Source organism: Myotis daubentonii, chromosome 16 (genome assembly GCF_963259705.1).
Source record: "Myotis daubentonii chromosome 16, mMyoDau2.1, whole genome shotgun sequence".
NCBI lineage: Eukaryota > Metazoa > Chordata > Mammalia > Chiroptera > Vespertilionidae > Myotis > Myotis daubentonii.
In genome coordinates this window covers 54,659,313-54,725,773 of record NC_081855.1, presented here as the reverse complement: position 1 = coordinate 54,725,773, position 66,461 = coordinate 54,659,313, and the positions used below count along the sequence as shown (strand labels likewise).

The 66,461-nt window shown below is 55.5% G+C and overlaps 5 protein-coding genes across 14 annotated transcripts in view; 3 read left to right on the top strand and 2 right to left on the bottom strand.

The window, feature by feature from the left end:
• Positions 1-1,444, top strand: part of SRP68 (signal recognition particle 68) — a 24,484-nt gene extending 23,040 nt beyond the window's left edge. The window contains exon 16 of the mRNA XM_059671297.1: positions 10-1,444. Within this exon, the coding sequence (XP_059527280.1) occupies positions 10-237 (228 nt within the window). The 3' untranslated portion in view covers positions 238-1,444. The remainder of the gene's footprint in view (positions 1-9) is intronic.
• Positions 1,445-8,216: 6,772 nt separating this feature from the next.
• On the top strand, positions 8,217-24,493 carry EVPL (envoplakin). 2 transcript variants are annotated; one of them, XM_059671283.1, is made up of 22 exons: positions 8,217-8,372; positions 10,976-11,075; positions 11,424-11,578; positions 11,671-11,797; positions 12,460-12,585; positions 12,753-12,791; positions 12,911-13,072; positions 13,156-13,263; positions 13,418-13,513; positions 15,245-15,370; positions 15,790-15,936; positions 16,108-16,262; positions 16,427-16,524; positions 16,738-16,925; positions 17,867-18,045; positions 18,152-18,290; positions 18,370-18,563; positions 18,863-19,013; positions 19,634-19,717; positions 19,840-19,950; positions 20,056-20,148; positions 20,774-24,491. In XM_059671283.1, exons 1-22 carry the CDS (start codon positions 8,287-8,289, stop codon positions 24,212-24,214), a joined length of 6,105 nt encoding a protein of 2,034 aa, XP_059527266.1. In that variant the 5' UTR covers positions 8,217-8,286; the 3' UTR covers positions 24,215-24,491. The 2 variants fall into 2 exon arrangements, with proteins under 2 accessions (XP_059527266.1, XP_059527267.1); XM_059671284.1 differs by having other exon boundaries at positions 8,220-8,372; positions 16,753-16,925; positions 20,774-24,493.
• Positions 24,494-24,633: 140 nt separating this feature from the next.
• On the bottom strand, positions 24,634-28,334 carry CDK3 (cyclin dependent kinase 3). Of its 2 annotated transcripts, XM_059671289.1 has the most exons (8): positions 28,185-28,334; positions 27,591-27,714; positions 27,393-27,470; positions 27,202-27,322; positions 26,955-27,125; positions 26,767-26,868; positions 26,379-26,582; positions 24,634-25,335 (listed from the first exon to the last, which is right to left on the bottom strand). In XM_059671289.1, exons 1-8 carry the CDS (start codon positions 28,318-28,320, stop codon positions 25,210-25,212), a joined length of 1,062 nt encoding a protein of 353 aa, XP_059527272.1. In that variant the 5' UTR covers positions 28,321-28,334; the 3' UTR covers positions 24,634-25,209. The 2 variants fall into 2 exon arrangements, with proteins under 2 accessions (XP_059527272.1, XP_059527271.1); XM_059671288.1 differs by lacking the exon at positions 28,185-28,334 and having other exon boundaries at positions 26,955-27,110; positions 27,591-27,965.
• A 61-nt stretch (positions 28,335-28,395) lies between these two features.
• Positions 28,396-41,558, bottom strand: TEN1 (TEN1 subunit of CST complex). 6 transcript variants are annotated; one of them, XM_059671292.1, is made up of 5 exons: positions 41,461-41,558; positions 39,360-39,483; positions 36,646-36,780; positions 35,247-35,404; positions 28,397-28,576 (listed from the first exon to the last, which is right to left on the bottom strand). In XM_059671292.1, the coding sequence occupies exons 3-5, from the start codon at positions 36,735-36,737 to the stop codon at positions 28,443-28,445; spliced, it is 384 nt and encodes a 127-aa protein (XP_059527275.1). In that variant the 5' UTR covers positions 36,738-36,780; positions 39,360-39,483; positions 41,461-41,558; the 3' UTR covers positions 28,397-28,442. The 6 variants fall into 6 exon arrangements, with proteins under 6 accessions (XP_059527279.1, XP_059527276.1, XP_059527275.1 ...); XM_059671291.1 differs by having other exon boundaries at positions 41,258-41,540; XM_059671295.1 differs by lacking the exon at positions 41,461-41,558 and adding an exon at positions 41,120-41,190.
• A 10-nt stretch (positions 41,559-41,568) lies between these two features.
• On the top strand, positions 41,569-64,540 carry ACOX1 (acyl-CoA oxidase 1). 3 transcript variants are annotated; one of them, XM_059671285.1, is made up of 14 exons: positions 41,569-41,799; positions 42,055-42,214; positions 47,512-47,672; positions 56,037-56,144; positions 57,226-57,345; positions 57,489-57,604; positions 58,225-58,394; positions 59,319-59,481; positions 60,180-60,370; positions 60,633-60,812; positions 60,908-61,013; positions 61,138-61,281; positions 61,553-61,759; positions 62,637-64,540. In XM_059671285.1, the coding sequence occupies exons 1-14, from the start codon at positions 41,679-41,681 to the stop codon at positions 62,685-62,687; spliced, it is 1,998 nt and encodes a 665-aa protein (XP_059527268.1). In that variant the 5' UTR covers positions 41,569-41,678; the 3' UTR covers positions 62,688-64,540. The 3 variants fall into 3 exon arrangements, with proteins under 3 accessions (XP_059527268.1, XP_059527269.1, XP_059527270.1); XM_059671286.1 differs by lacking the exon at positions 47,512-47,672 and adding an exon at positions 53,922-54,079 and having other exon boundaries at positions 41,570-41,799; XM_059671287.1 differs by lacking the exon at positions 41,569-41,799 and adding an exon at positions 53,922-54,079 and having other exon boundaries at positions 42,076-42,214.
• Positions 64,541-66,461: the final 1,921 nt, after the last annotated feature.

The window sequence follows — 66,461 nt, the reverse complement described above, 5'->3', positions numbered from 1 at the left end:
GCCTTCCAGCCTCTGGTTGAACGGTTTGAGACATTCTGCCTGGACCCTTCCCTCGTCACCAAGCAGGCCAACCTCGTGCACTTCCCGCCCGGCTTCCAGCCCATCCCGTGCAAGCCTCTGTTCTTTGACCTGGCCCTCAACCACGTGGCCTTCCCGCCCCTGGAGGACAAGTTGGAGCAGAAGGCCAAGAGCGGCCTCACTGGCTACATCAAGGGCATCTTCGGGTTCAGGAGCTAACCAGGCTCCTGGGGGCAGGGGGAGCCGGCCCGTCCGTCTTGTGAGGAACCCCAGCGAGTTCCATGGTGGTAGATGCGGGTCCGCCCTGGCCCAGGGCGCGGGTGGAGCCCTCAGCCCTGCGTCCCTGTTCTTGTGTGTCTGTGCTCTTAATCCTTAACCACGCGCGGGAAGGGCACCCTGTGGTCTGGGGCGCGTGCGGGGTCCCTCTGTCCGCCTCCTGGGGGCCACTGCCCGCTGGTCCCGTGTGCGCGGCGGTTGATTTCCTTCGGCCGGTATGTGTTCGGGGAGGAGTTCACACCAGGCACGGAAGGGGTTCGGGTGTTCTGTCCCGCCCTTCAGTGCGGGGGTTAGAAACAAGCTCCTCGCCGTGAGCACCCAGAACCCCTTGAAAAGTCTGTCCGTGACGCACGCGTTGGCGGCGTCTCCCCAGTTACGGCGGGCCTCATCCCCTCACCTCCACGTGGAAGTTAAGTTTCAGAACAAGCAAAGAGCTCTATTTTTAGAAGAAACGTGTTACAGTCAGAAATGATGAAAACAAATCTTATATTAAAAGGCAAAGATGTTGGAGACTCTGCCCGTTTTTTCACGTGCCCCACTCAGCCCAGGCCCGGCCTCTCCGTGGGACGTGCCCCTGACCTGCGTGTCAGGTGGACCCTGACTCCGGGCGGGGGGTGTCCGAGGTGAGATGAGCACGTCAGACGGTGTCTGCAGCTCCCAGGCTGTCATCTGTAGCTGCCACCATATTGTCCTTAGTCATTCTTTATTCCTATCATAGCATCACTAGTAAGTCGCGAAGGCAGTGTGAGGGGTGTTAGGTGATGGAAGCTTGAGCTGTACCTGAACCTCTGAGTCCCTTTGGAAATGGAAACAACCCACAGGGAACGGGGAACGTGGCTCGGACTTGGCGCCGACTAGAGCAGCTTGAAGAGGAGGTTGATCGCTTCGGGATCTGAGCGCATTCTTACAAGATGGACTCCCACCGTGGGCACGACGGGCCTCCCTCCCAGGGAATTGCAGAAGCCGGATGGTGGTGGGAAGACGCCGGACTGCTCGTCAGAACTGCGTACTCCAGGTGCTCACACGTGACCTCTCCTCCCCCAGGATTTGCTTTGGGTCAAAGAGAATCTTTTTTTTTTTGTAATTGAAAGTTTCATGGTCTCTGCCACACCATTTGGGGGATCCTCCCTCCTGAAATACAAACAGTGAGTGTAGGTTGTGGTCTTGGTTTTTGGTCCCCAACTCGGGGCTCATGGGGCGGAGGGAAGTCGGGGGCTTTCACCCCTTCCTCGCCCTCCAGCTCCCAGTGGGCTGGGGTCCAGGGCCCGCATCCCCCTCGCCGCCTTGGGCTGACTGGTCACCGCCACAGGCTGTGCTCCGCCGCCAGGAGCGTCCGCGGCACTGGGGGCGGGACGGGGCTGGAGAAGCTGAGGGCCGGCCGTCGCCCTGGTCGCAGCTCCTGTGTGTTTTCTGTCTCGTGGCCACACTAGGAAGTCCCTGCCTCCTGGCCTCTCCGCTGGCTGCTCTGACCAGCATGGTGTGGTCAGCCAGCGGCGCTGGGACAGGACATGTTTGGTATTAAAGGACGTGTTTGCATAAGAGGACAGCTGGCAGGGCCTTCTGCCCTTCGCGTGGGCTCCCTGGATGCTAGACAGGCTGTGTGGTGGGGGACGGGGTGCCAGAAACAGGGCCCATCCCGCCCACAGGCCCAGGACACGGCTTCCGCCCCATGGGGACGGGCTCAGTCAGGCCCCGGCCGATGGGTTCCAGAGCGAAAGCAGCGCCCGGGGTCCGCCTTCCCAGGGAGCAGGCGACGCGGGGAGGTCCAGGTGTGAGGAGCGGGTGTGGGTTCCGCTTCGTTCCCAGGGCGTCTTTCCTGCTGTTGGGGTGCACGTCCCCGCCCAGGACGGGCTGTGGTTCGGCAGCAGTTGGGTCCTGTAAGGGTCTTCTGTCTCCTCGGATCAGGGAGGAAATTCCATTCCTCTGTTTTAGGGCATCCTGTGGGCTGCCGCGTTCATGTTATTTCCCACCTGCTGGTGAGGTCGTTCCGATCTGCAAAGCACTGGCCGTGGAGAGCTGCTTTATCATCACATAATGCCCAGCCAGGGGTTGAAACGATAGTTTGGCCACGTTTCTCCGCCCTTACCCTGTGGGTTCCGTTCAGAAAACATCGTGAGCACTGGGACTGGGTTTTCTCTCCCTTTCACATGCCTTGTTCCGATGTCCTGTCTTGTCTCGGTTTTCCATTCAACCAGGTGAGATTCTGGACTCCCTGTTTGAAAATGAGACTACTGGGCTTGGTTTGTCTCCTTCACCTGCTGGCACCCGGCGCCTTTCACTGGTGTGTGGGGTGGCAGCCTGGGGTGGCGGGGCCCTCCACCCGCAGCGGCCCGGACCGGCGTCCGGCTTTGCTCCCGAAGCGAGGCGATGGCGCGCCCTCTGGGGGAGGCCGGGCCGGCCCGTCCCTGTCTCACTGGGGCTGATGTTTCATGCTCGGCGTCACCCCGTCCACGCCGAGCTACAGCTCACAGAATCTAAACAGCACGTTGCTCCAGCCTCGGGGAGCTTGGAGCCTTCAGAGGCCTAGGAAAATGTCCAAAGATAGCAAAAATATGTGTTGCTTCTAAATTTTTGTTTTGAAGATACTTGTTGCTACAGAGGAGATGGAAACCAGGTTTAGCTGTAAAATTTATCTCTGTTCCAAAGCCAAGATAAATTGGGAACTGCCCGCATCCTGACATCACCGGCTGGAAGATTCCAGCCTGGTGGTGTGTGGCTGTCAGACCACGTGGGGGTGGGGCCAGGGGGAGCACAGTGTCCAGCACGGCCCCTGGCTGCAGGGTCCACCTCCCCGTCTGGCACAGTGACTGCAAGTGTTCAGCCAGCCAGGTCCGCAGTTGGTACAAGTTTAAAAAAAATAGAATCGTCTTTCTAGTCGGTTTGGCTCAGTGGATAGAGCGTCAGCCTGCGGACTGAAGGGTCCCGGTTTCGATTCTGGTCAAGAGCACCTGCCTGGGTTGCGGGCTCGATCCCCAGGAGGGGGTGGGCAGGAGGCAGCCGATCAATGATTCTCTCATCATTGATGTTTCTGTATCTTCCTCTCCCTTCCTCTCTGAAATCAATAAATATATATTAAAAACAAACAAAAAACCACAGAGACTATCAAAGTCTCCTCCTTAAAAAAAAAAAAAAAAAAAAAAAGAATCGCAGATGACTGACACGGATGGAAGAGCTGTGGGAGCCGGTGTCTGACCTTCCAGCGGGTGAGACCGGTCTAAGGGCCAAGGTGTGTGTGCTTTGGCTCAGGGGGCAGGGCGGCCACAGCCTCGGCGGCTGGCCGTTAACCCGCAGAGGCAGCGCAGGGTCCTGCCCGCCGCCCTGTCGTGCCCACCGTGGCCGTGTTCGTTGTGCTGCCCGACCCCCGTTTTAGCAGGTGGTTTTGTTCACCTCCATGAACTGCAGCTCTGAGTCCTCACGCGCGGCCTGTGGTCGAGTGACACCTCACCACCACTTGGAAAAGAGGCTGGACTTTGCCAGGCATCTTCTGGCAGCGGCGGTTAGACGGGCAGGGGACCCGGCCCCGCAGCCCGTGACATCAGCGAGCTCTGTGTGACCCGGGGGCTGGAGGGGGCGAGGGGTCATCCCCCATAAGACAGGCAGGCGCATCTGACTGATTTCCTTCCCTCCACCGCTGCCCCACGTCCATTCGCCCCTGAGCCCTGTCCTGGCTCTTCCCGGGCCCCGTGGGAGAGCCCTGCCCAGCAAGGCCCGAATCCGGAGAAGTCCCTCCCCTTCCTCTTCCTCGCCACAGCCGTGCCGTGCGGAGGTCCCCGGACAGTCTGAGCCCAGGGCCCGTGAGTGGGGGCTGCTGGGCCCTGCGTTGGCGAGGAGACCCTTCCATTCACGTGGGTTTCTCCCGCTCTAACGGCCCGGCCTCTCCTGCCTCCTGGGGCTGAGCGCGGACCAACGGCTCCAGGGCAGCAGGTGGAGTCCAGTGCGCCGCCCTCGTTTGCTTTCCCATTTCCTGGCAGTAAAGACTAATTAGCAATTAGTCTATGAAGACTGTTACTAGTATTTTTCTTTCTTTCTGTTTGTTCATTTAATAAACCTTTTCCTTCCTCGGACCGGTGAACGGGCTCAGTGCGACTTACCCACAGCTCTCCCTCCCGGAGCCCGTGTAGCTCTCAGCTGCCACGCCTGCTGTTGACCCGGGGGGCGGGGGGAGGCGGTTAACTAGCCACCTCCATCAGACCTGAGCAGTCCCCAGACCTAGCTATTAAGGCCCCCCCGCCCCCCCATAATTCAAGGTGACAGAGTGACTCAGAGCCCCTGCTTGCTCACTGAGTGGGCGGCTGCAGACGTCTGGACTCAGTGGGCTGTGCCTGCAGCTGCCCCAGGGGGAGCTGGGCCATCACGGTCGCCCAAGACTAGGGAAAGGGACCCATTCCCAGGAGGGACAGGGACTCGGGGCGGCCTGGCCTCGAGGACTCCTGAGGTCCCTCTGCTGTCTGTCTTGCCACCGAGGACGGGGAGCCCTGTGCTCTCAGCACAGGCAGTTGCTGGCTTGTTTGAGTTGCTTCCTGTAAAAGGCACGAGTGGGAGAGCCAGCACCTTTCCTGCTGCTTCTGCTCTGAGGCAGCCGTGGTCACTCCAGGCCCCGTCAGCACTTTCATCAGGACCCGCCCTGTAGACTGGCAGCCGAGAGAGCCCCCCTCCTGACCGCCCTGTGGATCCCTGGGGCTGCGCCCTCCGTCCCCGGGGCACCTGCCGACTGAAGGCGGCTCGTCTGACTCCCCTCCCCACAGCCCTGTCCTCGCGTCCAGCTGGTGGAGGGACCTTTGTCCTCGGGAGCCAAGGAGGGCGGGGCAGGAGGTGGTCAGCCAGCTGGGCTCCAAGGGTCTGGTGGCTGAGCTCTAGTACAAACGGCAATTTCCTGAGATGGCGAAGCTTGTCCCGACCAGGGAGCCCCGGGGGCTGGCAGATACGGCTCCCAGGGCAGAGGCAGCAATCGCCACATGTGCTTCAGCAGGGAGGGTCCCTCTCCTGCAGGAGGCGGAGCTGGCGGGGAGAGCGGGTCGCTCACGACCTGGGATCCGGTTGCCTGGCTGCATGGGTGCGAGGGTGCCTGGCAGCCTCGGAGCGGACGCTGCGCTGCTTTCCGCTCTGATGGGCCTTGTGGGCTCGCAGCAGCCCACGCAGCCTCCCCGCAGCTCCAGGCCAGGATGCGAGTCAGCTGCCGCTGGGAGTCGGGCTGGCACAGGGCTGGAGTGAGACTTGGGGTCGAGTGACCTCAAACCTCTCAACCCACAGAGGAAGCAAGTGCCAGGCGAGGGGAAGGCCTTGGGGGAGGACAAGAAGCCAGGGCTGGCCTCCTGCCTGGTTCAAGGGGCGGAGATGTGTCAGGGGCGAGACCTAGGAAGGCTGAAGCCGGGGCCCTGCCCAGCTGCCCGGTCAGGGCTGTCCGACAGAACTAGCACATCTGCCGTTTCAAACTTTTCAGTCGCCACATTAAAAAAGTGAAAAGAAACAGGTGAAATCAATTTTCAAAAATACATTTCAGAAGGTGGGGGAGGGTGGGTGGTAGGTAACCAACCAAGGACCTTGTATGCAGATACAGACGGCTCATGGACACAGACAATGGGGCGGTGAGGGCCTGGGGCGGGGTGGTGGTGGGGTGGTGGTGACGGCTGGAGGGGGTGAATGGGGGGAAGAGGGGACATATGTAATACTTTCAACAATAAAGAATTATTAAAATAAATAAAAGACATTTCATTGAACTATCCAAAATATCTTTTTGATATGCAATCGATAAAACCTTGGGGTATCTTACATCCTCTTTTCATACGGATCCTTTGAAATCGGTGTGAGGTTTACGGACAGCGCCCCTCACCTCGCACCGGTGGCATTGCAAGTGCTCAGGAGCCGCAGGGGCCGCGGGGCTGCGTGTGCCTCCAACACTAACGAACATCTCGTCCCCTCACGTATTTAAACCCTGTGCCCTTTCCTCTGTCCCTGGGGGCCAGGCCGCCTGAGCAGGAGCCTCCCTGGGAGAGCGGGGCGCCTGTCCGCTGCCGGGGGCCCTGTCGGGAGCTGGGCTCTGGTCCGCTCGGCCATTAGACGGTCCCGCCAGGAATCCAGCTCGTTTTCTCGCCGTGAATCAGCCCTCGTCCCCGCGTGCGAGGGCCTCGTTTCTTCCCAGGGGGCTTCTTTCTGCGACGGGAGGCCAAGATCCAATGATCCAGATCTCGGCCGGTCTGTCTCCCCACCGCCTCCACCGGCCGCAGCCTCTCCCCTGGCCGCTCCCACGCCCGGGGCTGGAGTGTGGACATCATCTCCCACCCCCGCCCCACCTCAGTGACCACTGCCTCCGGGGGCGGGGCGGAGCGCTGGGGAGGGAGGCGGACAGTGGGCTGACGCTGCCTCTGCAGTCTGGCTCTCCCGCCGGGCGTCGCCTCATCTCACAGATAAGGGCGTGTGCTGACTGGTTTGGGATGAGAGGCCTGTGGTTAGGTGGCTCCTGGGCCCTGCCGTCATGTAAGCAGATGGGCCCTCCCGAGAACGGCTGGTTGCAGGCGTGCTGCTCGGGTTAGAAGAAACCTGTCACCCAGGAACAAGGGGGGAGGGGCTGGGCTGAGGCAGCTCCCCCACCAAGAGGCGGGAGCCGAACATGGACACCACTCACCTCCCCGCTGCTCCTTGTCCTGCGCAGGCCTCCTGCTGTCCTCACCTCCGCCCCCACCCCTGCCACGCTCAGCCCCGCCCCCTCCAGGGTGGGTGACGTGGTGTCCCCTCTCCAGGGCCTCGGGCCTGCTGTGTCCCCTGGGGCATGTGGCCAGTGTCAGGCTCGGCCCTGGTCTCCAGTCTGCTGAGACCCTTCTCTCTTCTCCCATGTTCCCTGCCCTCCGCGAGGCCTGCCGGGACGTCCCAGTGCCAAGCCCGTGTGACTGCCCTCAACCCTCCTTCCACCAAAACGGTAGAAGGGACGCCTTGAGCTGGGCCAGTGGCACGGGGGCCTGGAAACGGGGGCCCTCCCTTCGTGAAGACGCTGGGGCCCCCCCAGAAGAAGGCAGCTCCCAAGATGACCTTCCCGGCACTCACTGGGAGGACAGGCCAATAAACCGCGCGGCCGCCGGCCACTCCATCCGACTCCCAAAGCCACCAGGCCGCTCCTGGGGACGGGACGGGAGAGGCAGGAAGACCTGGGGGCAGTGGGTTCTGGGGGCTCATTCAGCAGCACTGGGGGCTGGCATGGGGGTCCTGGAGGAGGGTCCAGGGGAGTCCTGGTCCCTCTGGAGCTGGTCTGAGACCCTTGGAGGGTCCCAGTCATGCATGTCCTCCTGCATCTGGCCCTGGAGTCACAGACAGCCAGGAAGACGGGGGTGGGGGTGGGCGTGATTGCTGGTGGTGCCCACTTTTAAAATGTGCCAGCTGTCTGGGGTGAGTGCCCCTGGCTCCCATCGGTCAGAAGAAACCACAGAGCGAGCCCTGGATGCCTGGGTGGTAAGTGGAGACCCAGGACCTTCCCACCCACCACGGGGGGCGGGGGGGGGGGGGCCGCGATGGCTGTGGTGAGCGCACCTGGCAGCCCTGCGCGTGGCTGTGCTGCCCCAGGTGTTCATTCACCCGAGCCTGAGCGCTGAGGCCCCCAGTCTGCCCATGTGTCCATCCGTCCGTCCGTCTGTCTGGAGCCCTGTCCCTCCTGCGCCCAGCTGTTTCTCCAGCTGGGCGTGACCTGCTGGCTGCCTCCAGGCTGTGGGTGTGACAAGTCCAAACCTTCTCTGGCAGTTGGGCAGGCTCGGCGCCCCGCCCTCTGGCACTGCCCTTTCCTCCCAAACTGGTTGTGCAGGAGCGGGCGTGAGTGTGGGCGAGGGTGGGTGCATGCGCAGCCGGGCCTCACCTGCCAGAGGGGCCTCCCAGAAACTGCCTTTCCTCCAGCGCCCCGCCGCCCCACCTCGCAGAGCCCAGCCAGCCGCCAGGAGGACACACGCCGCCGCCGTCCATCCGCCCGCCCGCCCGCGAGCCCAGCCTGAGCCAGCACCTGCCTCCACCACCATGTTCAAGGGGCTGAGCAAAGGCGCCCAGGGGAAGGGGTCTCCCAAGGGCTCCCCGGCCAAGGGCTCCCCCAACAAGCACAACCGGTGAGTGGAGCCGGGATGGGGCCGGCGGGTGGTGCCGGACCCAGGCGTCCCAGCCACCTGGAGGCGCAGCCCGGAGCCAGGACCAGCCCAGTGCTGGCATTCGGCGTCCCGAGGCCAAAGGGCCTGGGGGCTGGACTCTCTTCCTGTCTGAGGCTGAGCTCCAGCCCTGGCAAGAGGCTAGGGGTGGCTTGGGGCTCTTCGTATTCTCAGGGCAGGGGTAGGGAGTGGGAGGAGGGGCTGGGGGCCAGGAGTTGAGGCTGCTCTGCTACATGGGGCCTGAGCAGCTGCCTTCCCTGCTGGGAGGCTGGGAGACTGGGAGGCTGGGAGGCTGGGAGGCTGGGAGACTGGGAGGTGGGAGGCTGGAGGCTGAGAGACTGGGAGGCTGGAGGCTGGGAGGCTGGAAGGCTGGGAGGCTGGAAGACTGGGAGGCAGGAATGCCCAGTTCTGCCCTCAAGGCTCTGCTTGGGCTGGGACAACCCTGGGGACCTGGGCACAGGATGGGCAGAGGCCTGAGGCCAGAGAAGCCAGAGCTGGGGTGTAGGGTGCAGCGTTCCCCACGGGCTCTCACCTCAGGCCTTGAGGGTCTGGGCACAGCTTTGGGGTGATTCCCTTAGTGTGTGTGGAGGGGGTGCTGTGGGAAAGGGGAAGGGCCCGCAGGCCCCAGACTCTCAGAGCCCCGCGTGGCTCACCCACTCCCTGCAGGGCCCAGCCAGGCTCCCCGGGGTCTGCACTGCGGGCTGCTGGCATGCTTCCTGCTCTGCCATCAGCCCCCTGTGGGGGAGGGGCAGCTACCTGGGGTCCCGGGCGTGCAGATAGAACGGAGACAGAATGGAGACAAAAACCTATTATCCCGATAGAGATCAGGGCCAAGGGCAACAACACAGAGCCTGGGCTTCTGGGTGGACGGGAAAGATGGCACTGAAGTCTCTCATTGGGGTGACCTGTCCTCCCTGGGGCTCTGAGCCCTGCCCAGGTGGAGGCGCCCCTCCTGGCGGGAGCGGGAGGCCGGGCCTGAGGACAGGGTGCCCGGGCTCAGGACCCACAGCTCCCCCCCCATACCCCCCTCCCCTGCTGCCCCCAGGCAGCCTCAGGGCAGTGCTTCCTGGCCTCACCTCTGTCCACATGGCCCTGCCCTCTGGCTGCAGCGCCCCCCCCCGCACCCCCCATCAGTCCACTTGTCAGCGTGCGCTATGCACCCCACTGTGTGTGAGACTTCCAGGCACTGGGAATGCCCTGCAACAGAGCTGACCCGCCCTGCCTTCACGCGACATCCCCATGGGATAGAAACCAGCACTTCCCGGGGCGACAACTGCACAGGCTCTGCACTGGGCACTCCAGAGGGATTCGTTCTCTTAACACAACACAGCCAGGCAGATACTATTAAAGCCCCACGTACAAGTGGGGAACTCAGGCACAGAGAGGTTCAGTAACTTGCCCAAGGCCACACAGCACAAGGATGAGAAGGATCAAACTCAGGCTGTGTGGCCAGAGTCCTTTCAGACTGGTCTTTGCTGCACCACCCCTCTGCCCGGGGGCTTGTCCTTTGACCCCTGGTGAAAGCCCAGCTCTGTGACGGTCTCCCTTCCCAAGATGGTGACGGTGACCTTACAGGTGCCGTGCTCCGGAGGCTTGGCCCACTCTTCCTTCTATTAGTTCTGCTTGACCCTCTCAGCCCCAGAGTGAGCTCAAGGATCCAGCAGGTGCCCTATAGAGGCTGCTGGGTGAGTGCATGCAGATGGCACCCCATAGAGGCTGCTGGATGAGTGCATGCAGATGGCACCCCATAGAGGCTGCTGGATGAGTGTATGCAGATGGCGCCCCATAGAGGCTGCTGGATGAGTGTATGCAGATGGCGCCCCATAGAGGCTGCTGGGTGAGTGCACGCAGACGGCGCCCCATAGAGGCTGCTGGCTGAGTGCACGCAGACGGCGCCCCATAGAGGCTGCTGGGTGAGTGCATGGAAAAGACTCTGGAGAACCCGGGTGTGTGACCTGGAACAAGTCAGGTCCCAATGTGGGCTCTGAACCCCCAAATCTTGAAAATGTTGGGGCGCCCTGGGAATCTCTTGGCCCCCACCAGGCCCCAGTGCTGTGTGGCTCCTCTGGATGGAGCCTGGGCATAGGCAGAGCCTGGGGCAGGGCGGGGGCAGGGGGCAGGGGGAGAGACAGGGCTGGGGTGGGAGGAAGTGGGGGTGGGGATTTGCTGCTGCTCCCAGCCCCCAGCCCGCCCAACTGCCCCTCCCAAGGCCCAGCCGTCCTGTCTCAGGTGTTAGCGGCTGAGCTGGTGACTCACTCCCTGGGCTGCTGGCCACCCGCCAGGCAGGGAGCTGGGCGGGGCGGGAGCTCACTGCCCACACACCTGGACCCGCACTTTCTGATCCCTAACTGGGGGCAGCTCTCCCCACCCCGACAGTTCCTCAGCCTTCACAGGAATGGGAGAGCTCCCCAGGTCCTGGACTCTTCCCCCCGAGGCTGCGGGGCTGCGAGCGGGCTGTAGGGCGGGGCGGGGCCAGGGAGGCAGGGGACCCCACCCCGTGGGTACACTCTGCCCAAAGGAACAGGGGGACCTTCTCCAACCTGCTGCCTCTGCCCACCGCCCACTAGCGCTGCCACGCAGGAGCTGGCCCTGCTCATCTCCCGCATGCAGGCCAACGCCGACCAGGTGGAGCGGGACATCTTGGAGACCCAGAAGAGGCTGCAGCAGGTGAGGCCCGGGGGGCAGGGGGCAGGGCGTGCGGCATGGGAGGGCCTTGTCACTGCCTGGCGTGTCCCCTGGTCATGGTGAAGATGAGACCGGCGACCTTTGTTCTTCACTGGCCACGCCCTGAACACGGTGGGAAAGGCGGCTCAGCACTTCTCAGCTGGGGGGTGCGCGGGGCTCAGGGCCCAGGCCTCCACGGCGTCCCTGAGCTCGCCCCGCGGATGCCCTGAGCTGTCCCTCTGCCGGTGTGGGCTCCAGCGTTGGCCCGTGCAGTGCAGCGGGGTTCCTCGGGGTGGGGCTCAGGGGCAGTGACGGGCAGCGAGGATGCCATCCCCCGCCCCCCGCCCGCAGGACCGGCTGAACAGTGAGCAGAGCCAGGCCCTGCAGCACCGGCAGGAGGCCGGCCGCAGCCTGAAGGAGGCCGAGGTTCTGCTGAAGGACCTCTTCCTGGACGTGGACAAGGCCCGGCGGCTAAAGCACCCACAGGCGGAGGAGATCGAGAACGAGTGAGCGGAGGGGCTTGGGCTCAAGGATGGAGGCGGCGGGGGTCCCGGGGGAGCCCCTGGCCCAGCCCTGACCCGCTGTGTCTCCATGGCAGCATCAAGCAGCTGCACGAGCGGGTGACCCAGGAGTGTGCCGAGTACCGCGCCCTGTACGAGAAGATGGTGCTGCCGCCCAACGTGGGGCCCAGGGTGGACTGGGCGCGGGTGCTGGAGCAGAAACAGGTCAGGGGTCATCCCCGATGTTGGCGACACCTCAAGGAGCTGGAAGTCACGCCCAGCAGTAATCAGAGCAGTGCAGAGTGTCATCAGGGGCCCCACAGGATGCTTGGACTTGGAGGTGGTTAGGGGTCTGGGAAGGGAGAGAGCAAGGAGACAGTGCAGTCAGGGAAGACTTCCTGCAAGAGGAGGCTGGGTTGGGGTGAAGTGGTGAGGAGAGGACCCTGGGCGTGAGAGGAAGTGGGGTTTTCTGGGCGGGCAGGCAGGACCAGATCACGGGCACCCTCAACCCTCACCCTGGGTGAGGAATTGTGCTTTGATGCCACAACAGAAGGGGGGCCGTGATGACAGTGAAGGGACAGTGGGGGGCCATGGGCAGAGCAGGGCCTGCTCAGGCTTCCGGAGCACAGCTGGAGGTGTGCAGGCAGGAGGCGCTGAGACGGGCCGGGAGGAGGCAGGGCAGAGCCGGAGACTTCTCAGAGGCTGAGACCCAAACCCTGGGGACCAGTGGGATTCGGGGACCGCAGTCATGGGGATGCCAAGGCCTCAGCTAGGGCCAGCTGTTCACCCAGGATATCCTCCTGGCTCGCCCACCTTCTGCGGCGCCACCTGCTGGTGGGGTGCGGGAGGGCAGGCCGGGCGGAGCTGAGCGGCGGGTTCCTCTGCAGAAGCAGGTGCGCGAGGGGCCCTACGGGCCAGGCATGGCGGAGCTGGAGCAGCAGGTCGCTGAGCACAACATCCTGCAGAAGGAGATCGACGCCTACGGGCAGCAGCTGCGGAACCTCGTGGGGCCGGTGGGTGAGCCTCCGCACACGCACCCCAGCCCCGGCCCCTTCTTCCAGCCCGCTGGCCTCTGGGGTGAGGGGAGGAGAGGGGGGCCTCCCCCGGCGGCCCAGGAGGGGTGGTCGCCCCTCCACCCGCCTCTCACCGGGCCTGCATCTTCTCCCCTTGGTTGAGGCAGGATGCGAACTCCATCCGGAACCAATACCGGGAGCTACTGGTGAGCAGGGGGAAGGGCCGGGCTGGTGGGCATGAGCCGGCGGGCCTGGCCGCCTGCACCCTCGATGGGCCAGTGTTTCTGGGTGCAGCCTGATGGCGCCCGTCCCTCTCCGAGCACAGAAGGTGGCCGCGTGGCGCGGGCAGAGCCTGGGCAGCCTGTACACGCACCTGCAGGGCTGCACGCGCCAGCTGAGCGCCCTGGCCCAGCAGCAGCACCGCATCCTGCAGCAGGACTGGAGCGACCTCATGGCGGACCCCGCGGGCGTGCGGCGGGAATACGAGGTCAGCTGGGGGAGAGAGGGGTGTGTGGGGGGGGACAAGGGCGTCCTCAGGCTCACTGCTCCCCCTCCCCCCAATCTCCCCAGCACTTCAAGCAGCACGAGCTGCTGAGCCAGGAGCAGTGCGTGAACCAGCTGGAGGACGACGGGGAGCGCATGGTGGAGCTCGGGCACCCGGCCGTGGGGCCCATCCAGGTGCCCGGCCCAGAGCCCCTCCATCCAGGGCTCCCGGGAGGCTGGGAGAGGGGAGGGAGACACGGCCCAGGTTGAGGGCCGCAGGCAGGGCCAGCAGGGTGGGCGGTGGGCGGTGGAGCGACCAGGGTCCGAGGGCTCCGCGCTGCTGTCCCAGGTCCACCAGGAGGCCCTGAAGATGGAGTGGCAGAACTTCCTGAACCTGTGCATCTGCCAGGAGAGCCAGCTGCAGCACGTGGAGGACTACCGCTGGGTGAGCGGGCGGGCGGGTGGGCGGGGCCGGGAGACGCGGGTGGGCGGGGCCTGGAGACGTGGGTTGGGGTGGGGGGGTGGGGGGTTCGGGAGACGCTGGGGGGGGTTGGGGGGGGTTGGGGGGGGTGGCCACCAGCGCCCGGCTGGAGCACAGAGGTGCCTGGAGAAGACCGAGGACTCTCGCATTGCCGCATTGCGGGAGGCAAGGCAGCAGGTGCCTCTTGTGACCAGGTCTCAGGGGGAAGGTGATGTCACACCTGCGCTCTCCACAGGGAAACGCCCCAAGGCAGTGAAAGTTGGTTCTTAGAGTGAAAAAAGGCGTTGCTCTTTTTATGTCTAAACCACAGACAGACACACACGACGGACAGACAACCTGTCTGGTGTTAAACTTTCATGGAGGTGATGGGGAAATTCAGAAAAAATGTCTACAATAAACACCTCCTTAGAAAAGACAATACAGCGGGGCCTTGACTTACGAGTTTAATTCGTTCTGTGATGGAGCTCGTAACTCAAATTACTCGTATGTCAAATCATTAAAGTGAACGAGTGAGACACGTGATGCTGGGCTGACGTTGTGGCGTTCACTGTGACGTTCGCTGCGCCAACTAGCGGTGGGGAATCTGAAGCTGGCTCGTAACCCGAATTTTAGCTCGCAACTCAAAGCAAAAAATCGGCCGAGAGACGGCTCATATCCCGAAAAACTCGTTAGTCGGGACACTCGTAAGTCAAGGCCCCACTGTAGTAAGAAGTGTTGAGAAACATTGATTTAATGTACAACAGGAACTTTTTTTTGGTAATTTTCACCCCAAATTTGAGAGAGACAAAAGCCATTTCCTTTTTCTTTTTCTTTTTTCTTTTTCTGGATAAACCACAACACCACGTCGCCCCATCGACAAGAGTTCCTCAGTATCACCCAGCTGGGGGGCGTTTCTTTTTAAAAAATATGTCTTTATTGATTTCAGAGAGGAAGGAAAATGGAGAGAGAGAGAGAGAGAGAGAGAGAGAGAGAGGAGAGAGAGAGATCAACGATGAGAGAGAATCATTGATCAGCTGCCTCCTGCACGCCTGATACTGGGGATGGAGCCTGCAACCCAGGCATGTGCCCTTGACCGGAATTGAACCCGGGGACCCTTCAGTCCGCAGGCCGACACTCTATCCACTGAGCCAGACCAGCCAGGGGTGGGGTGTTTTTTTAAAGCACATCCCCAGGCCCTGGCTGGGTAGCTCAGCTGGTTAGAGCCTCGCCCCAATTCACCGAGGTTGTGGGCTGGATCCCCAGTCGGGGCACATGCAAGAGTCAACCCATGGAGGCATCAGTAAGCGGAACAACAAATCCATGTTTCTCTCCAGTCAATTTAAAAGTTAAAATAAAATAAAAGCATCAAAAAAAAAATCATCAAAGCACATCCCCAGCTTCTACCTCCTGAGCACCCACCAGGGTCCCAGCCCAGGTCGCAGCCAGCACCCCCTGGGGCTGGAGGGAGGGGGAGGCAGCGGCCTTCACCTGGGCAGGAGTTCCGGACAAGGCCGGGCTCAGAGAGGAGATGAGGTTCAGTGAACCACAAGTGCCCGCGGGCAGAGCCCTCAGGTAGAACGGCGCTGCCCGGGAGAAGGGCCGGCGGTGCGGGGACCGTGGCGGTTCGGGTCGAGCCGGCCGGCCGGCATGTAGCTGTTCTGCGGGGTTAACGGGCAGCGGGGGCCCTGGGCTCTGCTTCACACCCACCGACCTCAGTTCCAGGAAGAGGCCGACTCCGTCAGCCAGACCCTGGCAAAGCTCAGCTCCAGCCTGGACACCCAGTACAGCCCTGCCCCTGGGGGGGCCCCAGGTGCCCCCACTGAGCTGCTGCGTCAGCTGGAGGTGAGACAGCCCCACCAGCCCCTGCACCCCACTCCTGGGAATCGGCCTGCCTGTGTGTCTGGGCCTCACCCCTCCCAGGGACCTATCCTGCCCGCGCCCTGGTCTGGGGGACAGGAGGAGGGGGTGCTCTAGTCACCAGCAAACTCTTTCCCTCCCTGGGCCTCAGTTTCCTCACCTGTAACATGACAGGCCTCCAGGACTGCTGAGCCCCTCCCGCTCCTACGCTGAGGCCTGGATGGCTCTGGGCAGCCCCCCGCCCCCCAACTCTGCCCAGCAGATCCCAGGGTCCAGGCACCAGGGAGGGGCCCCTTTTACTCTGCTGACCTAGAGACCCTCTTCATGAAGGCCAGGTCCCTGGCTCTCTTGGGGGGCGGGTTTGGGGGACCTGGCCTGACCTCCCACTGCTCGGCACCCCACAGGCAGAGGAGAAGAAGCTGGCCGCGGCCGAGAAGACCATTGGGGACCTGCAGCGGCGGAGCCAGGAGGTGGCCCCCCTGCCGCAGCGCAGGAACCCGCCCCAGCAGCCTCTGCACGTGGACAGCATCTGTGACTGGGACACCGGAGAGGTACAGGCTCAGCCCGCCCCGCCCCACCCCTACCCATTCCCACCACCACCCCTGCCCGTGCCCCAGCTCCTGGCCCCCCACCGGCCCCTGTCCCCAGCCCCTACCCCTCATGGCCTTGATCCCTTCTCGGCCCACCCCTGAGCCTAATTGAGCCCCTCCCCCTGCTCCCAGGTGCAGCTGCTGCGGGGCGAGCGGTACACGCTGGTGGACAACACTGACCCGCACACCTGGGTGGTGCAGGGCGCGGGCAGGGAGACCCAGCGTGCCCCGGCCGCCTGCTTCTGCATCCCAGCTCCGGACCCTGCGGCTGTGACCAGGGCCTCCAAGTGGGTCTGCCTGGGGAGGCGCCGGGGCAGGGGCAGGCTGCGGGCCCACACTGGCCCTGTGGGGTTTGAGGCGTTGCCCGGCCTTCGCCTGGCCTGGCGTCTGTGTGGGGTTGGGGGCATCGAGGGAGGAGGGGCGTCCTTCTCTGAGCTCCTCCTCCATCCAGGCTGGCCGCGGAGCTGCAGGCCCTGAAGCAGAAATTGGCCACAGTCCAGAGCCGCCTGAAGGCCAGCGTTACAGAGCCCTGCCGGCCTGGCCAGCAGGGTACTGAGGGCTGGCGGGGCGGGGGGCGGGGGGCAGTGGTGGCGCTGGGTTAGGGAGGTCTGCTCTGGGGATCCCACCTCCTGTTGGCAAGTCCCTGGGGCAGTCCCTCCCTCAGTGAGGCCCTACCCCGCACGCATGGGGCCCCTGCGGGCACTCAGGGAGGAGCCCCTCGGGCAGATGGGCAGAGGCAAGGTGGGCCCTGCACCCTCACAGCCCCTGTGCCCCCAGCTCCGACGGGCCTGGCCACGGCTGACCCGCAGGCCCAGAAGCTGCTGACGCAGATGACGCGGCTGGACGGGGACCTGAGGCAGATAGAGCGGCAGGTGCTGGCCTGGGCCCGGGCCCCGCTGAGCCCCGCGGCCCCGCTGGAGGACCTGGAGGGCCGCATGCGAAGCCACCAGGTGGGTGAGCGGGCAGCCGAGTAAGGGGTGGCCCTGCCCTGGGGCTGCAGGAACTAAGTCAGGCAAGTGCAGGGGCAGCCACGGGACCCAGGCTGAGGCTGAGGAAGGGAATGCCCAGCCCAGGAGTCCACAGACCGGGTCCTGCCTGGCTCCTCACTGACCAGCTCTGTGACCCGGGGCCATTCGCTTAACCTCTCTGGGGCTTGGTTCCTCACCCTGAGGCACAGGATATGCAGCTCATCTGGTTGTTCGGAGGATGAAGTGGAGTAAGGCCCGGGGAAGGTTCTAGAGGGCCGGCCCGACGTCAAGGCCCTGGATGTGTCCTGGGAGGGCCCCAGGGCAGCAAGAAAGCCCGGAGCATCTTGGGGTGTTATCTCTGGGAGGCAGGGAGTGGGGTGGAGGGGCCTCCCTGGAGAGGGCAGAGTGTGTGAACAGGAGAATTACTCCGGCCCTTGCTGGTTTGGATAGAGCGTCGGCCTGCAGACTGAGGGGTCCCAGGTTCAATTCCGGTCAAGGGCACAGGCCCAGGTTGCAGGCTCAATCCCCAGGAGGGGACGTGCAGGAGGCAGCCAATCAATGATTCTCTCTCATCATTGATGTTTCTATCTACCTCTCCCTTCCTCTCTGAAAATAAATACAAATATAATATAAAAATAAAAAAAGGAACTGCTTGGAAGTGCTCACAGGGAAGGCCCTGTCCTCGCACCTGAGGGGGAGGGGGAGCCCAGGCGGGAGGGGGAGCAGTGGGTTTTGGCCTTTCACGTACTAGTACATTGTCTGGGTTTGGTTTTTTAATTTGGACCCGCGCTGCTCGCATGGCTGTGTGACCTGGGACTTGACTGCACAGTGAAAAGTGGGGGGCGGGGGGGCACCTGCTGGGCCGGCAGGAGGGCGGGAAACCCACCTGCCCAGAGCACAGACCCCAGCCCCGCCCACCCCAGGGCACCGCCCAGCAGCTGCAGAGCCTGGGAGCCGAGAAGGAGGCGGCGCAGCGAGAGTGTGAGGCCTTCCTGTCCGCACGGCCTGTGGGCCCCGCTGCCCTGCACCTGCCCGTGGCCCTCAACAACGTCAAGAACAAGTACAGCGACGTGCAGGCGCTCTGCACCCTCTATGGGGAGAAGTGAGTGCTGCAGGGCGAGGGGGGGGCGAGGGGCGGGACGGCCGGCTGGGCGGGCAGCAGGGGTGCGGCCAACGGGGTGCCTGACCCCTCGGCCTCCCCTGCGCAGAGCCAAGGCTGCCCAGAGCTTGGAGCGGCAGATCCAGGACGCGGACAGGGTCCTCCGCGGCTTCGAGTCGGCGCTGGCCCAGGAGGCCCCCCTGCCTGCCGGCCCGGGCGCCCTGCAGGAGAGGGTCGGCGAGCTGCAGGTGAGGGTTCAGAGCCCGGACAGGCTTCGGGGTGAGGTGGCGGGTAGAAGGCCCACCTCCCGTGTCCCCTCCCCCCCAGCGCCGGCGACGGGAGCTGCTGGAGCAGCAGGCCTGCGTGCTGGGGCTGCACCGCGAGCTGAAGGCCACGGAGCACGCGTGCGGCGCGCTGCAGAACAACTTCCACGAGTTCTGCCAGGACCTGCCGCGCCAGCAGCGCCAGGTGCGGGCCCTCACCGACCGCTACCACGCCGTGGGCGACCAGCTGGACCTGCGGTGAGTGGCCGGGCCGGCCGGGCTCGAGGCGCGCCCCCACCCTGCGCAGCAGCTGCGGCTGATCTTGGGCTGGTGACTTCACCTCTCTGAGGCTCAGTGTCCTGGCCTCGAAAATGGGGTAATAGCAGCCCCTGCTCCCCACGCCCCGCAGGTGGTGCCTGGCAGACTGTGGGGTCCATCTGTGCAGGCCCAGCTCCAGCACAGGGCCAGCATCAGGGGACCAGCATGGTGGTCACCCCGAGACCCCCTTCCCGTCCCCAGAGGGCAGCTCTCACCTGCTCCGGCCTCGTCCTCCGCAGGGAGAAGACGGTGCAGGATGCGGGCCTCACCTACCAGCAGTTTAAGAACTGCAGGGACAACCTGAGCTCCTGGCTGGAGCACCTGCCCCCCAATCAGGTGCGGCCGAGCGACGGGCCCAGCCAGATCGCCTACAAGCTGCAGGCGCAGAAGGTGAGGGGGCCTGGGGACAGGACAGACCCCTGCCCAGAGCTGGGGCCTCAGCCGCATCCGCCTCCCTGGCAGCCTCTCCCACTGGGAGAGCCGCCTGGGAGGCTGGTGCCCGGAAGCTCCCACAAAGGCCTTGGGCCAGCACCACCCCACACCCCCAAAAATGCTCTGCTTTCCCCCAGGAACAGCCAGCCCCTGGCTTTCTGGCCCGAGGTGGGCGGTGGGCTCTATGCTCCTGGCGTCACAACTCCTACTGCATCCTCCTCCTCCCGGTTGTCCCTCCCACGCACTGGCCATGAGCCCGGGGCTGGGGGACAGCGCGGCCCTGGGCAGCTCAGGGGGGCGGGAGGCGTGTGTCACAGGCCATGGTGCTGTGAGCGCTTGGAGGAGCCAGTGCCCTGGGAGCCCTCGGCAGGACACTGTGGGTCAGGGCGAGTGGCCTGGAGGCCTGAGGAATAGGCCGGGAGGGGTGAAATGTCTGAGCCGCGGCCACGGTGGGTCCGGGGAGGGAAAGGCAGTTTCCCACAGACCCCTCCTGCCCTGCCGCTGGCTGGAGGCGCTGGCTGGAGGGGAGTCCTGTGCGTGGTGCTACCTGACCCCCGACTCTCGCCTGTTCTGAGCAGAGGCTGCTGCGGGAGATCCAGGGCCGGGAGCGGGACAGGGCCGCGGTGTCCCGCCTCTCCCAGGACCTGCAGGAGGCGCTCCAGGTGAGTTTTCCCCCAGTGGGTCCCTCTTTTTCCACCCTCCCCTCCCCTCCCCTGCCGGTCCCTGCCGTCCCACCCCAGCCTCCCTCCCTGACCGCAGCCTGCTGTCCCTCCTCTCTGCTCAGGACTACGTGCTGCAGGCGGACACCTACCGCTGCTCCCTGGAGCCCAGTCAGGCGGGGTCGGCCCCCAAGAGACCCCGAGTGGCTCCCCTGCAGGAGAGCATCCAGACCCAGGTGAGGTGGGGCCCAGCTCTGTAGCCTCAGGCGGGAGCTGGCCTCGGGCGGGAGCTGACCTCGGGCGGAGCTGACGGGCCCTCTGCCCTCCCTTCGGCCTCCCAGGAGAAGCAGCTGACAGAGGCCTACACGGAGGCGGTGGCCGTGCACCAGGAGCAGCTGCACCAGCTGGAGTTTGCCAGGAGGATGCTGGAGAAGGTACGGAGGCCGTTCCGTCCCTGCATGAGGAAGCCTGGCCAGCTGTTGGCCCAGCCGTCTTCCTCTCCCCCTCCCCCCTCCCCCCCTTCTCAGGCTGGGGTTCTGCCGCCCCCAGGTCTCCCCCTAGCAGCTCTTCCAGGCTGGGCTCCATCTCAGAGGAAGGTCCCGGAGGGTCATTCAGGGGCTCACAGCTCAGCCGCTGGGCAGCCCCCCAGTGGGAACAGGAGAAAATGCCCTCAGTCCTCAGCCTGAGGTCCCAGCAGTGGGCAAGAGGCCCCCTAGGTCTCCTCTCCTCTCCATCACTCTCGGTGACTGGCCGAGGGACTTGCCAGCTTTTCCTACCCAGGGGGTGACCCAGCATCCCCCAGGGGGGTGTGGACCCATTTCTGGGAGCCCGGAGGGACGGGGAATGGGGAAAGGTTGGGAGGGGACACGTTTCCTTGCAAACTTGGCCCGGACGCTGCCTCGCATCCTGCCGTCCTGGGCTGGACGGGTCCCCTCTAAACCCTGCATCCAAGCACCTCAGGTCTCAGCTCCACCTCTCAGAACCTACTGGGGAGGATGTCTCAGGAAGTAGGAGGGTCTCTGCCCTCCACCGTGTTCTCCCCTTCTTCTCTCTCTGCAGAAGGAGCTGAGTGAGGACATCCGGGTGGCCCACGGGGCCCAGCAGGGCTCTGAGGGCCCAGCCCAAGCGGGCAGGGAGGCCGAGGCCCTGAAGTCGCAGCTGGAGGAGGAGCGGAAACGGGTGGCCCAGGTGCAGCGCGAGCTGGAGGGGCAGAGGGACCGGCTGCTGCAGCTGCGGACCCAGCGGCCCTTGGAGAGGCTGGAGGAGAAGGAGGTGGTGGAGTTTTACCGGGACCCCCAGCTGGAGAGCAGCCTGTCCCGGGTGAAGTCCCAGGTGGAGGAAGAGGGCAGGAAGCGGGCCGGCCTGCAGGCAGACCTGGAGGCGGCGGCCCAGAAGGTCGTCCAGCTGGAGAGCAAGAGGAAAGCCATGCAGCCTCACCTGCTGACCAAGGAGGTGACCCAGATCGAGAAGGACCCGGGTCTGGACAGCCAGGCGGCCCAGCTCAGCGGGGAGATCCAGCACCTGGGGGCCGAGAACGCCGCCGTCTCCGCCCGGCTGGAGCAGCTCAAGGGGGAGCTGCTGGCCCTGGAGCAGCGGGAGGCGCAGGTGAAGGAGAAGGTCGTGGTGAAGGAAGTGGTCAAGGTGGAGAAGGACCTGGAAATGGTGAAGGCAGCCCGGGCCCTGAGGCTGCAGATAGAGGAGGACGCCGCGCAGAGGAAGAGGGCGGAGCAGGCCGTGGCCGAGCTGCAGGCTCGCATCGGGGACCTGGAGCGGGCCATCAGCAGCGTGCAGCCCAAGGTGATCGTGAAGGAGGCCAAGAAGGTGGAGCAGGACCCAGGCCTTGTCAAGGAGGCGGCCAGGCTGCGGGGCCTCCTCGAGGGGGAGAGGAGTAAGAACGCGGCGCTGGCCAAGGAGCTGAAGGAGCTGCAGGGCCAGTACAGCGCGGAGGCGAAGCAGAAGCCCAAGGTGGAGCTGCAGGAGCGCGTCCGCGAGGTCTTCCAGGTGGACCCGGAGACGCAGCGGGAGATCGCGCGGCTGCGGGCCGAGCTGCAGGAGACGGCCAGCAGGCGGAGCCGCGTGGAGCGGGAGGTGGAGGGGCTGCTGCCGGACCTGGCCGTGCTGCGGGCCCAGAAGCCCCAGGTGGAGTACAAGGAGGTGACGCAGGAGGTGGTCAAGCACGAGAGGAGCCCCGAGGTGCTGCGGGAGATCGACCGCCTGAAGGCTCAGCTCAACGAGCTGGTCAACACCAGCGGGCGGGCCCAGGAGCAGCGCATCCGGCTGCAGGGCGAGCGCGATGAGTGGAAGCGGGAGCGGTCCAAGGTGGAGACCAAGACGGTGAGCAAGGAGGTGGTGCGGCACGAGAAGGACCCGGTCCTGGAGAAGGAGGCCGAGCGGCTCCGCCAGGAGGTGCGGGAGGCGGCGCAGAAGCGGCGGGCCGCCGAGGACCAGGTCTACGAGCTGCAGAACAAGTACCTGCTGCTGGAGAGGAGGCGGCCCGAGGAGAAGGTGGTGGTGCAGGAGGTGGTGGTCACCCAGAAGGACCCCAAGCTCCACGAGGAGCACAGCCGGCTGGGCCGGAGCCTGGACGAGGAGGTGGGCCGGCGGCGGCAGCTGGAGCGGGAGGTGCAGCAGCTGCGGGCCGGGGTGGAGGAGCAGGAGGGCCTGCTCAGCTTCCAGGAGGACCGAGACAAGAAGCTGGCCGTGGAGAAGGAGCTGCGGCAGCTGAGCCTGCGGATCCAGGAGCTGGAGCAGCGGCCGCGCGCGGTGCAGGAGAAGATCATCATGGAGGAGGTGGTGCAGCTGGAGAAGGACCCGGCGCTGGAGGAGTCCACGGGAGCCCTGCGGCAGGACCTGGACCAGGAGAAGGGCCGGGTGGCCGAGCTGCACCGCGAGTGCAAGAACCTGCAGGTCCAGATCGACGTCCTCCAGAAAACCAAGTCGCAGGAGAAGACCATCTACAAGGAGGTGATCAGGGTGGAGAAGGACCGGGTGCTGGAGGGCGAGCGGTCCCGCGTGTGGGAGATGCTCAACAGGGAGCGCGCGGGCCGGAAGGGCCGGGAGGAGACGGTGCAGCGCCTCCGGGAGCGGATCGACAGGGCCGAGGCGCTGAGCAGGACCTGGGCCCGGGAGGAGGCCGAGCTGCAGAAGGCGCGGGCCCAGGCGGGCCAGGGGTGCAGGCGGCTGCAGCAGGAGCTGCGCGAGCTGGAGCGGCAGAAGCAGCAGAAAGTGCTGCAGCTGCAGGAGGAGGCGAAGGTGCTCAGCCAGCGGTCGGAGGGCGAGCGGCAGCGGGCCACCCAGCAGGGCCAGGAGCTCGCGCAGCTCCAGGCGGCCATCCTCCAGGAGAAGGACCAGATCCACACGAAGGAGAGGACCCTCCGGGACCTCCACAGCCGGGTGAGCCGCGAGGAGCTCAACCAGGAGACCCAGACGCGCGAGACCAACCTTTCCACCAAGATCTGCATCTTGGAACCCGAGACGGGCAAGGACCTGTCCCCGTACGAGGCCTACAAGCGGGGCATCATCGACCGCGGCCAGTACCTCCAGCTGCAGGAGCTCGAGTGCGACTGGGAGGAGGTCACCACCTCGGGCCCCTGCGGGGAGGAGTCGGTGCTCCTGGACCGGAAGAGCGGGAAGCAGTACTCCATCGAGACCGCCCTGCAGTGCCGGCGCATCTCCAAGGAGGAGTACCACCTCTACCGGGGCGGCAGCCTCCCCATCTCCGAGTTCGCCCTGCTCGTGGCCGGGGAGACCAAGCCCTGCCCCTCGCTCTCCATCGGCTCCATCATCTCCAAGTCCCCGCTCACCTCCCCGGGCCACCAGAGCGCCAGCTCCTTCTCTCCCGGCTTCTCCTTTGGGCTTGGCGACGACAGCTTCCCCATCGCCGGCGTCTACGACACGACCACCGACAACAAGTGCACCATCAAGACGGCCATGGCCAAGAACATGCTGGACCCCATCACCGGACAGAAGCTGCTGGAGGCCCAGGCGGCCACGGGGGGCATCGTGGACCTCCTCAGCCGCGAGCGCTACTCCGTGCACAAGGCCATGGAGAGGGGGCTCGTTGAGAACACCTCGACGCAGCGGCTGCTCAACGCCCAGAAGGCCTTCACCGGCATCGAGGACCCCGTCACCAAGAAGAGGCTGTCGGTGGGCGAGGCCGTCCAGAAGGGCTGGATGCCCCGGGAGAGCGTGTTCCCGCACCTGCTGGTGCAGCACCTGACCGGGGGGCTCATCGACCCCAAGAGGACCGGTCGCATCCCCGTCCCGCAGGCCGTGCTGTCCGGCATGATCAGCGAAGAGCTGGCCCAGCTCCTGCAGGACGAGTCCGGCTACGAGAAGGATCTCACCGACCCCATCTCCAAGGAGCGGCTGAGCTACAAGGAGGCCATGGGGCGCTGCCGGAAGGACCCCCTGAGCGGCCTGCTGCTCCTGCCCGCGGCGCTGGAGGGGTACCGCTGCTACCGCTCCGCCTCCCCCACTGCGCCCTATGCGCTGCGCTGACGGGGTGAAGTCATGGGAGCGTCTATGAGGGGAGGGGAGGCTGCAGGCGCCCCGCACCCCAGAGCAGCCTACCCCAGGGGGTGGGTCTTCCCTGCCTGACCCCTGTTCAGTTACTCAGCGTCCATGGTGTTGCACTCCCTCCCCTGACTCGGTGCCCAATCCATCCCAGGCCCCGACATCAGATCTGTTCCTCCCCACCCTGTACTCGCAATAAACGAATTCTCCCAGCATCTCGTTCGCCTTTGGGAGGCAGAGTGAACCTGTCTGGGGATGAGTCCTTCCCACGTGGGGGGTGGGCACGCCCACTGGGTGCTAGCACACGGGTGCCCCTGACTCGGAGGGATGTGCTGGCCGGCCATGGAAGGAGGTCGCAGACGGGCAAGTCCCTGCTGTGCCCGCAGCAGAGAAACACGGGGACGCTCAGAGCATCACTTTTATTTCCTGCTCTTCAATCCAGAAGCAAACAAATGTACACATATCCTAGGTGACAACTACTTAGAACAGCCACACACGGGTACCAGGAGACGTCCCCTCTCCCGCACCCTCCTTCCTGTTAAACTTGGGACTCAACTTTCCCCCCAAACATTTTAAATCCAAAAGACCAGCAGAGGGCGCCCTTCCCCTCAGGGTCTGGCCCTGCAGCGAGGGCTGGGCGGGTGAAGGGCGGAGGAGGGCCTTGCGCACAGCAGCATTGGCAGGCCAGGCTTCCTGCTTTCCTTGGCCTGCTGCCCCCGTGCCAGGAGACCCAGGGCCTATCATACCCCCTCGCACACGGAGCTTCTGTGCCCCCGTCTGGAAACGGCACCGTCGAACCCAACAAACACAGGAACTCGCTAACTTGTTGGCAGGACGAACCCAAACTCAGCCCTCTGGCGGCTGATGCAAATTCCTTAGAGCTTTGCCCTCTCCCCAGACACGTCCCCCTTGGGGAGCCGGCGAGGAGGCAGCGGGGCGGCAGCTGGAGAGAGGCTCTGAGGCGGTGGCCTCCCGCATCCTCAGCGGCAGAAGCGCTCCAGCACGCAGTGGTGGGGGGCCAGGGAGGTCTCCATGGACGAGAAGTACGGATGGGCCAGGGCGCCCTTGGCCGAGATCCGCTGGCTGGGGTCGTACTGCAGGAGTTGCTGTGAGGGGAGGGGGAGAGGAATTAACCCCCCCGCCCCCCAGGCTGGAGGGCCCCCAGCCCCAAAGGGCTGCCTTCAGACCCAGAACCGCACAGAGCCGCCTCCTCCCAGCTCACGAGCCAGCTCTGGACACTCCCGGGACGTGCAGACCAAGACTTAGTCCTGGTCCAGCCCTGCTGAGTCCGTCTCCCCTCTGTGCGGCGGCTTCCAGGCCCCCATCTCCTGTCGCTGAGAGACTTCTCTCCGTGTACCAGCAAGCGGGGGCCAAACCTGCCGGGTGGGACGGGAGCTCCCAGACCCTCCTCCCAGCCAGGCTGGGGGAGGAGGAGCAGCCAGGACAGCGTGCTAAGAGCTGGCGGCAGTCTGTGCGGGGCTGCTGGCACCCGGCTGGTGGACACAGGCTTCTGGAAAGTGGGACATGTGGCCTGACGATGGAAACAGAGCCCCGCCTGCCTCGGCCCGACACCAGTGAAAGGGAAAAGGTGCCTCTGAGCCTTTGTGGGCGAGAACGAGGCGGCTCTGCTCAGGCCTCGGGCAGTGTGGCCTGGCCCGCCCGCGGGATCCGGATGGTGCAACAGGAGGGTGAGCGAGGACGTGGCAGGGGCCCAGGCAGCAGGAACGGCCGGCGTGGGAGTAACCGCTGTGGAAGGCACGGCGGGGCACACTGACGCAGGCGGGGTGGTCCCCGCCCGGAAAAGCTGTTCACATGGGGCCATAATGACCACGGGAAAATGACCAAGGACACAAGGCAACGGAGGGAAGAGGGCCAGGATCACTGCAAAACCCCGCAGAGCCAACTAGCAGAGAGCCGTTTCAGAAGGAACGGTGAACGCTGGACTTTCCATGGGCGAGGTCTCCAGGTGGAGCAGTCAGTCCGCCCAGGGACAGGGCCAGCCAGTGCGGGCAGGGGTGAGAAAGGAGGCCAGCCTGGACTGGGGGGCGCCGGGGTGGCCTGAGGCACCGGCGAACAGAAGGGACACTGTGGCGGGAGCAGCAGCTGGAGCAGGAGGCCTCGTGCCCTCCCGCCACCGCCCGGTACCCACCTTGAGCAGGTCCTTGCCCTCTGGCTCCAGATTGGGCACCACATTCTCCAGCCCCTTCCGGGTCCACTTGGGGAAGCTGCCCTTATAGTCAGGCAGCTGGGTGACTCCCGGCCACGTGGCTTCGCTGGGCGTCCCCAGGGTCCGAAAGATGCGAAAGAGCTGGTCGATCTCAGAGTCTCCAGGGAACAGAGCTTTGCAGGTCACCTGATGGGGAAGAGGAGAGGTGTGGGGTCCACGCCCTCCTCCCTGGAACCCAACACCAGAGCAGAGGCCAGACCAGAGGTGCTAAGGCCCCGGCCCCAGTGCCTAAATCCACCTCCAACAGGCCCCTCCCTGGCCCCGCCCCCCACTCCCGCAGGCCCCTCCCTGGCCCCGCCTGCCCCTCTACCATCTCCGCGAAGATGCAGCCGATGCTCCAGATGTCCACCGCTGTCGAGTAGAACTTGCTGCCCAGGAGGATCTCGGGGGCGCGATACCAGAGCGTCACCACCTGCGGGGGCCCGGCGAGGGGTCACTCAGGGCAGCCGAGGGCGCCGGGGCTCCCCTTCAGCCGCCTGCCCTCCCGCGCCCGGGGACCTCGTGGGTGTAGGTGCGCAGGGGCACCCCGAAGGCCCGCGCCAGCCCGAAGTCCGCCAGCTTGATGGCGCCCAGCTCGTTGATGAGCAGGTTCTGCGGCTTCAGGTCGCGGTGGATGACGCGGTGCGCGTGGCAGAAGTTCACCCCCTGCAGCAGCTGGAAGAGGTAGCTCTGGAGCAGGGAGCGGGGGCTGGCTGAGCGGCAGCGCCGGCTGAGCGCCCCCCCCCCCCCGTCCCGCCCCCCATACCTTGACCAAGTGCAGCGGGAGCTCGGACACGGGGGTGGCGTCCATGAACTTCTTCAGGTCCTGGCTGAGGAACTCAAACACCAGGTACAGCTTCTTCTCGCTGTGCACCACGTCCAGCAGCCTGGGGGGCGGGGGGCGGTCAGGCGGCTCCCGGAGGCGGCCAGGTCCGGCCCCGCCGGCTGCGCCCTCACCTGACGATGTTGGGGTGCTTGAGCTCCTTGAGCAGGGAGATCTCGCGGATGGCGGTGCTGGGGACCCCCTCGGTCTCCCTGCGGGGCAGGAGGGCGCAGCTGGGGGCAGGAGCCGAGCAGGGCGCTCCTGCCCGGGGGTCCCCGCGTTCTGACTCCGGGAGGGCGCCCCCCCGGGTCCCGGTCCGGCCCAGCACTCACAGGTCCAGCCGGATCTTCTTGAGCGCCACGAGCTGGCCCGTGTCCCGGTGCCGGGCCTTGTACACCACCCCGTAGGTGCCCTCGCCGATCTTCTCCACCTTCTGGAAGCCGTCCATGGCCGCGGCTGCGGGACAGGCGCCCGCTGGGTCCCGCCGGGGCGGTGAGGGGAAGGGGGGCGCCCGCAGCCTCGGCCCCGCTCCCCCAACAGGCCCCTGGCTCCGGCTCCGGCCCGGCCGCTGCCCCCACCCCCCTGGGAACCGGGTTTGAAGGGGGGAGCCCCTCGCCCGAACCGGGTGCCCCCAGGAAGCTGCCCCCAGGAAGGCGCCGGCTACGGGGCGCGGCAGGGCCCAAACCTCCCGCCTCGGCCGGGCCAGCAGCGGCCAGCGGAGGGTCATGGGGTCGGCGGGTCGGGGGGGGGGGGTGGAGGGGAGGAGAGGAAAGCAAGGGCAGCTCGGGGCAGGGTCCGAGGGTTCCCGGGCAGCGCCCCCCTGAGGCCGCCCCGCCGGGGCGAGGCCGGGCCCCCAGTTGGCGGCCGCTCGGCCTCCTCCGGGGGCAGAACCTCGGCGGGGCGGCCCCTGCGTCCCGGGCCCCCACCTGGGTCGGGGGGTCGGGGGCCCAGCGTCCCCTCAGGCCCGGACTCGCCCGCAGCGCGGAGGCGCCTCGTCTCCCGCCGCGCCGCCCGCTCCCGGCGCCCCCTCCCGGCGGCCGGCGCACCACGTGCGCGGATCATCCGGGTTCGCTCCGAGGGCGGCGAGGACCGGCGGGCGCGCAGGGAGGGGGCTGCGGGGCGCCCCCTCTTCTCCGCGCTTCCCGCGGCGGGGGGGGGGGGGGCGGGGTCCCGGAGCCGCGGTCCTAGGGGCCGGCCCCCTCCCGCTCCCGCTCCCGCTCCCGCCGGTACAGCCTCTGCTCCGCCACCGCCCGTTCCAGCAGCGGGAGCTGCAGGCCCTCCACGCAGCTCAGCACGCGGGCCCGCACCACGCGGCGGCCTGCAAGACAGACGCCGGGAAAACAAAATCAAATAAAAATAAAGACAGACGCCGGCTCGGCCGCAGTCCCTGGCGGGGCGGATGTGACAGGCACCGGCGCTGGGCTGGTCCCCGGGGGTGCCCGGAACTCAGGGGTCCCCCAGATCCCGCTTCTCCAGGGAAGACGCCGGGAGACACCCTCCGCCTCCCTCCCTGGTCATCTTAGTCCCTGGGGCCCAGGGGCGGGGAGGAGGGGTCTCGTCGCCACCCCAGTTCCCTCTGTACCAGGGGAAGGGCGTCCTGGCACCGCCTGGCATTCGAGAAGCCCGTATGCAGTAAACCCGGGGGGGGGGGGGTGGCCTTATAGGGGTGAACCATCCCCCCTGGGCCGGGGGACCCGACAGAAAGGCTGGTCGACGCTCAAGTGGCAGCAGCCGGAAAAGGGCCTCTGGGGGGGCCCTGCTCTCTCTCTCTCTCTCTCTCTCTCTCTCTCTCTCTCTCTCTGTCATGTCCTCTGCTCCCCCGGCCCATCAGTGAGTGCGTTCAGTGTTCTAGAACACTCGTCCGGTCTTCCTCTGATGCTTCAGAGGGGCTCCGGGTTAGACGTCTCTGCTGGCCTCCTGCTCGTCCAGCCGGGGCAGAAGGCAGAGCGCTGGGCGGCGCAGGTGCCAGCCTCCAACGGGGGAGGGTGAGCTTGTTTGGAACACAGGGTCGCCCGCGGCCACTGGCTTCTGGGGGCCCCCGTGCTGGGTGCAGAGACGCCCGGCCAGCGTGGCGTGGGCGCGTGACCACGTCCGGATCTCCCGGCCAGTGTGACTCTCATCCCTCCCCAGGAAGCGCTGGCCAGCTGCCTGGTCAGCAGGCAGGTGTCCGCCTGAATGCCGAGAGGCCTACGTGTTCCGGGCGACACGGGGAGGGCAAGGACAGAATCAGTCTAATTCAGCTAAAAATCTCCAAACAGGGCCCTGGCCAGGTAGCTCAGTTGTCTACAGCGTCGTCCCCATAGGCCACGGTTGCGGGTCCCGTCCCCAGTCCGGGCTCAGGGCGCATACAAGAACCCACCCATGAAAGCATGAATAAGTGGAACAACACATTCTCTCTTCCTCTATAAGACCAATAAATAAAAATTTAAATCTCAAAATAGGACCCGACATCGAATGGTTCCAAACTGCCCGTGTGGAGATTTCCTTAGTTGTCCACGGCACGTCCCCGCACCTTCCTCACAGGAGTGCCCGCCAGCAACCGCCCCTCCGCCGGGGCCCTCCCGCTCGCCGTGTGGCGTGGAGCAGGCTGCTGCTTCCTGGGGACGAAAAGTCACAGCTGCTGCCTATGGAGGGGTGACGACCACAAGGGGCAAATCTGAGTCCATCTGCACAAGGTCAGTGGCTGAAAGGAAGAGGGTTGAAGCGCTGCAGGCCCGGGAGGAGCTGTGAACAAGACGCTAGAGAAACAGCCCTGCAGGGGAACCTCTTCGTGCAAAGATCAAGACTCCAGAGCAAGGAGGAGGGCCGAGTGGCAAGAGCAGCCGCGATGCGGGGACTGAGGTGTGAGCAGGAGATGAGGGAGGGGCGGGTGGAGGTCAGACCTTCCCGCAGGAAGTCTGACTGTGCAGGGAAAGAGGGTCCCAGCTAGGCCGGCAGAGAGAGAAGATGACAGTGTTGTTGCTGTTGTTATTACGGAGGCAGGAAAGTCAGAGCAGGGAACAAGGGCCTCGAGCTCTGCCCTCCCCTCTCCTTCTCGGCTGGCACATCACAGACACGACCTCCACTGCCCCGGCCCACGGCTCCCCCTCCTCGATTTCCTGTGATGAACGCACACACAGAACAAGGAAAGGAACCGATGTCTGCAGAGGGACCAGGACCAGGGCACAGGCAGTGGCCCTACACACGTCAGAGGCAGAGGACCGCCCCAGGCGCCCCCTTGCCCACATTTAATAGAGACCTCCCACCCAGACCCGAGGCCGGCTCCCCGAGGCCGCCTGCTCACTGCGCGGCGGGCACTGGCTGTACTGAGCCCTCTGTGCTCTGCTAGATCTGTCTGCCCCTGAATTCCTTCTCAGGCCATGACAGGGACTGGGATGGGGCTGAGGCCGCCCTCGGCCGCCCGGCACCACTGCCAATTACCATCATTACTTTAACGTGGAAGAGGCTCCGGTGCTTTAAATGCCGCGAGGGAAGAACCTGTGGGGACAGGTGAAGGGTCCGGCTGCGAGAGCAGCGTCCCTGCGGAGGGCAGGCCAGGGGACCTTCCGGCCAGCCTGGGGGAAGGCGCTGCACGGCTGTGGACGCCTGTGATTTTAGGAGGACGGACGGCTGCTGTGGCCGTTTCTCCGGGGATGTAAGAGGTGAGGGGGTTTGCCGAAAGGGGCAGGGAGGGGATGAAGTGGGTGTCTTGGTAACTGCCCGCCTGAAACAGCCCTGAGGGCTGTGGGACGGGGATTGATCGGGACGTGGGAGGGTCTAGGCAGCGTGGAGGAGCCCAGTGAGATGAGGGACCTTGAAACCTTTGTGCTAGGAATCCCGGGCTGCGTGAACTTCCCACCCACAGTGGGTGGGACCCAGAGGGTGGAGGCCCGGGTTTAATCAGGCAGGAGAGAAGGCGAGGGCTGCCGGTCTGCCAGGAATGGAGTTGAAATGATAGTGGGTCTGGCGTTAGCGGAGGAAAGGGAACAGGAGAGAGCAGATGGGAGGAAAGGGAGGAGTCCAAAGTCCCCGGGGCTGACGGGGGAGAGCAGAGAGATAAGGAGGGTGGACGAGTGGTTTCAGGTGGCAGAGGTGGCGACACGCTGGGAGGAGCTGGGGGTGTCAGGCAGACAGGTCACAGGGTGGCAGAACTGGTACCTGGGGAGCCAGCAGGGTGCGGCCCGCCACAGGGTGGGGACGCTGACCAGGCCTCCCTGTGGGGGGAGGGGGGGAACTGCGGCCCTGGGAACGAGCCAGGTGTCAGGCGGGTCCCCACGAAGGCGAGAGCAGGGAAAGGAGGCTGGAAGGTGGAAGAACAAAGGTCCCGGAGGACCGGACGGGAGGACCCGTGGAGGAGGACGTGGCGTCAGCTGGAATGAACCGGAAGGGCGGCATTTACGGGGGTTTATGGAGAGATCTAACGCAGCCCCGTGCTGTAGGCAAGGGGCCTCCAGCCTGGCAATTCTATTAGGGACCCTGGAGCTGAGCGGGGAGAGGCTGTGCCCCAGTCCCTTAGCGCCTGAACAGGACAGGAACCCCCGAGGGCCTCTGGACGGTGCCCAAAGAGGGTGACACAGCCAGCGAGTTTCGAAACTCGCGCTGGCATTTCTTCACCTTTTCTATGGCCTCTGCAAGCTCTTTGTGTAAGCATGTCAGACAGGTGACTTTAGGCAGCCTCTTGTCCGTCCTCAGCACCACCCACCCGGTCACGGGGCACGACTGGTGCCTGGTGACCTTTGTGTCCCACAGGATTTGGGACCTGACCGGGGTCAGCCGCGCTGAGCCCCTCTGCCCCGGCTGGGGGTGGGGTGGCCGCTTCCAGGCTCAGCCCACGCCCTGCCCACACTCTGCCTCTACCTCCTCCTCGGCAAGTTTCTTTCCTTGTTTCAGTTGCAAATGATGAGTGGGCATGACTTAGAAACTTGGGGAAATTGTTTTTAAGAAAGAAAGAAAAAGGCCCTGGCCGGTAGCTCAGTTGGTTAGAGCATCATCCAGATGCACCTAGGTTGTGGGTTCCATCCCTGGTCAGGGCACATAAGAATCAACCAATGAAGGCATAAATAAGAGGAACAACCCGATGTTTCTCTCTCTCTCTCTCTCTCTCTCTCTCTCTCTGTATATATATATATATATATATATATATATATATATATATATATATGTATGTATAAAGTTTTTTGGTTTTTTTTTGTTTTTTTATATATATTTTTATTGATTTTTTACAGAGAGGAAGGGAGAGAGATAGTTAGAAACATCGATGAGAGAGAAACATTGATCAGCTGCCTCCTGCACATCTCCTACTGGGGATGTGCCCGCAACCAACGTATATGCCCTTGACCGGAATCGGACCCGGGACCTTTCAGTCCGCAGGCCGACGCTCTATCCACTGAGCCAAACCGGTTTCGGCTGTATATGCATATATATAATTGTTGTGCCCAGATTTCAAGGTTCCCAAAAAGCCCACCAGGGAGCCAGCGAGTCCGATGCAAAAGCAAAGAGTCCTTCATTTCGAACTAGTTCGGCTCCCCGACCACACTCACGGACGCAACCGTAAGCCCAGTGGCCGAGAGAGAAAACTCTGTGTGGAGAGAGGTTTTATAGGGGGTTGGGGTAAGGGGAGGAGAAAGGACTGTGGGCCCTGCCGATTGGCCAGGCGCAAGTCGGTGTCTTGTTACACAGGATGTGGTCCTATCTATGGCGACTTCCCTTGATTGTCATTGGTTAGTTTAAAGAAGTCCTGGGTGTGGCGAGCAGAGGCTTGGCTTCCCGGAAGAAGCCTTGCTGAGCACATGGCCAAGGGAAGATGGAGGGCATAGCCCTTACCCTGGGGCAAGATGGAGGGCTTAGTCCTCGCCCTTTCATAATCAATTAAATTATTTAAAAACCAGGGAAGAAAAATTCAGGTTGTAATCTACTCAGTAAGCTATCGACAGGCCAGGAGACTGCTGCCTGCCCTGAGGGCTGATGTTCAGGCTCAGCTTTTCCCTTTTTGGCGCCCTTCAGAGCAGCGCTGTGTGCCTTCTGGGTGCGTCACAGCGGAGCGATCAATCGATTGCTCGCTCTGCCTCATTAACGGTCAGCTGGACGGCTGGCCTGGTCCCTGCGCTACCACATCCCCCACGCGCTTTCGCCTAACGAGTCCAGCAGCTGGTGACCAGGCTCGTGGCCTGGATTCATTATTTCACCAGGGCTTCCAAAGAGGCGACTTTCAAATGCAGTGACTTCTCCTGCACTTAGTCACCGTGTTCTCCTCTGAGGAGCTTTCCCCCGTCAATCATGCGGTTTCCCTGAAGCACAATCCAAACAGAAAAAGGCCGGATACACGCAAGGGAAGGAGGCCGCAGTGTGAGCAAGGCAACCAGGAGGAAACAACCAGTCAGGTCCAGACTCCACTGAAGTCTACACAACAGATGACTAATTCTCCAATAAATGGCATTTTTTTTATATAAAAAGAAAGAAAACCGGAAGACAGACTGTTAGAGGTGAACAGAGACTTGGGATGTGTGATCCGGGTGCAATGTGTGAACTTTGGGGGCCTGATCTGAGCTGCCAGTTGTGAACACTCGGCTTGTTTATTTGTTTTTGAGGCAACTGGGGGATGTGAACGTGGACAAGGTATGAGATTATACGAAGAAATGGCCATTATTTTTGTTGGGTGTGATTGTGGTGATGGGAGAGATACATGCTGAGGTATTTATGAGTAAAATGAGACAATGTTCTATATTTGCTTTAAAATACACCAGGGCTACAACATCACCTTTGATGGCTGCATAATATTCTACCGAGTAAATATACCAGACTTTCTTTAACCAATCATCAATGTACAGTGTATTTTTAAGAGCAAAGAATTAAAACAATATAAATGTCCAATGGTCACATGAATTAGGTCACACATCTAATCTATAAAATATTATATAGCCAAACACTATACCTAGAAAACTTTGAAGACGTGGGGAAATGCTTATGATATATGAAGCCAAAATAACCAGCTCCAGCATAGTATGACATCAAACATATGAAGGAAAATGGCACAGGGACAGCCATATGGGCGGCAAAGGATGGGAGGACCTGAGTTTTAAAGAGCAACCTTCAACTCTGGAAGCCAGACATTCTTTCAGTCTGCTTTTATTCTCCCCTTGTGTCCTATTTCTCTCTTTTTTTAAAATATATTTTATTGATTTTTTACAGAGAGGAAGGGAGAGAGATAGAGAGTTAGAAACATCGATGAGAGAGAAACATCGATCAGCTGCCTCCTGCACACCCCCTACTGGGGATGTGCCTGCAACCAAGGTACATGCCCTTGACTGGAGTCGAACCCGGGACTCTTCAGTCCCCAGGCCGACGCTCTATCCACTGAGCCAAACCGGCCAGGGCTATTTCTCTCTTTTTTTAAAAAAATATATTTTTATTGATTTCAGAGAGGAAGGGAGAGAGAGAGAGAGGGAGGGAGGGAGAGAGAAAGAAACATCAATGATGAAATAGAATCATTGATCGGCTGCCTCCTGCACGCCCCCTACTGGGGATCAAGCCCGCAACCCAGGCATGTGCCCCTGACCGGAATCAAACCCGGGACCCTTCAGTCCGCAGGCTGACACTCTATCCACTGAGCCACACCAGCCAGGGCTGTCCTCTTTCTCTGACCCTGACTTCCGGGATGGTTAGTCCAGCCCCACCCTCTCTGAGCCTTGGTTTTCTCATCTATGAACCAGCAATAATAAGACCAGATTAAGGGCAGGTGGGCAGATTCAAAGATTTAAGCAAACCTGGGACGAGGCCGGGACGTGTGGGCCTTCGGAAATGAATGGTTTCCCTCCAGGCTTGCGCAATGCCCGGTGGCAAATGGGCTCTGAGCCCAGTCACATGCTTCCCACGGGCCCTTGAACTTGTGGGATGATTCGGCAGGAATGTTATCCCCGTGAGGGACACTGTTGGGTCAGACCCCAGGCCCAGTCCCAACCGCGTCACCACTCAGGACCCAGAGGGCAGAAGCGTGTGAGGCCCCGGCTTACCCTGCTGCTGCTCGAGCTCCCCAAGGACCAGGTACAGGGAGCCCACCTGGGCCTGGAACGGCTCCACCAACTTGGTACAGACGAGAACCTGGTGCTGCTCCGACCCGTGCTGAGCTGTCAGGGTCGCTCGGGACTCGGTCATGTCGTAGAGGCTCAACCTGGAAGTCAGGGAAAGTGCGATCGTCTCTCTCCTTAGACACGACCGCCACGGAGCTTAGAGCTTACCAGGTTTGGGGAGGAACAATGGTCAGCCTTACTTTGATCAGACAAAAATGGCAGCAACAAATCAGAAAAACTGTTGAGGTATAAATTACATGCATCAAAAGACACTTGTCCAACGAGTCTTGATGGAAATACACACTTGGTGTAACCACCACCCCAGTCAACATCCAGTACATTTCTATCACCCCAAGCTTCCCTGGGTCTTTGGCCAGCACCAACTCGCCAAAGTGTGACCCAGTCACCCGCTAGCAGACCCCCCAGGGCCCGCCCAGCCTTCGGGTGTTGGCCCAGCTGATCTACTCCCAAGTTCCTGACCCATAGCAACTATAAAATAACAAGCTTTTGTTTTGTATTATTGTGGTGTGTTTTTTTTTGTTTTTGTTTTTGAGAGAGGGAAAGACAGAGAGAAACACTGATGCGAGAGAAACACATTGACTGGTTGCCTCCCGCACGAGCCCTGACTAGGGCCCCGGCCAGAGAGGAGCCTGCAACCAAGGTACGTGCCCCTGACCGGAATCACACTCGGGACCCTTTGGTCTGCAGGCCTATGCTCTACCCACTGAGCCAAACTGTCCAGGCTGTGTTGTTGTTGTTTTTTAAGAGAAAGAAGAAGGGAGAGGGAGAGGGAGAGAGAAACATCAATGTGAGAGAGAAACATCCATGAGTCGGTTGCCTCCCGTATGTGTCCCTACCAGAGACTGAACCCGAAACCTGGGTCCCTGCCTGAGACCCTTTGGTGCATGGGCTGCTGCTCGAGCCACACAGGCCAGGGCAGAAATAATAAGCTTTCATTCTCCTTTGAAGCCACTAAATTTGGGGGTAATTTGTTACATGGCAATAAAATGACTGACTCGTACAGTACACATGCATGTACACGTGTATAAACAGTGTGTGTATACATACCCACCCACATATACATATATACATGCATACACACATGAAAAAGTGTGTAAAGTAATCACCAAAACACAGGCAGTGGTTGTTCAGACAGTGGGATCACAGGTGATTTTTGCTTGCTTCCTTTACGCCTTTATGAATTGTTTACATGTTTTTTTTACAATGAATGCATATTAAGTTTTTAATCAGACAAAATGACGACTATTTTAATTTTTTTTTTTGAGGGGGAGGCAGCCACTGAAACATCCTCCCCCACTTTGTGGAAAAACAAGCATCTCACCTGCCGAAAGTCCGCAGTGCGCCCCCGTCAGGAGCCTGGCCGGCACTGACCTCCCAGGGGAAGTAATAGATCCCAGGTTTGGGCAGCGTCATTGGCTCCAGTGGCCAAGGCGTTGGGGTGGATTTTTGAAGATTCCTGACAAACCAAGCAGAACACAAGGCGGGGATTAACGGATGATGCCTGACAGCCACAACCAGGGGAGGGTGGTTTAAAATAAAAAAAATTTTAAAAACCCACATCTTTTTGATAGGTTATGCCTTCACATGTTTTGAAAAACAAAACAACATACAAAAAACATACAAAAGCTCTATGTGGAGAAATCTTGTTCCTACTCCAACCCCTGTGTAACCCATTCCCTCCCTTCGCCCCAGACAAGGCGGGGGGAAGGGTCTGTCGAGGGGCAGGAGGCAATCTGAGATCTGTCACCACCTCTCAACTCTGCCATCACAGTATGAAAACACACAGACGACACCTGACCCGACGAGGCCAGGTCATTTTCCTACTCTCAAGACCATGTATATGCCAAGCTACGCTACCAGTAACAACGCCATCACATTTTATTTTAATTTTTAAAGATATCACACAGCAGAATTGATTCTTTGGGGGCACACACTTATAAATGTAACCTCAACTTTTCCTTTTCAAACAGAAGTTGCTATGCGTTTATTAAGACAAGCACAGCTGGCGCCATAAATCACCAGCCACGTATTATCACACATTCCATAACGTTTCCAAGAAGAACTATCTACCTAGGAGTGTGAGGAGGGGTGCAGCCTGTAACGGAGGGCCCTGCCCTTTTCACTCCCCAAGACACTTCTGGGAGAAAAAAATCCCTGGTAGGAACAAGAGAAACCATCTCCTTTTTTTAAGGACTGGGAAGTTGGAAAATATTGTAGAGCAGCGGTTCTCAAGCTGTGGGTCACGGCCCCTTTGGAGGTCGAACGACCCTTTCACAGGGGTCGCCTAAGACCATCGGAAAACACATATATAATTACATATTGTTTTTATGATTAATCACTACGCTTTATGTTCAATTTGTAACCATGAAATTGGGGGTCACCACAACATGAGGAACTGTATTAAAGGGTCGCGGCATTAGGAAGGTTGAGAACCACTGCTCTAGAGGAAGGATGATGAACCAATCTGACTATTTCTTCCATCTCTTCTGAAGCGATTGCCAAGACTTCTGGTGTCGGGCTGAAGGTCAGAGAAGGAACGCCGGTAACCAAGTTATCAGAGCTTTGATGGGCTTTGGGTTTGTTTCTGGACAAGAACCTTGACGGTGTATGCTCGCCACTCCACACCTAGGTTAGATTACCAGCTTATAATGAAAGGAGATAACTCATGTTAACGTAAAAAACCATTGAAACCTGTAAAGAATTTTTGTGAGTTTATTTGAGCCAAACTGTCAACATATGCCGGGAAGCAGAACCTCAACGAATTGAGATAGTGCTCCGGAGAATGGCGGGGTTACATCCGTATTTATACATGAAATTCATTAGTGACAGATTTAAGAGGTGGGATTAAGCGAAGCGGGGAAACCTCTGTGATAGGATAAAAAGTAAAATGATGGACCCATACTTAGGTGGGTGCAGGATCAATTAACATGATAATGAAGGAATTTGTAGTATCTGTCCTGGCGCCCAGAACATTTGGTTGTGCCCCAGGGGCTCCAGAAAAAGGGAAGTTACAAGTTACCCAGACACTTCAAAGGAATGTTATCTTCGAGGCAAAAAGGCAAATGGGCTCAGTAAGGATCAAAGCTGATCTTGTCAGTGAAGATACTGGCTTAGAACATAACTGGTCACCATAACTGCTTTTAGTTAAAGTTTAATTTCAGACCATCCTTTGTGGTTATTTTAGGTCTCTGAGTCTGCTAGGCTGCCACGCAGGCCTTCCCTGAGCTTGTCAGGTCAGCGTGTGGCCCCTTTCGTCCACACTCAGGAACAGGCCCATGGGAGAGTGCACAGGGCAAGGTGTGTGGGAAGGGGCGGGGAGCGTCCATGCCCTCTGAGGGCACCGTCTCCCCCACACACACCACCACGTTTGCCAACCCAGAAGCCACTCATTAACATTCTAGAAGTTACGATTCTTTGTTAGCGGATATTGCACCATGAATCTTCAATCTGAAAACTCCAGTTACACATGATTTGAACTATGGCCTCAAAAGGTTCTAGCATGTGGGGATGACAAATGTTACACTAATCTCGGCGAAATGGATTTCACAGTAACCAGATAAAAGGGTTATCTTTCTCTGTCTTTAAAAGTTTTCCAATCAGAGGAAAATGTATTCAGAGAAGAATCATCCACGGATGCTAAAGGCACTGCGTACAAGTTTGATGTGTCCAATGCAGCATATGGGACACGATGAAATATTTATTGAATGGATGCAGAAGAGAGTGAACACCAAATCCATCTCCCCCCACACTCAGCTTGGCATACAGAGAACCCCAACCACACCTTACTGCCTACCTTAAAGTGACTTTGTGGTCTGCTGTCTTCCCTGGCATTTCTGTACTCTTCCTCAACTGCCCAGGCCAGGCAAATGGTTTGAGTATCAACAGCCAGTTTGCCCACCGAGATTCTTTGAATTCCCTCCCCTGTGTCCACCAATTTTGGACTGTTGTGCATTCTTACCCAATCCTAATCAAGACTCTAAACTGAAAAACTGGCCTTAAACCAAGCTTCCAATTCTCAAAAAACCCTGGCCTCACCTTCTCCCCTCTGAGGCACTGCCCAAGTGTTGCCGAGTAGTGTTCTCCTTGCCCGAGGAAGCAAGAAACTCGGCTTTGTTGTGTTGGTGAACTTCTGAGCCAGTTTTTGCAAGAGGAATACAATCTAAACACAGTAGCCAAAATAAATATTTTAATGCCTGGGAGCATTAAAAACAGCTTCAGTAACAGTGCCTTCCCCAAGTTTATCAGAGCTTGAGATCAAAGGACCAATCAGTAATCATGAACTTGTATTTATTTAGAATTTTGATGTTCTGTTCATTGTGCATTTTCTTGCATTAATTTTGATTTTTTAAAAATGTTCTATTAAAACAGTTAATCTTAATTTTTTGGTACTTCCTTACATTTTGTGTTGGAGGTGAATGATTCACTCGTTGTACCCTATTCCCAGGGCTGGAAGGAACAGAGCATTAAATTTATAGTTTTGTGGACAGAAAATAAAGGTCCTATGGAAAGTAATTTCACAGGGTGATCTGATCATAAATTCCTAAATGGGCAGGTCATTGTTAGGTTGGAGGGAGCCCAGGATCAGATGCATGCAGATGGGTGACGAGATAAGGGACCCTCCCTGGAATTTCTAACAGATCAGTGTGCCAGACAGATACTGGCTCCTCCCTGGAATCCACCACGACCCCCACACAGATAATCTGACTCCTTCCTGAATACCCTACCCACCCCTCAGCGGGAGCTTCCTCAGCTGAATGCCGTGATGAGGGGGGGCGGAGGAGGGGGGCTTCCTCAGCTCATGCCCCTGCCCTCATTAAGCACCTCTATAAAAAGAAACCCCCCTTCCCTGTTAGCTGAATCCACTGGCCCTGTTTTGGGGGTTCGTGGGTCACCCGGGGGTGCAGATTAAAACCTTTCCTTTTCTTTCTTTTCTGATTGACTCGGCTCTCTGTATTTCCTACGCCGCTTCCTGAGCCACCTAACAGTCATCATGGTGGGCAATCACATCCCAGGCCTGTAACTCCTGTGGTCAAGGTTTTAAGGCAGCCCTGTCCATCCTTCTCATGCAGCTAAGTTAACACAACTTGGAAATAAGCAAAATCACCCTCAAGGGAGCACATAATGGTGATAACTGTCGTGCAAAATTGTTATTCTCCGCAGCATTTGAGATCTTGCTTCCCCAAATATGGCATCAATTTGGCTCAAATAAACTCATAAAAATTCTCTACAGGTCTGGCCATTTCTTACATTTTTAAAAGACGGGATGAAGCATGTTGATGAAAGTTATAAAGGTAAATTAGGGAGATATAAAGGGGGTGGTGTCGTGTGCTCGATCTTCATTAGCATGGCCTTAGGACAAAGACTAACGAAAACGAACAAATAAAACAGCATTTAAGCTCAACTTTTTAGGAATCAGAACTAAGAGCACAACTGATGAGAAGTGGCGGCTCCTAAGGCTGAACTCTGCTGTTCATTACAAACCCTCCTGCCCTAGGTCTTTAAAAAGCGCGTGCATTTACAACTCGGATGACGACGCTGATCATTGTGAAAACAATACAGTGGATTCCAAGATCGCCAAGTACAGGGCTGGCTCCGCCTCATTCCAAGTCCGCGCCCACAGCCCGGACCCAGCCCACAGCCGCCTACGCCCCAGGCAGCAAGGATGCCATGATCTTAACAAAAGATAACGAGAGCCTCTCCCTGTCCTTTCTAGATCCAATCTGGGCGGCTTTGGGCAAACCCTACGACCTCCCTTAGCGACCGCGCCAAGCCTACAGGTCCTCCACCCCCAGGACCTTGAGTCTCCTTCCCCGCGCCTCTCCCGGGAGGCCTGTGCGCCTGGACCCGGAAGCGGCAGGGCGAGCAAGTCCCAAGGCGCAGGCGCAATCCGCCTTTACCTGGTTGTCCCGCCCCTTCCCAAGCCTCCAGCCAACCTGTTTGGGCGTCCGGGCCGTCCTTTGCTTCCTTTTTCCGCCCCGCGTGATCGCGAGACGACGGGCGGTACTGAGCGCGCCGCGCTTCCCCCTCCCTCCCGGCAATTGCTTGAGCAGCTTCCGGGGTCTCTTCCCCGAGTTTTGGGGGATCGGCTCAGGGACTCCCCGGGCCGAGGTGGGGACCCGCCTTCCCGGGGGCTGACCTGAGTCAAGGAGACCAACCCGGCGCCGCCGCCTTCTGGGCTAAGGCCGCCCGGCAGCCGCGGGGAAGGGGAAGGGGAAGGGCAAGGGGAAGGGGCGGGCCGGGGCGGGGCGGGCCGGGGGCGGGGACTCGCGCGGTCCTGGGGCTACTTCTCGGCCCGGCCCGCGCCGGAGATTCTGACAACCTTCGTCGACGCCGCCTCTGCCTCCGCTGCTCCCGATGGCTGTCACCATGAATGAGGACCTGCGCCGGGAGCGGGCCTCCGCCACCTTCAACCCCGAGCTGCTCACGCACATCCTGGACGGCAGCCCGGAGAACACTCGGCGACGCCGAGAGATCGGTGAGCGCTGCGGGCCAGGCCTCCCTCTGTACAGTGTGGGGGTGCTGTAGGACGTAGGCTCTGGCCCAGCTTTCGGGGGGAGGGGCCGGGACCCCCGCTTCCGGGGGCGGCTTGTGGGGGTGGAAGGTGGAGGGGGAGGATCGCCCATCCGCAGAGGGGACCTGGGCCGTGACTCTGAAACCAGCTGGGATTCAGGGCGGTGTAACGGAGCCCAGCATGCCTGTCTTCGTCTCGATGCCCTTTAATCCCTTGCAGAGAACCTGATTCTGAACGACCCAGACTTCAAGCATGAGGACTTGAACTTCCTCACTCGCAGCCAGCGCTACGAGGTGGCTGTCAGGAAGAGTGCCACCCTGGTGAAGAAGATCAGGGAGTTCGGCATCTCAGACCCTGATGAAATCATGTGGTTTAAAAAGTAGGTATGCCCTCGCGCAGGTCCCGTTTTCATCGGTGTTTTGCAAAAGCCCACACTTGACCTCCGCGGTCCGGGGGTGCGTTTCCCCCGTGCCTGGCGTTTAATTTCCCAGCGGCCGGTTTGCGGCCGCCTGAAAGGTGTGTGTGTGGAAGGGAATGTTTACCTTTGCACCTACGCCCTTTAGGGAATGCTGATAGCCAAGTGGTGACCCTGCAGTTTTCATTCTCGGGAATCGTACAGATTCTTTCCCCCGGAGTCTCAGTTTGAGTGATTCCCGTTCAAAATGCCTTCACTCTTGCTGGGAAGGAGGCTTGCCAGCATTTAGATGCTGGATTCCGGGGGAATTGTCAGTTGTGAGGCCAAGCATTTAAATGTTTCGTAGCAATGACATATTTTTCTAGGGTAGAGGAGAGCTTGAGCTTCAAAGAGTGGAGAAGGGGATGGATGAAGAACATTAGGCAAACCTCAGGATGAATATGAAGGGCCCCTAAGGAGGCGGGATTGTGGAATCGGGTGCATATGAGGCCTCATAAAAACACCGAGGTCCCAGCGCTGAGCAGGGTACCTTCCTTTTTTCAGACCATCCGTGTTTTGTTGATGTGTTTTGTTTTTTAATTGGAAAAAATGCTCTGTTTTTGCCTTTATCTAAGCAAATACTCTCTAATTACATGATCTTATTAATACCAGGTTCCCTTTGGCCTGTAGCACTCCTTACACTTCTCACTTATTCCTGGGCATTTCCTCTTTTAGGTTTCTGTATTTTAGAAGAACTGCAATATTTTCATCAATAATGATTAAATATGATGAATAGTGTATATTCAGAAGCCAAGGAAAAAATGAAACGTTGAAAGTTTTGGGTTTATGTAGTAATAGTCATTTCTCCCATAATACTACCTGTAGTTCATTTGGTATCTAATATTTTTCTATTTTTTTTTTTTTTTTTTAAGAGAAAGGGAGAGGGAGAGAGAGAGAGATAGAAACATCAATAATAGAGACTCTGATTGGCTGCCTCCTGCACGCCCCCCTCCCCCCCCCCATCGAGCCCGCAACTGGAGCATGTGCCCTGACCTGGAATGGAACCATGACCTCCTGGTTCATAGGTTGATGCTCAACTACTGAGCCACACTGACTAGTCTGGTATCTAGTTATTAACTTTACCTCGATATTATTGTCAATGTGAAATAATTTACTGTGGCCCTTAGCACTACCCTCAGAATTCCTTACCATTCTGTTATAAAAATACAATTAATTTACTTTTGGTAGCCCCAATGAAGAGTACTTACTCCCAAATGCTCTTTTGTTCTTGTTAAAGTTTGTGGCTCATGGCTGGGGGCGATATTGAGGTGGAACAGTGATTTTCAACCTTTTTCATCTCATGGCACGCATTAACTAATCACTAAAATTCTGTGGCACACCAAAAAATGTTATATTTTTTGCTAATCTGAAAAAAAAAGGTATAATTTTGATTCATTTACACCAGACAGCTATTGTTGTGTTGGCTATTGTCATTTTTATTTTTTTTTCTTTGACAAGAGAAAAGAAGTCAGTGCTCCTAAGTGGTCAGATATTATATTTTTTGTTTTAGAGAACTTTTAAATTTTTCTTTATTTCTTTTATTGATTTTAGGGGGAGAGAGAGAAACATTGATTTGTTCTACTTATTTATGCATTTATTGGTCATTTTGTATGTGCCCTGACTGGAGATCAAACCCAAAATCTTGGCATGTCAGAACAGTGCTCTAACCAGTTGAGCTACCTGGCCAGAGCTGGTATCACATGTTTTAAAAACTCTCGGGACACACCAGTGCGCCTCTTGCCGCACCCCTGCTGAACCTCACTGAGGTAGAGCAACTCCCTACAAGATTATGTTTCTGAATTACCCAACATGGGTTTGTAAACCTTAAAATATTACTAAGATTTTATTATTCCTTAAGATAACACAAACACAGAGGTTTATTTTGTTTTGCTTTTAGACAGTTGATGCAATGTAGTTCAGAGTTGGTTAAACGATTTCATCATCTGTGATGGTAACCAGACTCAAGTGAAGTCATGAGGAAATAGGACAGAGTCCTTTATGTGGGTTAAAGATTAATGGACAACAGGCAGTTTGGTATTATTTTTCCTGACGTAGACCTTGCTGTCTGGGGATTAAAGGACAACCTTTAACATGCCCTTTGACATCCTTCCAATATCCATAGGATATGACAGGGAGATCAATATGTTAGCGAAGGGGATTGAAAAGTAATCTTGGCAATTAATGAATGCCAAGCCTTAAGCCTCCTTGGAATGTAACTAACACCCACATCTTAGATAACTAAGCCAGGTAGCTATGACATGGCTTAAATTGTGAGACACATCACATTTCTTAAATGCTAAAATTGGGGTGGGGCGTGCTAGAATTGATGGAAAACGAGTGTTTCTCTTTCTGGGGATTTTGGGCATTTACTGGTCTCTTTTCCATCCACTTCTATTAAAATACAACTCACCTTTGAAGGTGACTATTAGTAAAACAACTTTGAAATTTCTCAACTTGAGCAACAAAAGAATTTTTCAGTCTTTGAGAAAATAAGGCCTTGCTGTCGGGGGAATATAAATGCTGTTTTTCTAATCCCCTTTCCTGTAATTTTGTCTGTTAACTAGACTATTTGCTATGAAAAAACTAAGTGTTCTTAAGAGTAATTTAAAGTTCTAATGAGAATCAGCCATGGGTTTTGTTACCTTTTTTAGGTTTTTATTTATTTTTTATTGATTTTGAGAGAGAGAGAAACATCGATTCGTTGCTGCACTTCTTTATGTCTCATTGGTTGCTGCTTGATGTGCCCTGACCAGGGATTGACTTGTAACCTTGGCGTAGCAGGGTCACGCTCTAACCAACTGAGCCACCTGGCGGGGCCCTTAGGTTTTTAAAGCCGGTTCCTGGGAAGCATCTTCAGGAGAGATTAAACATAACTTAAAACCAGCACTCAGCCTTGACTGGTTTTCTCAGTGGTTAGAGCGTCAGCCTTTGGACTGAAGGGTCTTGGGTTCGATTCCTAGTCAAGGGCACGTACCTTGGTTGCAGACTTGATCCCGGCAATCAATCAATATATGTGTCTCTCTTCGATGTTTCTCTTTCTCTTCCCCACCCTTGCCTCCCCTCCATTCTCTCTAAAAAAAAAAAAATCAATGGAAAGAATATCCTTGGGTGAGGATTAAAAAGACAAGCACTCAGATTTTGTTCTTAAGTTGATTTTCTCTTTTTTTAAAAAAAAATTTATTGATTTCAGAGAGGAAGGGAGAGAGAGAAACATCAATGATGAAAGAGAATCATTGATCGACTGCCTCCTGGGGATCAAGCCTGCAACCCGGGCATGTGCCCTGACTGGGAATCGAACCGCTGACCTCCTGGTTCATAGGTCGACACTCAACTACTGAGCCACGGTGGTCAGGCATTAAGTAGATTTTCAAGGGGCCTCCAGAAAAACCCACACAGCTCAGTATGTTATTAAGAACATAAATATCTGGCAGTCTTTATTTCGTGTCACATGTTTCCCCCCTCAGTTTCCTAGAATTTTGTGTGTGCCACTGTCATCATTTTATAAACCCACAGCCTCAGTTCCCTCTTGAAAGTAGGAGTGTCTGTTTTTGGCACCATGTTTACCGCCTACGTGACTGCTTGTATTTCTCAGAAATCTCCGAGGCTCATTTCCTCATTCGGTAAGACCCTGTTAGGGAGTGCTCTGATTCTCCTCTTGCCGTTGAGAATGACTTCTACGCTCAACTGTGTATTGGCTTCGGCTCCTAGGCAGTGAGGTGGGGTGTGTTTGTGAAGTGTGTGACTTCCCCCTGGGGCAGCAGTAAAGTGCTGCTAACCCGAGTTACTGGGAAAGCAGCTCCCCTCTCCTGGTCACACTCCTCCCTCCCTCTCTCCCTCCACGCAGTTTCAATAACAGTTGATATTTCTGTAGAAATCAGAGACCGTGGGAAAAATAAATAAATAAATTAGTAAAAATCAGAGACCGTGGGAGATGGCTAGCTCCGGTGTTCCTGGGGTGTGTGAGTCCGTCCCAGCACCTCTGGAGGGTGATCTTCCCCCCGAAAGATGGTGGGGTGATTTCAGGGCCTCTGCAGAAGTGCAAAGGGGCAGCCTACCCTCCTGTCCCTTGTACAGACCAGGACACTGGCGGCGACACCCCCTCCTCTTCGGCCCTTGAGAAGCCATGAACATCAGTTTATTTTGTACTTCAGGCTCTTTGGACAGAGACAGATGGAACAAAATAGGCCCCTATGAAATCTGTAACGCACGGTAGCCAAGGCTGGCTGTGTAATTTGTATTTTGATTATTGCACAGCTTCTGTTTTTGAGAAAATAGTTGAAGACTGAATTTTATTGTGATTAGAGTTCCTTTAGCCCGGAGTGATTTTCAGAGACCATCGGCGATAGTTTAACAGGCTCATCCCTCCTCCTGACCCATCTGTAAACTCTGAAGGCCTTTAGCGAGCTCCCGCCCGGGAACACGAGCCACTTGCCAGCCTGGATGTTCACTCCGGTTATCCAGGGAAAGGTGGTCTACAGCCTCCTTTTCTTTTCATCTGCAGTATGTTGTGCATCCCTAAGAGAACTCTCTTTTCAACATAGCCACAACAGTGTTGGCGGCAGAGAACATTAACAGAAATGACTTAATGCATCACATATCCAGTTGGTGTTCACTGTCCTGACTGTCTTATACTTTTTTGTGTGTGTGGTTGTTTTTTCTTAATTGAATTTTATGGGGTGACATTGGTTAATAAGATTATATTAGTATAGGTTATATTAGTATAGGTTTCAGGTTTACGGTTTCATAATCCATCATCTGCACATTGTAATGTGTGATCACCACCCCAAGTCGAGTCTCCTTCCTACATTCTTCTTCTTTAGGATTTTTTGTAACAGATCTACAAATGTATGGAATTCTTTTGATTTTTCAAATAAGTAAAACCTGAAATAAAGCAAAAATAAAAACACACCAAAAAATCCAACCAATCAAACCAACAAAACAAAAAGCAAAAGGTGTTTTTAGGCTAAAACGATGTTAGATTTGCTTCCTGGATTCAGTATAGAATTAAAGAGGAATTCTGACCCTGCAATGATAAGGGGCAGAAAAGATACCACTAGATTCTGCTGTTGGCTCTTGGGTCGTAAAATGGTAAATTTTGCACTTGATTTCACAGGAAGGGGGTTAGATGTTCCTCACCTTCATCCTGGGCCACGCCTGGCAGGAAGGGTGGCAGCTGCAGTTTCTAGAGCAAGGCTGAGACCGTTTTCTTTTCTCTCCTGTAGACTACTTATGATCAATTTTGTGGAACCTGTGGGCCTCAATTTCTCCATGTTTATTCCCACCTTGCTGAATCAGGGCACCACTGCTCAGAAAGAGAAATGGCTGCTTCCCGCCCAAGGACTCCAGATAATTGGCACCTACGCCCAGACGGAGCTGGGCCACGGTTAGTCCACGATGAGGGTCAGTGGGTAACCCACCTCAGGACTTCCCTTCCCGGTGACTCCTGGCATTTGCTTTCTTTCTGCTGCTAAACATTTGGGATTTTATTTTTAAATTGTCAAATGTTAAGTCCAGCGCCTCATCCTCTCGTAGATCATTTCCCCCTAAACTGGCCCAGGACTCTGGTCTGAAGCGTCCTTCATTGTCATTTACTGTTGCTCCGTGTGCCCATTTTAACGGGTTGAGCAGTTTCGAAAGATGGGGCTGAACACGTGGCAAAGGGCCCCGTTGTGTTGGTGTCTGATGATGAAAGCGTGGGAAATTCTTGAGGGTTAATGCCGCTCCATCTGGCAGATGCCTCTGCTTTAATCAAATGCGGATTTCAATGGCGGAGGATTAGAGCAGTTAGGTGTCTGACTCATGATTTCATCGCCCACTAGGGGGTTATAAGGTGGTTTGAAAAAAAGTCAATGATTCTTTGCTTCTTTTATACATCTTATCTGTACATGTCCATAGGCTCTGCATTATGAATAATTCTCGGTTAAATTGTTCCTAAAAGCCTGGCTACTTGCAAGGTTTGTGTTTGGTCTCGATGTGCAATAAGTTTGTTTTCATGGACAAGGCCCCTAGCAGGTTTGCGTGTCTTGAATTTGCACTGCCCTGTCTCGTTTCTAATGACCATATTGCTTCCATTATGTAAATAAAGGAGAGTGAAGAAAGAGGATTTGGTGCATTTTGATTTGTGAACTGGTTTAAGACAATGCTTTTTATCCTAATCCCGAGAGGGCTCCGACTCTGGTTCCGTGGCGTTCTGAATGCCTTGTCGAGCACCTAAGATCGGAGCTTCAGGACGGCCAATCTCCAGGAGAAAGGGAGGGAAAATCCCATTCCAGGGGCTTTCTGTCTTGGAGTGTGGGGGGAGGGCGAGAGGAAGAGAGTGAGTTGTAATAGGTTGTGGTGCAGAACCCTGGTTCTCTCTCAGTGTGTGTCACTGCAGAATGTTATGACCCAACAGTCCCGCTGCTCATGGCATAAGCTGTAAACCCTCCGAGTCTGAATGGGTCTGGTGTGTTTCTCTCTCATTGATGGGTCCAATCCTTCTGCCTCTCTTTATAAAGTACATTCCAAATATATACTTGCCCTAAATTTTGAAGGAAGAGAGGAAAAAGTGAAGACTTGAACTTCACTATAGTCTACAGTGAAGGAGCCCAAAAAGGAGCCAAAAATTGTACTAAGGTCCCGTGTTGCTCTGGGCGAGTTTGCGCATGTGAGAATTTTCTTTTCCTTTTGCTTCTGATTTTCAGATATTTTCTTGTATTTGAACCCCTTTGTCTCGATCTCTACAGTTTAATTTAGAGCGGAGATTTTCAGCTGCTGTGCCGAGGCTCACTGGTGAGCTGCAAGGATTTTTAAAACTCGCGATACCCATTTAGCCAGGGACACGGACCTCTTTTCCCTTAGATTGTCACCTAAAAAATGGCAACAGCCACACAACAATAGCATTCCCATGTGAATGAATCAAAATTATACCTTTTTGTTTTTGTCAGGTCAGGAAATGCTAGAAGATACCTTTTGGTGTGCTGCAGAATTTTAGCTATTGTGTGTGCCACGAAATGAAAAGGTGGAAATCACTGCTTAGAGAGCAGTATGTTAGGATCAGGTCTTGTTTCTTGCGGGAATTTTGTTGCCATTGGTGTGAGTTGTGCTTCACCGACTGCTGTTCTTTTCCAGGGAAGCCAGCCATTCTATTAGTTCAGTGAAGTCCTGAGACTTTGGAACTTTGATCAACAACAGTTATCTAAGGTGTTCGCACAGAATTGTCTTTCACCTCTGAATAGCCACTGAGCAGTAGAGAGACTCAGTATTGCTCATGCTCATTCCAGGATTCTCAAGAATCTTAGAATTCCATCTCCTGCCGAAAGTCAGTCACCAGTTTTCTCTCTTGCCTCTGTCTTCCCTCTAAATACGCACTAAATACGCACCTGTCTGCGTAGGCACACAGATTCCCACACACATTTGGTCTGTGGGTCTGTGAGCCTCAGGCAGGGGGCTGGGCAGAGGACAGCACCCTGTCCCCAGGGTTTGCGCGCTGAAGGGATAACCCAGACTGCGTGTGGTCCAGTGTTAATCACGCTGACCAGACGCTGCTCCAGGTCACAAAGCAGCTAGCATGTGTGGTCTTCACAGATACTTGATCTTTTCAAGTTCTGGTCACTCCCTAGTGATTCTTCTTGCGTGTCGTTTTCTATTACTGACTGTTATCCTTATTATTACTATTAAGGAAAATGAAGCTTATACAATATGTAGTGATCATCCTTAAAGATGGTGCAGTATCTTTGCAAATTCCCATCACTAATAAAGCATCTTTCTCCCTCTGAAACTTGAACAATAGTGAACTTGAATTTGTAAGTCACTGATCTTTCTCCCCCTGTATCTTCACTGCTCTGTCTCCCCAGCAGTCTGTCCTTTTCCCTGGGTGAGTCTCTTCCTATTGGGGCTGGCCTAATTTCCCACTGTTAGAAGTAAGTGTCACTTCTTTACAAACACTGTTCTTTGGGTTATGCCTTTAGAATATCTCAGAAACAAATTACTGCATTAAAGGAAATGAACATTTTCTAGCTTTTATTGCATAGTTCAGTATTTTTCCTGAAACATAGAACCAGTTTACAATATACTTAGCAACTTTTTAGTATACTTGTTGTACCTCCATAGCCTCATCAACATGGTTACTGTAACTTTGTATTGCTACATTAATAAGTATCTTAAGAGTTAAGAGTTTTAATTTTCCAATGCTAGTGTGCCTAGATATTATTATATGTTTTGGCTTACTGTCTGCATTTCTCAAGTATAAAACTGAATTTTTCTACTTTAAGTATCGATTAAATGGAATATGCATGTTGATCTTATATGAGTATAACTGTACCCTTGGAATATTTTTTCTATCGCCTTCTGTTTCATTAAACATTTGGCCGTATGTATTCAATGCACCCTTCTCTGAGTAGGTGTAAGCGTTCTTTTTTCTCCCAATCTTGTTGGCTTGATATCCAACATACTGACCTATGTATGCTATAGAGCAGTGGTCAGCAAACTGCGGCTCGCGAGCCACATGCGGCTCTTTGGCCCCTTGAATGTGGCTCTTCCACAAAATACCACTTGTGGGCGCGCACGTACAGCACGATTGAAACTTTGTGGCCCATGCGCAGAAGTCGGTATTTTGTGGAAGAGCCACACTCAAGGGGCCAAAGAGCCACATGTGGCTCGCAAGCCGCAGTTTGCCGACCACTGCTAGAGTAATGAATGATCCCTTACTGTTTTTATGATTATTAACTCTTAGCTCATCACCATTGTTAATGTTCTTTCTGGTTTATCTTATTATAGTTTTATAATAGTTTTAATTTACTTCTAGAATCTTAAATATATTACAGTCATTTGTTTCTTCTTTTGTTTTTTTCCTAGCATCATAAACTTTGGCTCATTGTTGCTTTGTAAGATATTTTAAAATCTGATAGGATAAGCCTACTATTGTTACATTTCAAGATACATGTATTTGGTGTACTTGCATACTTATTCTTCTAGATGAATTCTGATTGCAATTTATCAAGTCGTAAAATGTATTCTGCAGGAACTTAAAATCCATGTTACATTAAATCCTTGTGATTTATTGGGAAGTATTAAGTTAATTTAGTCCTTTTAGCCAGGAATCAGCCATTTCTTTTTTGCTCTTATCTTTTTTATTCATATTATTAGGTATATATTTTTTCTTAATTAAATCTTTAATATTCTGAGCTAAGTTACTTAACCCATTTTAAATATTTTGTTGATTTTGTAAATCTCTTCTTTGGTGTTTCTGCTTGAGTGATCCTAATCAATAAGAATGCATGATTTTTTCTGTTCTTTATAGCCTATAGCTTTTCTTTCTTTTTTAAAAATTTTATTTATTGATTTAAGAGAGAGATCGATTTGTTGTTCCACTTATTTATGTATTCATTGGTTGCTTCTTGTATATGCTATGACTGGGGATCGAATCCACAACCTTGGTGTTTCAGGACAATGCTCCAGCCAACTGAGCTACCCAGCCAAGGCCTTAAAGCTTTTCTAAAATCATTTATGAATGATGGTGTTATTTTATTTCTTCCTTTCTCTTACATTATCAACCCAATCATTTTCTCCTCAGTGTTGGCTGGAAAGGCCTTCAGTGTTATGGTTTTACAAGAATTAGCTCTAGTGCTTCACCAAGTTAAATGTAAAATCTATAATAATAAAAGTGTAATATGCTAATTAGGCCAGACAAAAGCTGGGGCTGCGAGGGAAGCCAGTGCCAGCAGCCGGGGGAAGGAAGGCCGACTCTTGCACGAATTTCATGCATCGGGCCTCTAGTAATATATAAACCCCCGGCCGGGCCTCTAGTAATATATAAAGCCCCCGGCTGGTTAGAGCATCATCCCCATACCCCAAGGTTGCAGCACATGCAAGCATTAACCATTGAATGCATAAATAAGTGGAGCAACAAATCGATGTTTTTCTCTCAGCCTCCCTCCATACCCTTCTCTCTAAAAAATATTTTTAATATAATCTTCATTATGCATAACTTTTTACAATAAATATTTAAGTCAAAGAATTATCTACCATCGCTTTCTCCTTGTAACGTGCCTGAATTCCACCCACTTCTAAATAACATTCCCCAGTCTCAAGAACAGCTTCTGGTTGTAGTGGCTTTGTGGTAGCCCTTGTTGTGTGGTTTACTCCGTAATGCCACGCTCCGCTGCCCCTCCCGTGTCTGACGGTGGCCTTTTCTCCCCAGGGGCCGCAGCTCTGGTTTCTAGTTTCTAGTAATGCAAATGCGCCTCTCAGCGCTGCGCGCCTGGTCCCCGGCCGCCATTGTCAGCCCCCGGCCACCATTGTCAGCCCCCGGCCACCATTGTCAGCCCCCGGCCACCATTGTCAGCCCCCGGCCACCATTGTCAATCCTCGTTCAGAGGTTTTTTCTTTCAGGTGCCAGGCATACATTTCTTTTTCTCCCTGGTCACTGTCCTTTTAAAAACGGGACAGTTTTAACTTTTCATTTTGAAATGATTGTAGATTCCTAGGAAGTTGCAGAACTAGCAGAGAGCAGTCCCGTGGACCTTACTGGACGTTTCCTGGGACAGCTCTGGTTTCGTTCGGCTAGTCGCTAGCGTCCTCATCCTTGTTCTCAACCCAGGGACACTGGACTAGAAGATGTGTTTAGGCGATAAGAGTCTTTATTTTCCTTTTAGGGAGGGAAGAGGGAGAGAGGGAGAGAGGGTCCCACTTATTTATGCATTCATTGCTTGATTCTATTTTTGCATGTGTCCTGACCAGGGAGCAAACCTGCAACCAGTAGGAGGCATGCAGGAAGCTCTCTCCAATCAGTGTTTCTCTCAAAAAATAAAAAATAAAATAAAAAAAATACAAGGGCATGTAGAAGGCATATAGAACTGTTTCCTATTAAAGAAAAATTCACACAAAAGTCTAAGGCATCTGCAGAGTTTAAGTGGAAAAGGATGACTTTAGTCAGTGGAGTTAAAATGACTGTGAAGATGCTTATTACCATTAGTGAGAATCCCCATAAACTGTTAGCCATGAATCTGTTACTTGTGATTGATTAGATGGTCTTCACTAGAAATTGCATGTTTTTTTAATTTCTGAAATGATTGGGGTGAAGAGCACTGCCAGTTTTTGTATTAAGCTGTTTCGATGGCATGAGGCTAGATCTTCATGAGGAACCGGGTGCAATGAGCAGAGCTGAGCCATGTGGGTGGACAGAGGGGAGTCCAGCGTGACTGAAATCGGACCTCGGGAAAGCTTCCTGAGGGGACTGCCGCGCTGCGCTGTCTCAGCCGCTCTTCAGAGCACAGCATGGCACAGCTCAGATCCCGCGTCCCACGCACCCTCTTCTGAGCCTCATTTCCTGGGACCGAGTGGCCAGCCTGACCCTCAGGGTTTTGTGCTGCACAGGCTTTGAAATCGGCAGTCAGCCCCGCCAAGCGGAGTAATTGCAGAGACGAGTCGTTCACGAAAATACTTCTTGCCGCTTCAGAAAGATGGAAATTGCCACCAGCTAGGAAGTAATGCAGAAAGGGGCAGTGCTCTTACACGTGGTAAAGCCCACCCACTAACGCATACTTACAGAAGCGTGTTTTTTTTCTCCTTTCCTTGATCTGTCTGTTCACATTGCTGATTCTCTCCCACCTGATGGCTCTTCTCAAACGCCCACCTCGGTGTGCCTTCGAAGCTTTGTGCACCGAGGGCCTTCGCCTCTGGATCTCCACTTGGGCATGTTCCTGCCCACCTTGCTTCACCAGGCGACTGCGGAGCAGCAGGAGCGCTTCTTCATGCCCGCCTGGAACCTGGAGGTCATTGGCACTTATGCCCAGACAGAGATGGGCCATGGTACGGTGCATTCAGTCTACGTTCTGGGTTGGGCGGGCGCTGCAAGCTTAGCACACAGGGCGTGCCCGCCATGTGCCAGCGATCGCATGTACAGGCTGTTCACACGCGACCTTTCTGTAGGGGACAGGTTTTTCAACATACGAGTCTTGGCAGAGGCTTTGGTTACATGATCACAGAGATACGCTGATTTCCCCATTGGTTCCCCTTTAGAAGCTCGATAATAACAAGTCAGGCCTTGCTAAGTGGGTTTTCAAGCTCACTGAAGTTGCGTAGGATGTATGCGTATAGACTCTGAACCCATCTTTCTTCGTTACTGTCCGATTACCCTTACTACTGATACATCATGAACTTGCAGGAGTTCCAGAAGAAATACAGATTTATAGTACACGTGCTCTTTGATTTGCTGACGGGAAGTGAGTGGCTTATATAACCAAAACATGCAGCATTCTATACCTGGAAATTACTTATGCCTTGATCCAGTAAATTCAGTGAGGTTCTAAAGCTAGCTTCGCCGGAGTTCACAAAAATAAGATTAGCTGTGCCCTGGCCGATGTGCTCAGTGGTTGGAGGGCCGGCCCTTGCACTGGAGAGTCACCGGCTCAATTCCAGATCAAGGGCTCACACTTGGGTTGCAGGTTCCTGCAGGTTCGATCCCAGCCCTGGTTGGGGCGTGTGCAGGAGGCAGCCAATTGATGTGTCCCTCTCACATCAATGTTTCTCTCTCTCTCTCTCTCTCTCTCTCTCTCTCTCTCTCTCTCTCTCTCTCTCTCGGTACTCCTCCCTCCCTCCCTTCCATTCTCTAAAAATCAATGGGAAAAATATTCTTGGGTGAGGATTAACCAAAAAAATAAATAACAAGATCAGCTGTGCTCCAGGCAGTTGGTTTCTATCTGTCTTTGTCATTCGTTTGCTTCTGGCTTCTCTTTCTACTCAGAGGTTTCAGGACATCTGGTCTGTGTCTTTGCCATTTGCTCCTTCTCTGTGCGACTTCATCTCATGTTATAGCCGCTTTGTCTTTCGGCTTTGGGCTGAATGCTGCTTGGCAGGATGTCCAAGGCTCAAAGTGGGATGCCATTTGGTTCAGATGTGCATTTGGAAGCACTTTGTTCTGTGTAACGTTATCTCTTTTTCTTAAAAAGCTGCTGCTCTGGTGACAGGGGTCTAAGTGTCTGTTTCCTTGGTTCCCAGTCTGGGAAGGTTGTGGTCACACGTAAACCGGCCACGGCTGGTGAAAAAGGCTGCTGTTCACCGTGGCAGTTCCTACATGTTTGAGAGTTTCCGTGTTAATGCGGTCCATCCCGCATTACAGGGCCATGTGTTGTCAGGGAGAGTGACACTTAGAACCTTTTCCTGTGTCTTTAAGAGAACTGGCACATCTGTATTGGGATTTAAAACATGACTCCCTGCCCCTCATTAGTGAACATGGCGCTGGGAGCTCTTCTGGTCACACCAGTGAGCCGGCCAGGGCAGAGTCACCATCCTAGGTCTTTTCCCCAAAGGTGGCACCTTTTTAAGATCCTGTTTGCCATTCTAGCAATTATTCTGAAATAAATCCTCAATTTACAAGACCTTTAACTAGATAGTCTCTTCCTGTCACGTTATCTTACTCTTCGTAGTTGGTGAGGAAAACGGAGTAGTCTGAGTTGAAATTGGCATGCTCACAACTTGGAGGTGGGTGTAAAGGGCAGTTACCTGAAATTCATGTCCCGTGATCTTATGAACTATGATTCTGAGCTGCCTTTACTTTAACTTTTGGTTGCTCTAATAATGTTACCTGGTTCAGCATAGGGAGTTATGTATCTTGGTTACCCACCATGGTAGCTCATCTAAAAACACTGTATTGTCGTTAGAGCTTGTTATTCTGAGATATGAGAGCTTAGAGGACTGGCCAGGAGATTTTACTCTGTACCGACTTTTCCCCTATTCTAGCTGACGTGCATGCAATTTATTTCCTTAGGGACTCATCTGCGAGGCTTGGAAACCACAGCCACATATGACCCTGAAACCCAGGAGTTTGTTCTCAATAGTCCGACTGTGACCTCCATCAAGTGGTGGCCGGGCGGACGTAAGTGAACTATTTCACAGTTACTGGATGTTTTAAGATCATGTTTAGAATGGAGAGCTTATATGAGAATATCGTTTTGAAATATAGAAAAAACTCCTTTTTCTTAATAGAAAAACTCTTAAGGCTTAACTATTCTAAGCTATTTCACATTCTCCCGAGCACGTGACAGATGCTTACACCTCACAGAGCGCAGAAAGGAGCGTGGTCTCACTGTGCCTTTCTCAGTTTCCACCGGAGCTGTCTGAGGAGTAGCGCAGTTTCCATCGTCATCATCCAAGTACTAGACTCCCTGTTTGGTTGGTCATTTCTGTATTGGAAAGCACTTGAGTTATTTTCAGATTTTTATTATAAATAAGTTTGACAAGAAACTTATTTAATATTGTCTTCCATTCCGAGCCATTGTCTTAGGATGTATATTTCAGATGGCGTTAGTGCTTGAAGGATTTTGTTATTCACATTATATATTTCAATACATTTTTGTAAGAAACAGAGTAGCATGCAAAAAGAAGACACAAATTCTGGATGTACTAACCAGGAATCTCCCGCCAGCGCTGGCCCTCAAGCCTCTGCATGATGGGCTATGCTCGCTGCCGCTCCAGGTGCTGGCCACTGCCGTGCACCCTGCGGAGCCCTCCGAGGGCCGCTGGTTGGCGAGGGCACGGAATCTTTTATTTCATTGTAATGAATATAAATGGCCACGGGTGGCTGGTGGCTACTGCTTTGGAAAGCATTACCTTCTAAATAGTAGAAGAGAAAGTACAGCTGAGCCATCTTGTAAAATAAATTGCTATCAAGTCAAGGAGTTGTACATCTAAAACTTCGACACTATTATGTCAGTTATCCCATTAAAAAGCTTATGCATATACATATATGTTAATGAAGGATGGCTGTGCCAAACGGCCATACATTGTGATAACTCTCATCTTACATAGATTTTCTTCTGAAAACTAGGCTGTCGTAAGAAAGGTTTTCTGCACATTCTTGAGAATCTAGTGTTACATTGAACATGTTTTCTGTTTCATTTCTGTCCCTTGAACATGTAAGAACGGCTCTCGTGTGTCTTGTGTTTTTGATGTTGCAGTTGGAAAGACTTCAAATCACGCGATAGTACTCGCCCAGCTCTACACCCAGGGGAAATGCTATGGATTACATGCTTTCATTGTGCCTATTCGGGAAATTGGCACCCACAAGCCTTTGCCAGGTTAGACTGTTCATCTGATGTTGAGATGAAAACTTAAACTGACCACTTTCTTCTGCAAAAAGCATAAGACACAACTGAAGGGGAGGGGACAGCCAGGAATTCCAGAGCATGGACCCTGGTGACTTTCCTTTCTCCTGTGGTAGGGATCACCGTTGGCGACATTGGCCCCAAATTCGGCTACGATGAAATGGATAATGGCTACCTGAAGATGGACCATTATCGTATCCCCAGGGAAAACATGCTGATGAAGTACGCCCAGGTATGTGAGACAGGAGGAGCAGTGGTGTCGGGCGCAGGTCGCAGTGGCTGGTGATGACCTCAGGGTTCACAGGGTCTGTTTTTAGGAGCTACTGACATGGTTTTACTTCTGATGCTTCTTCTATTATGATGGTGAAGCCAGAAGCCGTTGGCAGGTCTGAAGAGCATATCCTGGTCTGCTAAGCCAGCGGCCTCAAACTTGAGGGCGCGTTAGAATTATCTGGAGAGCCGGCTAAAGTCCAGATTGCTTCGCCCCCAGAGTTTTTATTTAATGAGATTTTTATATTTATTTTATTGATTTTTAGAGAGAGAGGAAGGGAGTGGGGGAGAGAGAGTAACATCAGTGTGAGAGCAGACACATTGACCGAATGCCTCCTACACCCCCCCATCAGGGATTGAGCCCGCAACCTGGGCCTGTGCCCTGACCAGGAATCAAACCAGCAACCTTTCGGTGCCCAAGAGAATGCCCGACCAATCGAGTCACACCGGCCAGGGCTTTATATTTCAAACAAGTTCCCAGGCAATGCCCATGTGCCGTTCTGGGGACCTCACTTTGAGAACCGCTGGCCTAAGCTGCCTCGGGTTTCACAGAGGAAGCCTGAGCCCCGTGTTCTTTTCCAGGTGAAGCCTGACGGCACCTACGTGAAACCCGTGAGTAACAAGCTGACCTACGGGACCATGGTGTTCATCAGGTCCTTCCTCGTGGGAGAAGCTGCTCGGTGCCTGGCCAAGGCCTGCACCATTGCCATCCGCTACAGCGCCGTGAGGCACCAGTCGGAAATCAAGCCGGGGTAAGGGGGAGGCTGAGTGGGCTCGTTACTGAACACCTGGCTTTGAGCCCATTCAGATACCAAATTCCCAAATGCGGTGCAGAGGAGACGCCCTGGCCATAAACTTAGCAGCAAAGGTGGCAGTGTACTGCGCCTGCTACTTAGAACCTAAACTTCCTTTTCTTAATGGAAAGATGAGAATACCACCTCATTATTCTTAACCTGCTAAGAAAAGCAGCAATAATACTATTTGAGCTCTACTCATGAAATGTTCAAAACAACGAAGGAAGTTTGACAATTCGGATTGCTACGAACAGCTACACAGTGGGGAAGGCGAAAGTGACATTGGACTTGGCTCCCTGTTGTGTCCATGCCCGTAGTTTATCCCTACTACCACTTGGGCATGACTCCCTGGTAACCTTTCACGCTGAAAGAAGGAATAAAGAAATTGATAAGAGCAGACCGTCTTAGAATTCAAATATTTATCTGTGCATGGGGTCTTCTCCATAGTTTTGGTCAGGATATAATTTATTCAGCCATCTAGTTAGCAGGTTAGATCTCTTTACCATTGCCTTCCTCCTATGAAGTTAACTAACTTTGCTTTTGTATGTTGCCGTAAGATAGTTTCCTTAGTCATGCTGGAAAGACAGAGAAAGATCTGAACTTCACAGCTAGAAACGTGTGTCCACCTAAGACAGGGGTTAAGAGCGTCTTCTGTGGCGACATAGTCTCATTGTAAATCGAGGGTCTGCCCCTTACCAGCTGCGTGAGTGCAGCTAGGGCCTGGACCTCTCGAGTTCTCATCAGTGAAATGGGGAAATCCGTGTTACCTCACAGGGTCTTTATGAGGGTGAAATCAGACAATACCACAGTGCTCACACCAGGACCTGGCGCAGAGGCAGTTCTGTGTGTGTATAACTTTTTTCCTTTTTCTATGTGTTTTAGTGAACCAGAACCACAAATTTTGGATTTTCAAACCCAGCAATATAAACTCTTCCCACTGCTGGCCACGGCCTATGCCTTCCATTTCGTAGGCGCCTACATGAAGGAGACCTATCATCGCATTAATGAAGACATTGGCCAGGGGGACCTGAGCGAGCTGCCCGAGGTGCGTGTGGAGGCTCACGCGCTCATGGGCGCCCCTCTCTTTCACGTTTGCGTGTTAGATTGTGTCCAGAGGAACGTACGCGTTGCGATTTCTTGAATGGTCTGTATATTCTCAGAAGATCCAAACAATTCTTCTGATTGAATAGAGTTCGCTATGAAGACATGTAGGGTTTATCTTGGTTTTTTATTTTTTAAAATTTTATTGTTTAAAGTATTACAAATAGTAGTACATATGCTTCCCCCCTCCCCCCATTGTATTTTTTATTTTTATTGATTTCAGAGAGGAGAGATAGAAACATCAATGATAAGAAAGAATCATTGATTGGTTGCCTCCTGCACGCCCCACATTGGGGATCGAACCCACAACCCAGGCATGTGCTCTGACCGAGAATCGAACCACGACCTCCTGGTTCATAGGTTGACGCTTAACCACTGAGCCACGCTAGTTGGGCTGTGGGTTTGGTCTTTAAGTTTCCGAAGGGCTGCATCATGTTGGTGGCCTGTTATTGACGTGGAGACTTTTGCCAAGTAGAGCAGTTCCGAGGGAGTGGGAGTGACCAGGACAGTAGATGCCCACGCTGCTTCCGAGACATGCGTGGCAGGTGATTTTGCAAGTGACCAGCGCTGGCAGGGGGGTTAGAGTTTCTCCTCGGAGCTCAGCTGTCAGCGCACACGTCTGACGACCCTGCTTGCCCTCAGCTCCACGCCCTCACCGCCGGGCTGAAGGCTTTCACGTCCTGGACGACGAACGCCGCCATCGAAGCCTGTCGGATGGCCTGTGGCGGCCACGGCTACTCTCACTGCAGCGGCCTCCCAAACATCTACGTCACCTTCACCCCGACCTGCACCTTCGAGGGAGAAAACACCGTCATGATGCTGCAGACCGCCCGGTGAGTCTTTCCCACGATGACTGGCCCGCTAGCTAGAGCGTTCGAGCCCTTTCCACCGGTTCCGGTTACCGTGTTTTCTCTTCACATTCAGTTTGTTCCCGAAGGACGTCATTGTGCCTTCTGTCCAGACCCACTCTGTTGATCTTGTGATCAGACTAGCGAGTGTGAACCTCAGCTGTCCCATAACTCACACCTTTGGAAGGTTTGGTTTGGTTTCTGTTTCACAAGAAGCAGGTTACTGAAAGCATGTGTGTGGCTTTAGGTTTCTGATGAAAAGTTACGACCAGGTGCACTCGGGAAAGCTGGTGTGTGGCATGGTGTCCTACTTGAATGACCTGCCCAGCCAGCGCATCCAGCCGCAGCAGGTGGCCGTGTGGCCCACCGTGGTGGACATCAACAGCCCCCACAGCCTCACCGAGGCCTATCGGCTCCGGGCGGCCAGGTGAGCTCCCCCGCGGGGCCTGAAGGAAGGGGAAGGAGGCGTGGGCACCATGGATCCCTTCCTCCGAGCTTCCGTTTTCTTTCATTTCTTAACAGATTAGTAGAAATCGCTGCCAAAAACCTTCAGACTGAAGTGAGTCACAGGAAAAGCAAGGAGGTCGCGTGGAACATGACTTCCGTGGACCTCGTGCGAGCTAGTGAGGTCAGTGCGGGCGCTGCGCTCCCGGCCCGGCCTCCCGCCGCCACCCGCCTCGCGCTCTGGCAGAAGCCGTCGCCGGTGGCGGCCCCTGCAGGGCTCTCACCTCTGCCGTCCTCTCTTCACCCAGGCGCACTGCCACTACGTGACAGTGAAGCTCTTTTCAGAGCAGCTCCTCAAAATTCAAGATAAGCCCACCCAGGCCGTCCTGAGGAATCTGTGCCTCTTGTATTCTCTCTACGGGATCAGTCAGAAGGCGGGGGATTTTCTTCAGGTCAGTATTTTCTTAAGTTGAAGTCTTTTTTGGTAGAAAAATGGTTGTGGTCTGATGTATAGCCGTGCATGCATGTGATATATCGCACTGTCTACATACAGGGGTGGGCAGCCATAGGTTCGCAGTTGTTCGTATGGAAAAAGACACGCAGGTCACGATTATTACAATAGCGTCCCAACTCAAAAGAACGTCACACGGCCCTGGTCACCCTCCATTGCCCACCCCTGGACAGACACATCTATACGCCGTGGGCGTGTTTTGTTTCTTGCAGGAGAACATCCTGACAGACTCTCAGATCACCCAGGTGCACCAGCGCATCAAGGAGCTACTGACCGTGATCCGCCCAGACGCTGTTACGCTGGTCGATGCGTTTGATTTCCAGGACGTGTCGCTGGGCTCCGTGCTGGGCCGCTACGACGGCAACGTGTACGAGAACCTGTTCGAGTGGGCCAAGAACTCGCCGCTCAACAAAGACGAGGTAACGAGCAGTGTCCTCTCACCTGGGTGATTCTTCGGGTCCGTGTTAGACAGCAAAGACCTCTGGGCGGCTCCGTCTGCGAAACTCGCCTCGGACAGTTGTTCTTCAAGCAGCAGGTTCCGAAGGGAACTGGGTTATTCCTGCAGCGAGCAGGTGTAACTTCCTTGACTATTTTGTAAGTCGTTGAAGTTTTTCAAACATGCACAAAAGGAGAAGACTGCGCTGCAGGGCCACATGCCCTTTCTCATGCTGCGACCACTGTCTACTTACAGCCAACCTCCGCCCTCTCCTCCTAAGGATTATTATTATTTTTAATTCTTTATTGTTGAAAGTATTACATCTATCTCCCTTTTCCCCCATTGACCCCTCCCCCCAGCACAAGCCCTCACCCCCCTACTGTCCGTGCCTATTATTTTAAAACCGATTACTTTGAAACAGATCTGAGATGTTAGATAATTTTATCCATAGATATTTCAATAAATACGTATCTCTAAAAGATAAGGATTATATCATGAGCTACTCCTTGTCCAGAGTTTCCCAGTTGGCTCAATTCTGTTTTCCCCCCTTCAAATTCTTTGGATCAGGATCCAATAAGGCCCCGATGATTTCTTGGTTAAAAGTATGCTCTTTTAGCCCTGGTCGGTGGCTCAGTGGTTAGAACATCAGCCAAGCACTGAAGGGTCTCAGGTTCAATTCCCAGCACCAGTCCGATCTTTCTCTCTTCTCTTTCTTCTCTCTCTTCCCCCCTCCATCCCTCCCTTTCACTCTCTAAAAATCAGTGGGAAGAATATCCGGAGGTGAGGATAAACAACAACAGAAAGTGTGCTTTTACACTGCAAGCTCCTGACCCGTCCTTTCTCCCTCTCCCTTCCCCCAGGTCCATGAATCTTTCTACAAGCACCTGAAGCCACTGCAGTCCAAGCTCTGAAGGTCACGACCTCAGTCCTCCACGCCCCTGCACCTGCCACACAGACCTGCACGGAGTCTTGATCCAATGCAGAGAGCTTTGGAGCACATGATAAATTGACCCTTTCCTCTTTATAAACGAAGAAAACAATGACCAGCTTTCAGAGATTAAATGAAAAAACAAATGTTTTAAGTGCAATTAACACTAAAAGAGACCTGCTAAGCAAGCATTCAGAAAAGGCTTTAAGAAATGCAGTATGATTTTCCTTTGTAACGCTGCTGATCCCAGGCCGTAACTTTTGATAATTCATAGAGTTTAACTACTAAGTAGTTAATTTTTCACTTCTTAATTGCTAATCACTGGATAATAGTGTTTTTAAGCAAACATATTTTTGAAGTGGGGTAGCACCCTCTGAGCTTTCCTGCTGAATGCCCTACCCCTCCCACCATGGGCCCTGGCTTAAAAGCAGTTCCGAAGAACACGGATGAGAGAAATAAACTAATCAGGAAATTCGGTGTGAGTCCGGCTTGACACATTTTCTGCCTGCTTGCCCTTGATTGCTGACGTATTTTCTAATTGTTCACAGTAGCATTTGTCCAACACAAGGATTTCAGTACAGGCCCGCTGCGAGGTCATGGTCCTGTGCAATTGGGAATTAAACTTCCATTTGCAGGATCCCTAAATTGTCACTGTAGTAGCACTGCATCTCCCTTTGTCCCCAACATCTTGGGAAGAGGTAGGTAGCAAAGTTATCTCATAGGACCTTTGGCAGTGATGGGACTTCAATCAGCGGTGTTTGACCTCCCGCCCACCCTCCTCCCCTAACCTCCTGAAGGGAGTGATGAAGAAGGAGAGAGCCACCGTTCCTCCCTGGTGGAGTGAGTGTAGGGAGAGCTCTCGGTCACGGTTACTGTGACTTTGGTGGCCATGTTCACTGGAAAGCCTGGAACGATCCAGATTTCATATGTGCTGTCATTTTGGCTAAACCATTAACATGCTTGGAGGTTCCAGCACCCGGCATGACAGAAGTAAAAGCATCACTCAGGCTGCCTCTGACGCCCGGGTACCACAGAAAAACCCTTGGCGAACCATGTGTTCTGATTTTGGATCAGAAAATATAATCATTGGAACTATGGCTGAAGGATAAATGGAGGTTGCATAGAATCTGTTACTGTACATCTGGTTTTATTTTCAGTATGTTTCTAGGAGTTTTATCTCAACTGCTAAATTGTCCTTTCAACTGAAATCTAATTTACACAATCATTCTATGTGTAAAGGGTAAACATGTATCTCTTCATGAGTTTTATTCTTAAAATCAATGTAAAACAACACATCACTTGATTTTAATTTTTTAACCTTCTAACTGTGTCTGTGAAACCAGTTGTTTCTGCCTCAGGAAGCTGGTTGTCCTAGGACTGTCTTGAGGAAGTGCTGTAGTTCATGGAAGTTAATTCCTACCTGGGACCTGACATAAAATCTGTCCCAATAATCGGAGAATTTAGGCCCAGCAGGGATCCTTGTCTGTCGGCACAAGCCTTACTCTCTCCGCCAGGAGGATTAATTGATAATTGTGTTAAGTTTTTGAAGTAAAAAGCACCATGTTCATCTCTTTTGAGTATTTCTTGACAGTAGTTCAGATTCTGAGAAATAATTAAATTACTGGATATTGACCTGTTGAATACCGAATTGTTTCACGATCAGTGCTTAAGCACCTTACCCACAGGTGAACATCTGTAATCATGATCTGTGTTTGAAATACATGCACCTAATAAAAAACTAAATCTGATGTTTGATACCATTTTTATCAATATTGGAATGTTTTGTCTTGAACTTTACTCAGTGTAATCAAAGAGTAAAGATGTAGTAAAACCTCACTAATTCTTACTGTCAAGAGGGCAAGAGTGTACCACATAATTATACATAAGTTCAAATGATGAAGAACTCTAAGTAAAGGGTTTATTAGGTTTAGGTAACACAGAACAACAGGAGTGAGGCTGCCTGAGCCGGCAGCCTACCACCCGCTGTCACTGCCGCCTTTGTCTCGGGAGCCAGGAGCGCTCTGGTCCACTTAGGAGACCCGTTTTGTTGCCTGCTGGACAGGAAGCGGCAGGTCCAGTCTGCTGTCCCTGAGAAGGCAGACTTGGCCGTCGGTAAGTTTGTGTTGGGTTCTTTGGTGTAAATTAGATTTTCAAAGAGTACAAAGGTAAACTTCAACCTCGTCTCCTCCTAAATGATAAAGACTGAGTAAAATTAGTAAGATTTTCCTATTAGATGATACTGACCTGCTCTGAGCAGTGCTCAAAGTTTGAGGTTTGGCTCAGTGGATAGAGCGTTGGCCTAAGGATTCAAGGGTCCCAGGTTTGATTCCGGTGAAGGGCATGTACCTTGGTTGGGAGCACATACCCAGTAGGGAGTGTGCAGGAGGCAGCTGATTGATGTTTCTCATCGATGTTTCCAACTCTGTCCCTCTCTCTTCCTCTCTCTGAAAAATCAATTATATATGTATTTATATTTATACTAGGGGCCCAGTGCACGAAATTCGTGCACTGGGTGTGTGTGTGGGGGGGGGGGGAGTGTCCCTCAGCCCAGCCTGCCCCCTCTCACATACTGGGAGCCCTCAGGCGTTGACCCCCATCACCCTCCAATTGCAGGATCGGCCCCTTGCCCAGGCCGGACGCCTCTGGCTGAGGCTTCCGGCCCGGGCAGCAGGGACCCGCAGGTGCAGCGGCCCCACGATCGTGGGCTTCGCTTTAGGCCCAGGCAAGGGACCCCTAGCTCCTGGGACTGCCAGCTTCGACCATGCCCAGCTCCCATCGACCATGCCCAGCTCCCATCGCTGGCTCCACCCCTACTTCCTGCTATCACTGGCCAGGGCAGAAAAGGCACCTGATTCTCTGATCATGGCTGGGGGGCAGGGCAAAGGCAGCTCCAGGGCCGCCTTGGCCCTGCCCCCCAGCTCTTAGCTCCCCCCTGGGTTTCCAATCACTGTCAGTGGCAGGGGGCTTCTTCCTGCTTTCCCTTTTGCCTCCCTGCATTGTGCCTACATATGCAAATTAACCGCCATCTTGTTGGCAGTTAACTGCCAATCCTAGTTGGCAGTTAATTTGCATATAGCCCTGATTAGCCAATGAAAAGGGTAGCTCGTACGCCAGTTACCATTTTTCTCTTTTATTAGTGTTGATGTTTACTTTGAATTTATATTAGTTCACACAAACACTCCATCCATGCTTTTGTTCCGGCCCTCCGGTCCAGTTTAAGAACCCACTGTGGCCCTCGAGTAAAAAGCTTGCTCACCCCTGTCTAGAGGCTGCCTTGAAGCAGCAGCTGCTCCTGTGGCTGGAGAAGGAGCAGAGCCAGGAAACGGCTTATTCTGCCTGAGCCTAGGAGTCTTTGTTGATTCTCCTGTTGCCCCTAAAGGTTTGGTCATTTTCATGGAGCAACACAGGGATCATCTCAACTAATTGAATGTTTATTGCTCAATATTTTACTTGAGGATTAGAGCAAGTCATACGTAAATGACTAAAGGTTTTTTCATTTTAAAATGGTGGTGGTTTCCCCCAGCCGGTGTGGCTCAGTGGTTGAGCATTGACCTATGAACCAGGAGGTCACGGTTCAATTCCTGTTCAGGGCACAGGCCCAGGTTGCAGGCTCGATCCCCAGTGTGGGGGCGTGCAGGAGGCAGCCGATCCATGATTCTCTCTCAGCGGCCTTTCTCTCTCTCACTCTCTGAAGTCAATAAAAATGGTGGCGGTGGTGTTTTGCTTTTAGCTGTGCATACTTATTAAATTTGTCAGT

Coding starts and splice junctions, on each gene's coding strand:
- EVPL (XM_059671283.1), top strand. CDS start 8,287: ATGTTCAAGGGGCTGAGCAAAGGCGCCCAGGGGAAGGGGTCTCCCAAG. Junction 13,073..13,155: donor GCGTGCGGCGGGAATACGAG/GTCAGCTGGGGG, acceptor CAATCTCCCCAG/CACTTCAAGCAGCACGAGCT. Junction 16,525..16,737: donor CTGCCGGCCTGGCCAGCAGG/GTACTGAGGGCT, acceptor GCACCCTCACAG/CCCCTGTGCCCCCAGCTCCG.
- CDK3 (XM_059671289.1), bottom strand. CDS start 28,320: ATGATCCGCGCACGTGGTGCGCCGGCCGCCGGGAGGGGGCGCCGGGAG. Junction 27,715..28,184: donor CCCCCGACCCCCCGACCCAG/GTGGGGGCCCGG, acceptor CCTGTCCCGCAG/CCGCGGCCATGGACGGCTTC. Junction 27,126..27,201: donor TCCCGCTGCACTTGGTCAAG/GTATGGGGGGCG, acceptor TCCCTGCTCCAG/AGCTACCTCTTCCAGCTGCT.
- TEN1 (XM_059671292.1), bottom strand. CDS start 36,737: ATGACGCTGCCCAAACCTGGGATCTATTACTTCCCCTGGGAGGTCAGT. Junction 35,405..36,645: donor GCACTGCGGACTTTCGGCAG/GTGAGATGCTTG, acceptor CCTGACTTCCAG/GTTGAGCCTCTACGACATGA. Junction 28,577..35,246: donor GGAGCTCGAGCAGCAGCAGG/GTAAGCCGGGGC, acceptor TCTGTCTTGCAG/GCCGCCGCGTGGTGCGGGCC.
- ACOX1 (XM_059671285.1), top strand. CDS start 41,679: ATGGCTGTCACCATGAATGAGGACCTGCGCCGGGAGCGGGCCTCCGCC. Junction 57,605..58,224: donor TGCTGATGAAGTACGCCCAG/GTATGTGAGACA, acceptor GTTCTTTTCCAG/GTGAAGCCTGACGGCACCTA. Junction 59,482..60,179: donor ACCTGAGCGAGCTGCCCGAG/GTGCGTGTGGAG, acceptor GCTTGCCCTCAG/CTCCACGCCCTCACCGCCGG.